This window comes from Pelobates fuscus, chromosome 8 (genome assembly GCF_036172605.1).
Source record: "Pelobates fuscus isolate aPelFus1 chromosome 8, aPelFus1.pri, whole genome shotgun sequence".
Taxonomy (NCBI): Eukaryota; Metazoa; Chordata; class Amphibia; order Anura; family Pelobatidae; genus Pelobates; species Pelobates fuscus.
In genome coordinates, this window is record NC_086324.1 from 4,710,230 (window position 1) to 4,782,318 (window position 72,089).

Sequence of the window (72,089 nt, forward strand, 5' to 3'; positions counted from 1 at the left end):
GCTACGTTTAGTTCTCTGACAGTAGGAGGGTCGGTATACAGTCCCATTGAATTGCTACGTTTAGTTCTCTGACAGTAGGAGGGTCGGTATACAGTCCCATTGAATTGCTACCTTTAGTTCTATGACAGTAGGAGGGTCGGTATACAGTCCCATTGAATTGCTACGTTTAGTTCGATGACAGTAAGAGGGTCGGTATACAGTCCCATTGAATTGCTATGTTTAGTTCTATGACAGTAAGAGGGTCGGAATACAGTCCCATTGAATTGCTACGTTTAGTTCTCTGACAGTAGGAGGGTCGGTATACAGTCCCATTGAATTGCTACGTTTAGTTCGATGACAGTAGGAGGGTCGGTATACAGTCCCATTGAATTGCTACGTTCAGTTCTATGACAGTAAGAGGGTCGGAATACAGTAAATTGATACCTTTAGTTCTATGACAGTAGGAGGGTCGGTATACAGTCCCATTGAATTGCTACGTTCAGTTCTATGACAGTAAGAGGGTCGGAATACAGTCCCATTGAATTGCTACGTTTAGTTCGATGACAGTAGGAGGGTCGGTATACAGTCCCATTGAATTGCTACGTTTAGTTCTATGACAGTAAGAGGGTCGGAATACAGTCCCATGGAATTGCTACGTTTAGTGCGATGACAGTAAGAGGGTCGGAATACAGTCCCATTGAATTGCTACGTTTAGTTCGATGACAGTAAGAGGGTCGGTATACAGTCCCATTGAATTGCTACGTTCAGTTCTATGACAGTAAGAGGGTCGGAATACAGTCCCATTGAATTGCTACGTTCAGTTCTATGACAGTAAGAGGGTCGGAATACAGTCCCATTGAATTGCTACGTTTAGTTCTATGACAGTAGGAGGGTCGGTATACAGTCCTATTGAATTGCTACGTTTAGTTCGATGACAGTAGGAGGGTCGGTATACAGTCCCATTGAATTGCTACATTCAGTTCGATGACAGTAAGAGGGTCGGAATACAGTAAATTGCTACCTTTAGTTCTATGACAGTAGGAGGGTCGGAATACAGTCCCATTGAATTGCTACATTCAGTTCGATGACAGTAGGAGAGTCGGAATACAGTCCCATTGAATTGCTACGTTTAGTTCTATGACAGTAGGAGGGTCGGAATACAGTCCCATTGAATTGCTACGTTTAGTTCGATGACCGTTGGTATCCCGCTCTAGAGCGCTCGCTCCCCTTACTGAGCACGGCACCATCAATTAGTACAGCATAAAGCACACATTGAACACAGGATATGTCATTATTTTTTATGATCTGAGAAAGTAAAGTGAAGAATAAAAAAATAAAATGTATAAAAGACACATAAAAAGCATTTATATATATATATATATTTTTCCTAGCGCCACGTCCGCCAACTCTACTATCTTTAAAACTAAGATGGTGGCTGCCGTCTGATCTCCCACATTCTCTGTATCTACCGTCTGATCAGTGAGCTTACTATGCCAAGATCACTGTTACAGAGCACCTGCTTTACCAAGACACCAGTTTTACATCATGAGTTCAGTTCCCCACATTGAATGCAGAATGTATCATGTGCGTATGCCAGCGTATAAAATACAACATTGATTAACCGTCTAAGCTCCTCACCAATAACTTGTGCGTATTCAGCATTGATTAACCCTCTAAGCTCCTCACCAATAACTTGTGCGTATTCAGCATTGATTAACTGTCTAAGCTCCTCACCAATAACTTTTGCGTATTCAGCATTGATTAACCCTCTAAGCTCCTCACCAATAACTTTTGCGTATTCAGCATTGATTAACCGTCTAAGCTCCTCACCAATAACTTTTGCGTATTCAGCATTGATTAACCGTCTAAGCTCCTCACCAATAACTTTTGCGTATTCAGCATTGATCAACCCTCTAAGCTCCTCACCAATAACTTGTGTGGATTCAGCATTGATTAACCCTCTAAGCTCCTCACCAATAACTTGTGCGTATTCAGCATTGATTAACCGTCTAAGCTCCTCACCAATAACTTTTGCGTATTCAGCATTGATCAACCCTCTAAGCTCCTCACCAATAACTTGTGCGTATTCAGCATTGATTAACCCTCTAAGCTCCTCACCAATAACTTGTGTGGATTCAGCATTGATTAACCCTCTAAGCTCCTCACCAATAACTTGTGTGGATTCAGCATTGATTAACCCTCTAAGCTCCTCACCAATAACTTGTGCGTATTCAGCATTGATTAACCCTCCAAGCTCATCACTAATAACGCGTATTCAGCATTGTCCATATAATATTAATTATCGTGAAGGGGGAGCTCAGCGACCGCTTCGCAGAGCTATTTAAATACTTCCCTGAATGGCAATATGGTTATATCCTAAACCAAACGCTAAAATCTACGGCTGTTCTCGAAACCGAAAGCTGGCAAATCTAGAATTAAATCATATTAAAATGTGTGTTGAAGAGAGAGCGCCATGGCTGAAGTCACCCAGAATCCTTAGCGCTAGTAATGTTCTGGATGATTCTGTAGGCAGGAGATGAATGCCTGGATTGGAGAGCGCTCATAACAAATCTTATAGACGGCCACAAAGAGGGGAAACCTGTAAAGCAGAAAAACCTTATTAGATTTACACAGGGTTTTTTTTTTTTTTATATTATTTCTTATTTAACTTTAATCATACTAAATGTTCTGAATGGAAAAAACATCCAATTTGACCATTTTAAATTTATTTTGAAAACAATTGTTGTACACACTCAGCTAAATTGCCCACGACGTGCAAATTCAAGATGGGGGCTATTGGTGTCTGATGGAGAAGAAAAATGGATTAAACATTTAAGAATTTGGTTATTTATCAATAGCTTCATGTTCCTTGTAGCAAAGCACTACAGCTTAAAGCGGCACGGTCATGCCAAACTTACCTTTCTTTAATCGATTCCTCTTCCCGTCTGCTCTAGTTTTCTTTAAAACATAAGACAAAGTAGGGACTATTTGTTTTATGGAGGTTTCCTATGAGTGATCTTGCGATTCTTCCTGTCAGGATTTCTGAACGTCCTGTCACTTAGGCAGAACGCCGGCGAAACAACCAAATTTCGTCCTAACAGAATGAGAACAGTTTCTTCATGTTAGGACGCAATTTGGGACTTTGTTCGGATCGGAATTTCATTCGAATGAATGAAACTCCGATCCTATATGTGCTGTGGCTGCATCTTGCAGGTGCTTAGTAGATAGCTCCCTAATACCGTGGTAATTAAGGAGTTATCTACCAAAAGGCCAGTGGCGGGTGGGGGCCCTAAATGAAAATGGGGGGGGGCGCTATTGTCCTCCCACCCCTGCCCACCCATGAGTGGTGGGTGGGGGCCCTAAATAAAAATTGCGTGGGGACTTATTGTCCCCCCCCCCAGCCGACACGCATGAGCGGTGGGTGGGGGCCCTAAATGAAAATGTTAACCCTCCTCCAAGGTGACTAGGAGTCCCCAAGCCCCTTACCATTTGATGTCTTCTTTTTTCTGAAATCTTTTTTCAGGCCCCCAAAAGGCCAAATAAAAGTCCATCATATCCGTTGTACATTAAAAATAAAATAAAAAAACAGAGCGCAAAAAAATAAAACCCAGACGCTAAAAAATAATCCATCTTCACCAATGGAGGGCACGGCGCAGACTGAGGGGACTCCTAGTCACCTGGGGAGGGTGGGGGGTAAAAATTTCATTTAGGGCCCCCACCCACTGCTCATGGGTGGGGGCAGGAGGGCAATAGGAGTCGTCCCCCTCCCCCATATTTTTATTTAGGGCCCCCGTATAGTTTAATAGCCCCCACTCGCACAGCATGGTTTTGTTTTTTTTTGTTTTTGTTTTTTATAACAGTGAGCTGCCAGTACTGACATGCCCCTACTCATAGCGTGTAGGAGCAGAATTTACTAATACTAAGTAATCGGGGGGGGCGCCTGAGTTTTGTCCTGCCTAGGGCAGCACAAAACCAGGATACACCACTGCCACTATAGGCACCCAGACCACTTCAGCTCAATGAAGTGGTCTGTGTGCCAGGTCCCCCTAGTTTTAACCCTGCAGCTGTAAACATAGCAGTTTCAGAGAAACTGCTATGTTTACATATGGGTTAATGCAGCCTCTAGTGGCTGTCTCACTGACAGCCGCTAGCTGCGCCTCCGCGATTCTCACTGTGAAAATCACAGTGAGAAGACACTGACGTCCATAGGAAATCATTGAAAAATGCTTTCCTATGGACTGATTGAGCCAACGTCGGAAGAGAGAGGAGAGTCCCCAGTGCCGGGCTCCCTGCGCTGGAAAAAAGTAAGTGATTAACCCTTTCCTCCCCCTTCGGCCATGAGGGTAGGGGGGGACATAAAGACCCTATAGTGCCAGGAAAATGTTTGTTTTCCTGGCACTATAGTGGTCCTTTAATGATTAACTCCACCTCCATCTAATTCCCACGTATCCCGCTCACCGCCATCTAGTTCCCACATATCCCGCTCACCGCCATCTAATTCCCGCCTATCCCGCTCACTGACATCTAATTCCCGCATATCCCGCTCACTGACCTCTAATTCCCGCATATCCCGCTCACTGACCTCTAATTCCCGCATATCCCGCTTACCGCCATCTAATTCCCGCGTATCCCGCTCACTGACATCTAATTCCCGCATATCCCGCTCACTGACCTCTAATTCCCGCATATCCCGCTCACCGCTATCTAATTCCCACGTATCCCGCTCACTGACATCTAATTCCCGCATATCCCGCTCACCGCTATCTAATTCCCGCGTATCCCGCTCACTGACATCTAATTCCCGCATATCCCGCTCACCGCTATCTAATTCCCGCGTATCCCACTCACCGCTATCTAATTCCCGCGTATCCCGCTCACTGACATCTAATTCACGCGTATCCCGCTCACTGACCTCTAATTCCCGCATATCCCGCTCACTGACCTTTAATTCCCGCGTATCCGCATCACCGCTATCTAATTCCCGCGTATCCCGCTCACTGACCTCTAATTCCCGCATATCCCGCTCACTGACATCTAATTCCCGTGTATCTCGCTCACCGCTATCTAATTCCCGCGTATCCCGCTCACTGACATCTAATTCACGCGTATCCCGCTCACTGACCTCTAATTCCCGCATATCCCGCTCACTGACCTCTAATTCCCGCGTATCCGCATCACCGCTATCTAATTCCCGCGTATCCCGCTCACTGACATTTAATTCCCGCGTATCCCGCTCACTGACCTCTAATTCCCGCATATCCCGCTCACTGACATCTAATTCCCGCGTATCCCGCTCACTGACCTCTAATTCCCGCATATCCCGCTCACCGCTATCTAATTCCCGCGTATCCTGCTCACTGACATCTAATTCCCGCGTATCCTGCTCACTGACATCTAATTCCCGCGTATCCCGCTCACTGACATCTAATTCCCGCGTATCCCGCTCACTGACATCTAATTCACACGTATCCCAAGTATTCAGGCTGTATCGCAGCAGATTACCTGCATGGCTGGTAGGGTTTTACATACAGAGGTAATAAGGGGTTATACAATGTGGTTTTAAGCTGTGCCATAAGGGGATACATTAACTGCCGCAGGTGTACATGCCACGCAAGCTGTCACTGAATGCTTTATCGTACTTGTCAACCAGATCCTTCTGTTTCAGGATTTTGTAAACCTCGGCCGACGCCTGGGGGCCCTGCAACTTCTGCCCATTCAGCATCTCCTTCTCCAGCTCTTCTATAGACTGAAAATATTGAGGGGAGCATTAGTTATTATTAATATTACTTTCATGTACATAGCGCCAACATATTCCACAGCGCTTCACATTTATAAAATGGTGACATTTGATTACAACTAATTCACAGACAGAATATAACAGACACGAGGTGGAGAAGGAACTGCTCTAACAAGGTTCCAGTCTATGAGGAAGGGGTAAAGACACACAAGAGAGATAATAGCATGTCAGAGTGGGGAGGGATTGATGGATAAGATGCCTGTATTGAAATAAGCGTTAAACATGATGTATGGGAGACCCGAACAGGTAAAGAGAGTAAGCCGGGCTATGGAGGCGAGAGAACTGAAGAGGCAGTGAAATGGGAGAAACGTCACCCAGGAAGATAAGACCGGGAAGAGTCTGATGGCGCGGGGTAGTGAATACTAAAGGAAAAATCCTGCAGATGAGAGTTGATAATGTGACAACGGGCAGATATCAGGAAAAGGTTATTTGCAGAGTGAAGGGAATGAAAAGGAGTGTATTGGTTGAGTAAAGAGGAAATGTAGAGACAAGTAGAGTTGGTGAGGGCTTTGAATGGGATCCTGTAATGATTGGTAAAGGGGTGAGGTGTAGGAGTAGTGGTCAGTCAGGAAGATAAGCCCTGGAGAAAGGGGATGACATAACGACGTAGCACGTGAATATCAGGAGGTGGAGTGGGGTAGAACATGAGAGAGGAGAATAGAAACGCTGGCTGTTATAGGAAAGCAAAACCGCAGTGAATTTTGCCCCGTTTTTCCAGCTGAGAGGAACGGAGAGAGAACTGGAAAGAGACAGAGGAAAGGCTAAGCCCCGAACGCAGTGCCTGATAACATCAGACAAATAAAACCACCAGGTACACAAAACAAGAGGCAGGACCTAAACTGCCATAAAGCAGGCTGTGACGGACCGCCTGGCACCCCGACTAGGTGCCTCCGGCAATCGCTGCTTCCTAGTAATCCTTGAGTTCCATAAGCACTGCATCGAACACCATAACCACCGCAAAACGCCACAGCTTGGTTGGGGTCTCGCTGTCCTCCACCCTGGACCCAAGACCAAGATCCAGCTTCCAGTGGGTAGGCCTCTCCTAGTCCAGAGAGCAAAGCAGGCTGCTCTTACAGGAGCAATCGTTGTACGCCAAGGGAGTATAGTGATTATAGCAATCCCCAGAGTGAATATAGCTAATGGCAGCCATAAATGGCCTTATATGCAGGTCCCCATGCAAGAGGAACTCCACCCTGCACCTGAGAGTAGACTACAGCAGAAACACACACACGATTACATTGGCTCTCAGGACCAGGACACTCCAATACAAAATAGGCCAATCCCTCCCCTGTGCCTGAGAGATAATTGAGTCAGGAAATGTATTAAACTCAATTATCTCCAGGCATGGTAAACATACATTTTTACAAAACCCCCAAAATACTTTCAAACACACACAATCCCCACAAACGTTACTGTGGCGAAACCGACCTTGCCACTGAGCATTGGAGAAGACTGATTGCCAGCCTCCTGCCCTGCGACTATGGCCTGGGGGTGTATGGCCCTTTAAGAACCATCTGGGGACATATTGTGACTTTTGGGAACAATGCCCCTTTAAGACTATGTCCCCAGACCTTTAAAATACTTATACATGGCTTTTTCCCTTGTGGTTCGGTAATAGGAGCTTACCGAGCCATCCACTGTACAGGCGGACCGCCCAGAAGTGGAAGTGTGCAGGCAATTTACCTCCCAGGCTGGGAGCCTGCTGTAGGTAAATTGTCAACCGCTGGGGGCCGCCGTTCGCGCAAACCAACACGTGGCGGCGGCCATCTTTTTTCATTCAAATGCGGTCAGATGTGTGGAGCCAAATTCATGGAAATGAAAATCGGCTACACAGTGCCACGACCACCGCTGACCCTTACCTTCTCCTACACTGAATTTTCAGCCACAGACACTAAGTCCCTGTAACGGATCGACGGGCACCCCGACTGAGTACCTCCGTTGAAGGATGCTCCTAGCGCTTCCTGAGGACTCCAAGCACTGCAGCAGACACCACAACCACCGAACCGCAGAAGCATACGAATGCTCTCAAGCATATGAATGCTGTAAACAGCTGAACAGGAAAAGCATACAATCAGCTTACACTCCTGGCAATCAGCATACAATCCAATTTCCCCAATAACGAGACGACACTTCGTTTTGAGGTCAAGCAGAACTGACAGTACTGGCACATACAGCCTCTTTTATTCACAATACACAAACATAGTACTGCCCACAGGGTTTTGAAATACAACCAATCAATCCGTACAATACACACAGACATTCCCACACAAAATCCTCCCCTCTGCCTGTGATATGATTACTGAACACAATGGGTAATATAATTATCACAGGCAGAGAAATACAGTTTTTACAAAATATTAATAACTTCCAAAATATACATGCCATTCACATAAAACATACATTTTCAGAATAAGCATGCTTGAAATATACACATACTCAAAAATCAGGGTAATCGGTTCAGGGGTTAAAAAGTTAAGGGAAAGTCCTATTTGACCAAATGAAGCATGGCTTTTCTGCCCAAAACCAGTTCCACATAGTCTTCTATCCTGGAGATAATTGGGAAGTAATCCAATTATCTCCAAGGACAGAGGCAAAACTCCAATAGCCACATGGTAGCAAAATACAATAAAATACATAAAAATATATAACTGTGCAGCTATTGCATAAAACAGGTACATTCCCCCAGATAGCTTAGATCTGAGCGCACATTATGACTGAATGGCGCTCAGATTACATACATACAGTTCAATTGCCATGGAGCCAAAGTCTTTCACATAGTCTTTCGTTATACTAATGGGCTCCGTGGCATAGCTATCTGGGGTAACACTGCTCACATAGGGAAAGTACAGAATGACCCGGCTTTTGGGTCTTTGCAGGGGAAAATCAAGCATTTTAACATGGGGCCATAGTCACACGGCAGAAGGCTGGCAATCAGTCTTCTGCAATGCCCAGTAGCGAGGCTGGTTCCGCCACAGGAGTCTACGGTGGTTATGGTGTCGGCTGGAGTGCTTGGAGCCCTCAGGAAGCGCTAGGAGCATCCTTCAATGGAGGTACCCAGTCGGGGTGCCAGGTGATCCGTTACAGTTACATGCCCTGATAGCCCCGATCTGGGTGACCAACATATCCAAAAATCACCCAGATCGGTTCAGGGATTCAGGAATTTCCTGAAAGTCCTAATTTGACCGACCGCACGCATGGTCCCATGCCTAAAACAGTTCCAGAGATCTAGTTCGATAGTTTAAAAACCGAACAAACTACCGAACCTAGTCAATGTTCTCACCCTGGAGCTTGTTCACCTTGTTCGTGGGAACGTTTCCACCGAACAGTGCCCTTCTGAGTTGTGTCCAACCAAACGCAGGTGATCCTGGAAGTCCAGCGATGTTTGGGAGTTTCAGTATCTGAAAACAGTTCCATGAACTCAACGACCAAACACCGCTGTCTGCATTCGTGGGAACAAGATGGCCGCCACCTCGTGGTCGTTCATGCGAACAGCGGCCACCCAGATGAACACTTAGAACACTGCGGTGGAAAGGGTTACAAACTGTCAATTAAGCTTAACAAGCTCCCGGGTGGTCTATGGTTTGTGCAGCTGTTTGGGAACCGAACCATATAATCCCAATTGCATGAACAGAGCCTTTTTAAAGTATTTTTAGTCAGGTCTATTGCAGAGGGCCATAGTCCTGAGGCAGGAGGCTGGCAAGCAGGCCCCTCCAAGAACCCGTGAAGAGGTTCAGTTCATCACACAGGCATAAAAGAAGAAAAAATAAGGAAGAAAAAGGAGAGAAATATTTTAACTTGGAAAATAAACAGCAGAGAAATCCAGCAAACAAATCTTTGGCTAACTCTCACCAACAGAGGAAACTATAGTATAAAGCCAAGTACTTCTGTTATACTCTGTCTTATTCTTTTTGCCTAATTTTGCGTAATATGATACATTCTGATAAATTACTAATACATGTAAAAAGTTAACTGAGACATTGATTGAACTATCTATCTTGATAAGCTGAACAGAAGAACACAATATAAATATCATTAACCAATTACTAAAAGTCTCTTTCCTTATTGCCAATATTCAATTACCATAATTAACATAAAACTAATTATGGCTACAAAAAATGGAAATAAACAATAAAAAAAAAGGTGGTCGTTTTTTTTTTCACTCCAAATCAAAATAAAAATGTTGAAAAGAAAGATTTCCATAGAGACTCCAGCATTAGTCACTGGGAGCAATCAGACCCCAGCACAAAACATACCGAATGTTACTCAAGACGTTATTCAAGAGGACCTACAAGCACAAATCCAAACAATCTCTGATAAAATAGTGGAAGAGAGAATTACAAAAATTGACCCCCAATAAAAATCGACAAACTGGAGAGAAACCTGGCAAACATGGACGACAGGCCGAGAAGACAAACTTTAAGATTCTGGGGTATTCCCACGATAAACTACCGGAATTTCTATTACATTTGTTTAAATCAAAGGAATAAATAATCCCAGAAATTGAATACATCGTGGAAATATGACAAGGTGAGGGGGAACATAAGATGTAATTATAAGAATTGTAACACGTTGCACTATCACTTTATTATAAAGACACAAAGAGAAAAGGAGGAAGGGAGAGTAAAATGCAAGAATAAAATAATATGTTAAATTAATAAGGGGAGGCGGAGCCTGACCTCGGAGCTGCACAGACGTGCATGCCGCGAGCTCCTGCCGAGCGGGCGGAATTCGAGGCGAAATCAACGGCTACTGAACCCACAGCACAACCAGGGTGCTCTACCCACACTGAGGGAGCACCGCTGAACAAAATGATGCCTCACAGATGCCCGTCGGAACCGGGTAGCCGGCACGCCGTGTGCGGCCTAATGGCGATGGAGCTGGGGGGAGGCGGCCGCTCTCCCCAGGGCCAGACCCAACAATCGATGCTGATGTCTCCTATCCTCCCCCCCCCCTGGACCGTTGGGGGTTATCCCGGTCCGCACTGGAAGCCCAGCTCCCACCGGACCGCCACCGCATACCATGCATAGCGGACACATGGCAGAGCCCAGACCACACAAGATGGCGGAGGCCCCTATACAGACATCTCAAAACCCCAGCCAAACGCATGAGACAAACCTCGACTACTTTGACTCCAGGCTGGAGGCAATCTTCCAAGCCTTCTGGGACAAGCTGCAGGCAAGTACCACAATCACAGGAGGTATGAAGAGAGGCCCACTGGGGATGGCGACACAATATGCCATCCACCGTACCCCCAGGCAGGGAACTCACCCGCCGCATAGACCGCAAAAGCAGAAGATTCCTCGCCGCAAGCGGCGCCAAACACCTAGGAGACCCGGTCACACCACCTCTAGAAAGGATCCTGTCATAAGCCCTCAAGTCTGCAATTTCATCAGGTGGGCCCAAAACAAGGCCTGGGGCTGGAAAGCGACCATACCAGGCCCCTGCCCAGCAATTCCTCAGGACTACACTCACTACTTGTTTCCAAGTCTTGGCGTGGGCTGAGCGAGAGCTACTGGGACTAGGACTGACAACATGTTGCCTGCCATGGAGACACCCTATCGACAAGATCCTGACTTAATATTGAGACTCTCGTTCCCCATCCTCGGGCATAAGCTGAAGCAGGCTCACTACCTACGGCAGTGTCACCCTCATGGGACTAAACACGAACAGCAGCTGTTAATGAGGGGACCTCTATACCTAACCCATACATATCAGCCTACTCGTACCTCCTATATGCATGCACACTGCGGCTGTTTGATCTTTATGTTTTTATCGTTTTGTATTTTCTATGCTTTCTAGGTGCATCACATATTCTAATGCTGTATAGATACAAAGCCAGTGGTCTTTACCTTCACAAAATTTATTAATGTCTAGAAAAAAACTTTAAATAACTATCCAAGGCTCAGGGTTTAGACATATATGCAATCTTGAGTAGATCTCTACATAATTCCATGCCCATCTCTATATATGCTTAGAACGTAAGCAGCTCATTAGTGTGAAGGATTTCATGCAAACACCATAACCGAGCTGAACGTTACTATGTACCGTACCTTAAAAGCGCCACTCTTGATCTCTTGACAAACGTGTGCAGTTAGGCTGATATGCCTACTATGTAAATCTTAGCTAGTTAGGCAAAGCCTAATCGTTTTTAATCACCACTATGCACGTTGGAAGCATGGTCTGATCCTTGCTTTAAGCTAGTCGACCCCATCGTGACCAACACAATAGACATGCAACGCTAACCTGTACTTAATATGTTTATAAACTCAAAAATGTTTCTCTTGTTTTACCTAAAAAATGTGCTGTTTATCTCTGCCATGACCAAGTATGCCGTTGAAATGCCTGAAACCGCTGTTGTGGCGCTACAGGCTGCTCTATTATGTTTTCCAATGCACAAGAAAAATAAAGAATAAAAAAAAATAAAAAAAATGAATAAGGGGAGAAAGTGATTTAATCTATGTAAGCACTATCATATTGATCATAAGAAAGCAAACAGGATATAGTTGGTTTTTTTGTTTGTTTAGTTCTTTCTCTCACATATATATATATATATACACACCGGTTGTGTTAAAGTTAAAAAAAAACAAGAGGGAGCAACGGTCACACAGAAAGATAAATGTTTAGACTGAATTCCCTTATTCCTCTCTCCATCTCTCACGGCTTCTCTCTTTTTACAAATACTCTATAAAACATTAAATGCTTTCCCCTAGAATCATAATCCTAATTCAATATGCAAATGTTATTGTAATTCTAATCGAACTGTATTTTATATTAATTGCAATGGAAATGTTATCGAATCCTTTTATTTAGCAGTGATAACTCTCTTGTGGTTCATTCCACCCACTGTATGTCTTGGATACAAGGCATAGAGATCCTTTGACTTCTAAAGAGGGTTTATATTCCTGACGCACTGGTATATTATGGATCATAGACAATATGATCCACTGACTGGTTTTATTTTATTTTGGTACAAGATTGATATCATTTATTTTCTTTTTACTAGTTTTCTTCTCTTGTTGTTATTGTGTATCAGAGGAGATATTTGGGGAGAGTGGGCAGGCTGGAAGAAGCCTTTGGGTTGTTAAATGGTCAAATTGAGCTCAGTAAATGCGCAAGGTCTAAATTCAAACCAAAAAAGATCCCAAGTTTATAATTTCCTATTAAAAGAACACGTAGATATCGGCTTAATACAGGAGACAGATTGGAAAAAGATATTAAAACAAATTGGGGAGGCAAAAAATTCCCTCTGATACTACCCGCCTCTTATGAAAATAAAAAACAAAGAGGAGTAGCAATTATATTTGCTAATACAATACAATATGAACCAATTTATCAAGATCTTGACCCAATGGGCCGATATATGATTATCATCTGTAAATAAATAACAAAACATATACTTTGCTCAATATATATCTACCCAACGTCTCTCCTGTAAGCTTTTAAAAAGCTATTTTAAAAGGTATTTTAATTATCGCTGGGGACTTCAACTATGTATTAGACACCAACATAGACAAGAAATTATTAAATAACTGTAAAATAAATAAAAATTTAGTCAAACATTCGAAAGAGCTAACAAGATGTCTTAAAAGAACACTATAGGGTCAGGAACACAAGCATGTATTCTTACCACTATAGTGTTAAACCCACCATCTAGCCTCCCTTCCTCCCTAAATATAGTAAAATTTTACTTGTATTCAAGTCTGCAGCTGCAGGCTCTGCCCTTGTCTGCCTCTGGCCTGCCTGCTTACTGCTGACATTCTCAGAAGTGGAGGTCTGAGCCAATCACAATGCTTCCACATAGGATTGGCTGAGTGTCTAGGAGGCAGATCGGGGCAGAGCCCAACACAAGTCAAACACAGCCCTGGCCAATCAGCATTTCCTCAGAGATACATCGAACCAATGCATCTCTATGAGGAAAGTTCAGTGTCTGCATGCAGAGGGTGGAGACACTGAATGTCAGTCACACTGTGCAGAACTGCCCCAGGAAGCACCTCTAGTAGCCATCTGTGGAGTGGTCAGTGAAGTTATCACTAGGCTGTAATGAAAACACTGCATTTTCTCTAAAAATAACTGTGTTTACTGCAAAAAGCCTGAAGGGAATGATTCTACTCACCCGAACAAATTCAATAAGCTGTATGCCGTACATTAAGCTGTATAGTATACCATACAATAAGCTGTACACTGCACAATAGGCAGTATGCCATACATTAAGCTGTATAAAATACAATACGCTATAGTTGTCCTTGTGACTATAGTGTCCCTTTAATAATTATGACCGATATGATAGCTGGAGAACACTATATCCATCGGAGAAAGATTTCACCTATTTTCAAGAGTTAATTTGTCATACTCTAGAATAGACATGATTTGGGGGAACCTCTCTCTGAGGCAAGGAGTCCAAAACTGTGAATAAAAGAAAATATATGGTCTGACCACAGCATTGTTCATATAAAATTTAAAAAAAAAACTAATATTTCTATAAAGAAAGCCCTCCATGGAGAATTAACGATTGGCTTTTAAATAAAACTGAAAACTTAGAAAGTATCAAAAAAGTAATAACTAACTTTCTACACGAAAATAACACAGCAGACACATCACTAATGAATACTTGGTGCACTTCTAAAGCAGTGGTAAGGGGACATCTAATTAAATTTAACGCAATATTCAAAACAAATTAAAAAAAAAACAGCCAACGACTTAACCTCTCCAACGGTCCAACTGTCCAATCTCTCTCAAAAAAAGAATTACATCCTTCGTATGAAACTTTTTCACAAATATTAAAAATTCAAGGAGAAATCAAAGAAATTAAATTTAAAAAGACTATAAAAACTTGGAGAGACTCAAAATGTAATATTATGCAAAAGGAAATAGCGCAGACAAGATTCTTTCAAATAAATTAAATAAAAAAAGAGCTAATAACAGAGTTTCAAAATGAATTCATAATAAAACCCTCCTAGCTCAAGACAAGATCAGACAAGCCTGTAATACATTCTATACTCCATTATAGAATATTCCAAATAACAGTTCCCGTGAAGAAATATCAAATGATCAAAAAACAATAAATTTACCAAGGATCTCAGATACCCAGCAACAAAATGAAGCAAATATTATCCTAATATTAAATGCCCTACTAAACTGGAAAATTACAGACACTTTATTGCTATTAAATATAGATGTTAAATTATTTTCCTCAGTTCTTGCCAAAAGATTGAAATAAATAGTAGAAACTACTGTCCATCCTGATCAGATAGGATTTGTTCAAAAAAAATCTTCATGTTTTAATAGCAGAAGAGAAACAGACATATTGGATTCAGTTAATGAAACAGGTCTACCCTTCCTGACTCTGACTATAATGCAGAAAAGGCGTTTGACAGAGTCAGTTGGGAGTTCATGAGCCAATCCTTAAAAAATGTTGGAATAAATGGCTAAGATAGTGGAACCCAATATTCGCTCTGATTGATTCTCCCTGGGAAATGGAACAAGACAAGGATGCCCATTATCAATCCCTGTCTTGTTGCATTTCCTAGAGAAAACACAATTTCCACACTTAAGAAATGTCCTAAGAAAAGATATTAAACAAATAATGAATTTCATCATAGAAAATGTAATTAAGCAAAATCAACAACTTTTCAAAGAATGGAGAAATATAGAAATCTCATGTAATTAGATCTTATAGTATTCCCAAATGGTCTTTTTTGTTTTGTATAGTTCCTATGCATATCTCAGAAACTTAGCTTAACAGACATCAAGGCTATCTACAGAGCCAATGTAATAGCTTATATAGATATATAGACTCCAAGCGGATTTGAATGCAATTCAAAACTGGTACGATATAGAAAGTTCAAATCTAAACAGAAAAACAAAAGATGTATTCTATGTGGCATGGAACCCTAAAGAAAATTACCGTAAACAGAATCTCATTAAAAAAATATAAACAAAACTTTAAATCAAACTTTGAATTTCTGGCACAAAACAAAAAATAATCTTATTCTCTCTTTTTTGCCTCAATTTTTTTTAGAATATGCTATAAAAGATCTAAATTTAATAGTTGGAAAACCTGTGGTATTACCAATATCAATCAGATATAAAAAAAAGAAAAATAAAAGAATTAAAGTTTTTCATATTACGGCAGCTGAGGCATTCAATTTCCTAAGAGTAAAATCCTTTCTGGATAAATATTTGATAACAGAAAATGGAAAATTAAATATAAAACGTGAAGACCTTTTCCACATGAAAAACAAAACAAAATAAAACTGGTTACAAGAACAACGGCTTGAGGTCCAATCCAGAAATTGTCCACATTCCTGCTTTAATAGCACGGGAGAAAGATTGAAGAGAGGATTGGTGTTTGGCGATACCGGACACACATTCTGGAATAGTAGTCAATAGATGGTACTGGGTAAGCTATCCAATATAAACTCACCTCTATGTTGGAGATGTTGCAGAGAAAAAGAAAACGACCTACATAAGTGGTGGACTTGTAATAAATTATTCGATGGGCTAGACACTGTACTAAAAATCCAACTGAATAGATATCCACATGTAGCCCTGCTATATATAGGCTGGCCAATTCTAGATTTACCAGAAAGGTATTTAACAATACAAGGTTTCACTGCTGCAAAAATTGTCATTGTTCAGAACTGTAAATCTCAAACAATCCCCCGATTGGAAGAATCTACTCAACTAAACACATTTCCAATTAAAAATGGAAAGAGCCATCTGTGGGATATACTCCGGTTTAACAAAAACATATAGACTATGGGACAATTGGTTACTCAAACTGCCATTCGGTTAAAGGGACTCTATAGTCACCATATAAAAGCAAGAAAGACAGGTCCCCCAGCCTTCCTTCTTGCTTTTATATGAACTTTCATTAATTAAAAAAAAAAAATCGGTGTTTTTATATTAAAAACTTACCTCCGTTCCAGCGCCGAGCTCCCCGCTAGGCCGCGCCCCCTTTTTCGTCAAAATGACGAAATCGCGGGGCCCAATGGGACGGCTTCGCGCTGGACCAATCGCGTTCTTCATAGAGCGGCATTGAATGCCGCCCTATGAAGAACCTGAGCGCTTTACCGCGCATGTGCGCGGAATGCGCGTTCGCGAGCTGAGCTGTCTGACTGACAGCTCAGCTCGCTTTCTAAAATTATCAATAAGGGGGGGGACCTACTGTCCCCCCCCGGCCCCCACCCCTGAGCGGCGGGTGGGGGCCCTAAAATTATCAATAAGGGGGGGGACCTACTGTCCCCCCCCGGCCCCCACCCCTGAGCGGCGGGTGGGGGCCCTAAAATTATCAATGGGGGGGGGACCTACTGTCCCCCCCCGGCCCCCACCCCTGTGCGGCGGGTGGGGGCCCTAAAATGATCAATGAGGGGGGGGACCTACTGCCCCCCCCGGCCCCCACCCCTGAGCGGCGGGTGGGGGCCCTAAAATTATCAAAAAGGGGGGGGACCTACTGTCCCCCCCCGGCCCCCACCCCTGTGCGGCGGGTGGGGGCCCTAAAATTATCAATGAGGGGGGGGACCTACTGTCCCCCCCCCGGCCCCCACCCCTGAGCGGCGGGTGGGGGCCCTAAAATTATCAATGAGGGGGGGGACCTACTGTCCCCCCCCCGGCCCCCACCCCTGAGCGGCGGGTGGCGGCCCTACAATTATCAATAAGGGGGGGACCTACTGTCCCCCCCGGCCCCCACCCCTGTGCGGCGGGTGGGGGCCCTAAAATTATCAATGAGGGGGGGGACCTACTGTCCCCCCCCCGGCCCCCACCCCTGAGCGGCGGGTGGGGGCCCTACAATTATCAATAAGGGGGGGACGTACTGTCCCCCCCCGGCCCCCACCCCTGTGCGGCGGGTGGGGGCACTAAAATTATCAATAAGGGGGGGACCTACTGTCCCCCCCCGGCCCCCACCCCTGTGCGGCGGGTGGGGGCCCTAAAATTATCAATAAGGGGGGGACCTATTGTCCCCCCCCGGCCCCCACCCCTGAGCGGTGGGTGGGGGCCCTAAAATGATCAATAAGGGGGGGACCTACTGTCCCCCCCGGCCCCCACCCCTGAGCGGTGGGTGGGGGCCCTAAATACAAAGGGGGGGGGGACCCTAGTTAACCCTCCCCCCCCCCCCCCCCCCCAAAAAAAAATATCTCCCTACCTACCCCCCTCACCCTAAAAATAATGAGGGGGGACCATTAACTAAAAACCTGTAAAAAAGAAAAAATGAGATAAAATCAACTTACCATTCGATGTTTTCTTTCTTCTAAAATCTTCTTTCTTCAGCCCCAAAAAAGGCCAAATAAAAATCCATAATAACCGACGCAATTAAAAAAAAAAAAAAAAAACCGAGCGCAAAAAAAAATAATCCATCTTCACCCATGGAGGGCTCCGCGCAGACTGAGCTCCGCAGGGTGGGGAAGGCTTATAAAGCCTTGCCCCGCCCTGCAATTAGGCTAAGAACACTCTGATTGGTGGGTTTGAGCCAATCAGAGTGCTCTTTGTCATTTTACAAGCGTGGGAAAGTTTTTTGGAATTTTCCCACGCTTGTAAAATGACACAGAGCACTGTGATTGGATGGATTTCAAGCCATCCAATCACAGTGCTCTGTGTCATTTTACAAGCGTGGGAAAGTTCTTTGGAATTTTCCCACGCTTGTAAAATGACACAGAGCACTGTGATTGGATGGATTTCAAGCCATCCAATCACAGTGCTCTTTGTCATTTTACAAGCGTGGGAAAGTTCTTTGGAATTTCCCCACGCTTGTAAAATGACACAGAGCACTGTGATTGGATGGGTTTCAAGCCATCCAATCACAGTGCTCTGTGTCATTTTACAAGCGTGGGAAAATTCCAAAGAACTTTCCCACGCTTGTAAAATGACACAGAGCACTGTGATTGGATGGCTTGAAATCCATCCAATCACAGTGCTCTGTGTCATTTTACAAGCGTGGGAAAATTCCAAAGAACTTTCCCACGCTTGTAAAATGACAAAGAGCACTCTGATTGGTTTAAACCCACCAATCAGAGTGTTCTTAGCCTAATTGCAGGGCGGGGCAAGGCTTTATAAGCCTTGCCCACCCTGCGGAGCTCAGTCTGCGCGGAGCCCTCCATGGGTGAAGATGGATTATTTTTTTTGCGCTCGGTTTTTTTTTTTTTTTTTTTTTAATTGCGTCGGTTATTATGGATTTTTATTTGGCCTTTTTTGGGCTGAAGAAAGAAGATTTTAGAAGAAAGAAAACATCGAATGGTAAGTTTTTTTTTATCTCTTTTTATTTTTTTACAGGTTTTTAGTTAATGTTCCCCCCCTCATTATTTTTAGGGTGAGGGGGGTAGGTAGGGAGATAATTTTTTTTTGGGGGGGGGGGGGGGAGGGTTAACTAGGGCCCCCCCCCCCTTTGTATTTAGGGCCCCCACCCACCGCTCAGGGGTGGGGGCCGGGGGGGACAGTAGGTCCCCCCCTTATTGATAATTTTAGGGCCCCCACCCGCCGCACAGGGGTGGGGGCCGGGGGGGGACAGTAGGTCCCCCCCTTATTGATAATTTTAGGGCCCCCACCCGCCGCACAGGGGTGGGGGCCGGGGGGGGACAGTAGGTCCCCCCCTTATTGATAATTTTAGGGCCCCCACCCGCCGCACAGGGGTGGGGGCCGGGGGGGACAGTAGGCCCCCCCCCTTATCGATAATTTTAGGGCCCCCACCCACCGCTCAGGGGTGGGGGCCGGGGGGGGACAATAGGTCCCCCCCTTATTGATAATTTTAATTTTAGGGCCCCCACCCGCCGCACAGGGGTGGGGGCCGGGGGGGGGGGGGGACAGTAGGTCCCCCTTATTGATAATTTTAGGGCCCCCACCCGCCGCACAGGGGTGGGGGCCGGGGGGGGACAGTAGGTCCCCCCCTTATTGGACCTACTGTCCGGGGGGGGACAGTAGGTCCCCCCCTTATTGATAATTTTAGGGCCCCCACCCGCCGCACAGGGGTGGGGGCCGGGGGGGGGACAGTAGGTCCCCCCCCTTATTGATAATTTTAGGGCCCCCACCCGCCGCACAGCGGTGGGGGCCGGGGGGGGGGGGAAGGAGAGTAGGTCTCCCCCCCCCCCCCCCCCCCCCTCCCCTTCAACCACTATTGTGGACAGTCAGCTCCCTGTGGGTTCGGGCTTCAGCTGTCAGCTGAAGCTGAAGCTGTCAGCTGAAGCCACGCCCGCAGCAGTGCTGACAGGCTATCAGCACACAAAGCGCGTTCACAGTGCTTTGTGTGCTGATAGCCCGTCTGATGCATTCACCCAGAATGCATCGGACGAGAGGCCTTTTTAGGGCCTCTGAACTCGGAAGTCCCTCTGGTGGCCGTCTGATTGACTGCAACAAGAGGTGTTCCAAGCTTCCAATGTAAACACTGCATTTTCTCAGAAAATACAGTGCTTACAAGAAAAAGGCTCCGGGTAGCTGTAGCACTCACCTGAACAACCTCATTAAGCTGAAGTTGTTCAGGTGACTATAGTGTCCCTTTAAACCGAACTGCACATTTAATATAATAAGAAATAGAGAAAACATTGAAAATACTATCCCAAACACATTTAAAAAATTTACGCTTTCTTTTTTTTTTGCTCAACATAACCATTGTGCATTCACTGTTTTATAACCATATATAATAATTTATTAGTACTGTTTAATTGTGAAATAATAATCGTTAGTCCTAAAATCTGTCATAAAATTGTAAACTATAAAACTGTATTGACATACTTCCAACGGTTAATCCAATAGTAAGAATTCTTATTTTTTACTTCTAAAAATGTATGTATTATAATTGTCAAAATAAACGAATAAAATCGAACAAAAAAAAAGGAAGAAAGAAAGGAAGATGAGCCCGGAGGCAGCATTCGTTACTAACTGAAGAGGAACAATGCTGGTATTTGGAAGGCAGATGAGCAGTGAGTTGCAATAGTCAATTTGGGAAATGATGAGTGCATGAGCAAGTGCCTTAGTTGTTATCGTGAGTTAGAAAAGGGTGGTAGTTACAGGATTTGGAGACAGACAGGATGTGAGGAGAAAAGGTAAGACTTGAGTATATAGTAACACCAAGGCAGTGAGCTTGTGGGTTTAGGGTAATAGATGTCTCACTGACTTGCAGGGAGATTGATGGAGGAGGATTATTTGAGAGGGAATGATGAGGAATTTAGTCTTTGAAAGATTCCATTTTAGAAAACGGGAAGACATCCAGTTAGAGATAGAAGATAGGCAGTTTGTGACACACTCCAAAAGAGCAGTTAGTACTGAAATCCAAAAATCCAAGTTAGTAAGGATTACCGAGGGTTACTGAGAGAGGCGGGGTAGATAAAGAATCAAAGAGGACCAAGAACAGAGCCTTGGGGAACACCAACTGAGACAGGGGAGGAGGTGACACTAGAGAACACAAAATGAGGGTTAAGGGAGATAGAATGAATGAAACCTAGGAAAGCACATTGTCATGGAGACTAAGGTTGTTGCAGACGAAGAGAGTGGTCGACAGGATCAAAGGCAGCAGAGAAGTGGAGGAGCATTAGGAGAGAGTAATCCCCTTCAGATTTAGCAGAGATGAAGTCACTTTGGTAAGGACAGTTTCAGTAGAATGGACAGAGTTAGTATGAGAAGGTAAGTTGACAGCTAATAAAGGAAGCATGTGATATCCTCAGTGATTTGTACTTTAACAAGAAATTGTGTCAAACATTTAAAGAAAAGTTGTGTGTTTTTTAATTGGATAATTAGATTTCTTTGTCTTGGTTGTACATGTTAAAGGTTATCTGGAAGAATACAATAAATCCAGTTACTGGCATCACTCACTTTCCCAGTCTTGGCAAATGCTTCTGCCACTTTCCGGTTGCGCCCTCCGTAGCAGGTGGTGATGAGGTCAGCTACACCACAGCTCTCCAGGAAAGTGTTGGTTGAAACAGATCCCTTGCAAAAGAGCTTTGCAAAAGCCACCATTTCCATGAGCCCGAGTCGAATCACCGCAGCCTTGGTGTTATCTCCAAAATCCAGACCATCGCAGAAACCAGCCCCTACGGCAACGATATTCTGATGGTTTGGGAATATGAAAAGAATGTGACCCTTTACCAGAATGCTTACATAAAAATAAAAGATATTTCATCACAGTATAGAAAACTTATAGTAAAAAAACATAAGACTACAGAAGAATGTAATACAATTAGTTATCTACAGCACAATTTACTAGCGGTAAAGCTTTGCCAGAATAGCGATTTACTAATTGAGGTCATTTTGTTGCATCACCAATAAGTAAAAGTTTCTGCTGGAGCATGAACACCCCTTATAGGAACCACAGAGACGGCAATGTTCTAAACTCACTTTACCAGCTGAATTCAGCATCAGCCACCTAGAAAACTGGGGGTCTAGAATCGGTTTAATGAAAGCAGCCATTACAGACATTACCTTCAGAGCCCCACAGATTTCCACTGTATCGCAGTCATCCACCACCGTGACCCGGAAATTAGGCGTTTGGAATATTTCTTTGAAAATTTGCCCGTGACGTGGGTTTTTACATCCTGCGGAGAGATTAGACGAAGTGAGACCCTCTTATAGATTGCACTGGAAATATATCTGAAGACCGTCTCCACCTGCTGTAATGAACAGGAGAGCTATGTGTGCAAAATGTCACAATGCCTGGTGTGGAAGGATGGGCACATGGCACTAGTAGATGTCATATTTATAATATTCTGTTCTATAATAACTAATAACTAATTTTAACTATTTTGGTGCTGGGAAGGAGAAGGGAGTCTGTGTGTGTGTGTGTGTGTGTGTATGTACGGGAGTGTACAGCTGTGTCTCTAGGGGTATCTGCAGCTCTATAGTGAGAAGATGAAATGGCCCATGGCGCAAAGATCAGTAGACTTTCAGATCCCTAATGCAGAACAAGTGACTAGATAAGGGGAAATAACAATAACATTTAGGGACTTATTTACTAAACACTAAATACAGCAAACTGGAAATCAAATTGCTACATTAGCGCAAACCTGCGGCTCTGGAAAAATATTCCCAATCTAAAGTCACAACTTGACTATTTCAGCTTGAATTGCACAATGCGGTTCCAGCTCACTCCAATTTGCTGTTTAGTAAATAACTTCCAGTGCGTTGTTGACTGAGACAGGAGTTTTATCTGAACGCTGGATGTGACCAGCTTGTCTGTGTGTTACCAATTGTTGTCTCGCAGAACTTCTCGTCCGCCACTTCACTAGCAATGTTCGCGCCCATCAGGACGCTGATCTCGATTCCGAGCTTCTCTCGGATTATGTCTGAGATCAACTTCAAACCATCAGGCCCCTCATCTACACCCTGCAAACGAAAAGATAGTTTGACAGTTACTTGTCACACGAACAGCAACTGTCTGCCTCCTATCATCACAACAGTTTTCAGTCTACATACATGTAAACCTGTTCCTTTCCAATTTGTACAGGAACATTTTATTTGGAACTGTATCCAATGCCTTTAAAAATTCACGGACACAATGCAACACCCTGATCTATGCTCTTAAAGACTTCTTCACAGAATGACAATGTAAACTCCAAACGATTACTACTTATGACAGTCTTCCTCACAATGGACTCCTAAATGTCATTCCTTCATAATTCTTCACATAGTTTCACAGATGAAAAGGTCACAGGTCTGTCATTTACGGGACTGTGACTTCATCTTTGAAAATGTGGAGATAAAATCTGCTTTAAGACACTTCAGTGGCACCCTGCTTTAAATTAATCTGTCAATATTAAAAATAATTTTTTGTCTATTCCTAAATTAAACTCACGATTACAATAGCATATGTCGTGCCTCCTCAATAAACCAGGAAACATTTCGAATTTCAATGAACTGAGATTTATCTGTTTAAATTACTTTAAGACAAGCCCCGTGCTGGCCTCTCCACCCTCACCTTGATCAGAGAAATCCCATAAACTCCTGACTTGAGGTGTCCGGCCAGCTGATCACAGATTCTGTGAATGAATTGATGGGGAATAACAAACACCAGAATATCTGCTCCTTCTGTGGCTTTAACCAAATCTGGAATGGCAACCTGATACAACAAGGAGAGTAAATGAGGTTATATACAGGCAGCATGCTATATCAATCCTTTATAAGTATAGCAATACATATTGTGAGGATATTTATGGGGTAATAAATATTAAAAATAATGTTTTATAAAAAATTATCTAAACTAATGGATAATTTTTATTAATATCAAAAATTAATATTTTGCCACTGTTTCCCTTGATTGATTTAAGTTACCCACTATTATAACGCTTATAGACTCTGGAATACGTTTATTAGAGCATTTGTATTTCACACATTAATCACAACTAGTGATGTCCCGAACAGTTCGCCAGGAACCGTTCGCCGGCGAACATAGCATGTTCGCGGTCGCGAACATAGCGTGTTCGCGGTCGCGAACATAGCGTGTTCGCGGTCGTGAACATAGCGTGTTCGCGGTCGCGAACACGCGCGATGTTTGGTCCGCCCCCTATTCGTCATCATTGAGTAAACTTTGACCCTGTACCTCACAGTCAGCAGACACATTCCAGCCAATCAGCAGCAGACCCTCCCACTTCCATGACGAATAGGGGGCGGACCGAACACGCTATGTTCGCCGGCGAACGGTTCCCGCGCGAACTGTTCGGGACATCACTAATCACAACCGATTATAAAAATATAATTTATTGTGACAAATAATTATTATTAATAATAATAATATGTAATATGTGCGACAATATAAGTGAATATTTGGTATAACAATAGGTATAAAATATGTCAAAAATAATGGCAACAATGACCACAACAAAGATCATTTCTGGATCACTTGTCTTAAGGTGATGGAAGTGTTAGTCCACCCAGAAATTATCCATCAGTAGGGGTCAATATACTTAGCAAGTATTAGTACAGATTTTTAAGACACATAAATAATCAAATAGGCTGACAGCTATTTAGGATCAGTACACAGAGAATTAACTCGCTCACTGCTGGCTACATTTCTCCCAAAGTAAACACTTAAGCATTGCAAACAAAATATACTATGTTTCATCTCACAAATAGTCAACTTAACTCAAAATCTGCTTTAAATTCACTTCAATGGCGCCCTGCTTTAAATTAATCTGTCAATATTAAAAATAACGCTTTGTCTATTCCTAAACTACACTCCCCAATTAAACCATCCAAAAACCATAAGAAAATTCTAAACCTTAAAATTGCTTCAGTGCAGTTAGTTGTAATGTTTCCTTGAAATATCAATGATACATCAATATCTCTGGATAATAGCTTGATATGCTAAACTTGGAAAATTACCAGCAGATCTTTATTTTTAATAATCTCAGTTGCAGTATGAAATTGTGATATATATACACACACACACATATATATATATATATATATACACACACACACACATATATATATATACACACACACACATATACACACACACACACACATATATATACACACACACACACACATATATATACACACACACACACACATATACACATACACACACACATATACACATATACACATATATATATATATATATATATATATATATATATACAAATGGAAAGAGTGCACTCGAAAGGTCTTCGTAAAAATATAAACAATTTATTGTGCCAAACTTCAAAGACATACAAGTCGACGTTTCAGTCCTCGTAGGACTTTTTTCAAGACAATGAAAGGCGGGAAAAGAAGTGATTTAAATATACCATACATGTGATTTGATTGGAGAGTAGGTTATATGAAAGAGAGGCTGTGCAAACGTGAAAGCAATTGCCTAAATATGAGATAGAAGTTAACCCCTTGAGTGCCTATTGGAAAGGCCAGTAAGTGAGTGTGGTTACGGCCAAGTGTTTAATAATCTGCTCTCGCAAACATATTAAAATACAAGGATAGGAGATATCAAAGCCACCATAGCATATCAAAATATATTAAGTTTCTACTTGGGTATTTAGGCTAATTTGTTAATCAAAATTTAGACAAAATGATATAAACAATAACATAAGATGGCTACATTTCTGAATTGGAGTTCCAAGTGCCAAATGGTTGCAGATCTAACTATAGATACATTGCAGAAAAGGCTTCAGAGTATATATTTAGATAACCATAGGAATACATTATATATACTTAGCTACATTACAAATTAACGACTATTCGGTCTATGAAGTATAACAGGAGTATCCCTTAACCAATGTACCTAGCTAAATTAATATAAATATATGCATGGTCTAACAGAAGACTCATGAACTAATCACAGATAATGGTTTCTCTGTGACATTTCATACAGATATATACTAATTACTGCTATATACGTAAAATATGTGGCATCTTTATCTTTTCGGAATAAAGCAGTTGAGTGGGTTGATCTCATTGAGTCCTCCCGGGGATAAAGTCCCTAATGTGAAGATCCAAAAGGCTTCTCTTTGAAGAAGTAGAACGTCTCTGTCACCCCCCCTGTTCGGGGCCGGAACATGTTCAATGCCCATAAATTTCAATGTGGGCAGTGTATGCCCTGTTTCCAGGAAATGTTTGGCTATGGGAGTGGTTGCTATGCCGCTGGATAACGCTGTCCTGATGGTAGATCTGTGTCCCCTCATGCGCTCCCTGAGGTCATTGGACGTTTTGCCGATATACATGAGTCCAGACCGAATAGTTGTTAATTTGTAATGTAGCTAAGTATATATAATGTATTCCTATGGTTATCTAAATATATACTCTGAAGCCTTTTCTGCAATGTATCTATAGTTAGATCTGCAACCATTTGGCACTTGGAACTCCAATTCAGAAATGTAGCCATCTTATGTTATTGTTTATATCATTTTGTCTAAATTTTGATTAACAAATTAGCCTAAATACCCAAGTAGAAACTTAATATATTTTGATATGCTATGGTGGCTTTGATATCTCCTATCCTTGTATTTTAATATGTTTGCGAGAGCAGATTATTAAACACTTGGCCGTAACCACACTCACTTACTGGCCTTTCCAATAGGCACTCAAGGGGTTAACTTCTATCTCATATTTAGGCAATTGCTTTCACGTTTGCACAGCCTCTCTTTCATATAACCTACTCTCCAATCAAATCACATGTATGGTATATTTAAATCACTTCTTTTCCCGCCTTTCATTGTCTTGAAAAAAGTCCTACGAGGACTGAAACGTCGACTTGTATGTCTTTGAAGTTTGGCACAATAAATTGTTTATATTTTTACGAAGACCTTTCGAGTGCACTCTTTCCATTTGTATATATTGAAGGCTGAGGCAGCACCGAGGCAAGTACAAGACCGGTACATTGAGTGCGGGATATTTGCAGTTTATATATATATATATACACACACACACACACACACACACACACACATATATATATATATATATATATATATATATATACACACACACACACACATTATATAATTGCCTCATCTTAATATGGTATATTTCTGCTTTTAGTAAAATGTAATGAAATTAAATTAAACCAGCATATTTACCAATTTTCCTAGTAGAATATTGTCTTGGTATTTCTGGAGATGTAATCCAATGGATGGTGAATGCAAGTAAGAGTGTTTAAAGATAGAGACATTTTGTAGGAGAATAAGAAAAGCAGTGCTGTAAAAAGTCCAGAGTTGACCTGGCTAACAAAGAAATTCAAAGTCCCACAATTCAGATGGGAACAGGAGAATGTTAGAGTAAGTATTCCCAGGAGTGTGGATCCAGGAGAATGTTAGAGTAAGTATTCCCAAGAGTGTGGATCCAGGAGAATGTTAGAGTAAGTATTCCCAAGAGTGTGGATCCAGGAGAATGTTAGAGTAAGTATTCCCAGGAGTGTGGATCCAGGAGAATGTTAGAGTAAGTATTCCCAGGAGTGTGGATCCAGGAGAATGTTAGAGTAAGTATTCCCAAGAGTGTGGATCCAGGAGAATGTTAGAGTAAGTATTCCCAAGAGTGTGGATCCAGGAGAATGTTAGAGTAAGTATTCCCAGGAGTGTGGATCCAGGAGAATGTTAGAGTAAGTATTCCCAAGAGTGTGGATCCAGGAGAATGTTAGAGTAAGTATTCCCAGGAGTGTGGATCCAGGAGAATGTTAGAGTAAGTATTCCCAGGAGTGTGGATCCAGGAGAATGTTAGAGTAGTATTCCCAAGAGTGTGGATCCAGGAGAATGTTAGAGTAAGTATTCCCAAGAGTGTGGATCCAGGAGTGTGGATCCAGGAGAATGTTAGAGTAAGTATTCCCAAGAGTGTGGATCCAGGAGAATGTTAGAGTAAGTATTCCCAAGAGTGTGGATCCAGGAGAATGTTAGAGTAAGTATTCCCAGGAGTGTGGATCCAGGAGAATGTTAGAGTAAGTATTCCCAGGAGTGTGGATCCAGGAGAATGTTAGAGTAGTATTCCCAAGAGTGTGGATCCAGGAGAATGTTAGAGTAAGTATTCCCAAGAGTGTGGATCCAGGAGTGTGGATCCAGGAGAATGTTAGAGTAAGTATTCCCAAGAGTGTGGATCCAGGAGAATGTTAGAGTAAGTATTCCCAGGAGTGTGGATCCAGGAGAATGTTAGAGTAAGTATTCCCAGGAGTGTGGATCCAGGAGAATGTTAGAGTAAGTATTCCCAAGAGTGTGGATCCAGGAGAATGTTAGAGTAAGTATTCCCAGGAGTGTGGATCCAGGAGAATGTTAGAGGAAGTATTCCCAAGAGTGTGGATCCAGGAGAATGTTAGAGTAAGTATTCCCAGGAGTGTGGATCCAGGAGAATGTTAGAGTAAGTATTCCCAGGAGTGTGGATCCAGGAGAATGTTAGAGTAGTATTGCCAAGAGTGTGGATCCAGGAGAATGTTAGAGTAAGTATTCCCAAGAGTGTGGATCCAGTAGAATGTTAGAGTAAGTATTCCCAAGAGTGTGGATCCAGGAGTGTGGATCCAGGAGAATGTTAGAGTAAGTATTCCCAAGAGTGTGGATCTAGGAGAATGTTAGAGTAAGTATTCCCAGGAGTGTGGATCCAGGAGAATGTTAGAGTAAGTATTCCCAGGAGTGTGGATCCAGGAGAATGTTAGAGTAAGTATTCCCAGGAGTGTGGATCCAGGAGAATGTTAGAGTAAGTATTCCCAGGAGTGTGGATCCAGGAGAATGTTAGAGTAAGTATTCCCAGGAGTGTGGATCCAGGAGTGTGGATCCAGGAGAATGTTAGAGTAAGTATTCCCAGGAGTGTGGATCCAGGAGAATGTTAGAGGAAGTATTCCCAAGAGTGTGGATCCAGGAGAATGTTAGAGTAAGTATTCCCAAGAGTGTGGATCCAGGAGAATGTTAGAGTAAGTATTCCCAAGAGTGTGGATCCAGGAGTGTGGATCCAGGAGAATGTTAGAGTAAGTATTCCCAAGAGTGTGGATCCAGGAGAATGTTAGAGTAAGTATTCCCAAGAGTGTGGATCCAGGAGAATGTTAGAGTAAGTATTCCCAAGAGTGTGGATCCAGGAGAATTTTAGAGTAAGTATTCCCAAGAGTGTGGATCCAGGAGAATGTTAGAGTAAGTATTCCCAAGAGTGTGGATCCAGGAGAATGTTAGAGTAAGTATTCCCAAGAGTGTGGATCCAGGAGTGTGGATCCAGGAGAATGTTAGAGTAAGTATTCCCAGGAGTGTGGATCCAGGAGAATGTTAGAGTAAGTATTCCCAGGAGTGTGGATCCAGGAGAATGTTAGAGTAAGTATTCCCAGGAGTGTGGATCCAGGAGTGTGGATCCAGGAGAATGTTAGAGTAAGTATTCCCAGGAGTGTGGATCCAGGAGAATGTTAGAGGAAGTATTCCCAAGAGTGTGGATCCAGGAGAATGTTAGAGTAAGTATTCCCAAGAGTGTGGATCCAGGAGAATGTTAGAGTAAGTATTCCCAAGAGTGTGGATCCAGGAGTGTGGATCCAGGAGAATGTTAGAGTAAGTATTCCCAAGAGTGTGGATCCAGGAGAATGTTAGAGTAAGTATTCCCAAGAGTGTGGATCCAGGAGAATGTTAGAGTAAGTATTCCCAAGAGTGTGGATCCAGGAGAATGTTAGAGTAAGTATTCCCAAGAGTGTGGATCCAGGAGAATTTTAGAGTAAGTATTCCCAGGAGTGTGGATCCAGGAGAATGTTAGAGTAGTATTGCCAAGAGTGTGGATCCAGGAGAATGTTAGAGTAAGTATTCCCAAGAGTGTGGATCCAGGAGTGTGGATCCAGGAGAATGTTCTGTAAGTATTCCCAAGAGTGTGGATCTAGGAGAATGTTAGAGTAAGTATTCCCAGGAGTGTGGATCCAGGAGAATGTTAGAGTAAGTATTCCCAGGAGTGTGGATCCAGGAGAATGTTAGAGTAAGTATTCCCAGGAGTGTGGATCCAGGAGAATGTTAGAGTAAGTATTCCCAGGAGTGTGGATCCAGGAGAATGTTAGAGTAAGTATTCCCAGGAGTGTGGATCCAGGAGAATGTTAGAGGAAGTATTCCCAAGAGTGTGGATCCAGGAGAATGTTAGAGTAAGTATTCCCAAGAGTGTGGATCCAGGAGAATGTTAGAGTAAGTATTCCCAAGAGTGTGGATCCAGGAGTGTGGATCCAGGAGAATGTTAGAGTAAGTATTCCCAAGAGTGTGGATCCAGGAGAATGTTAGAGTAAGTATTCCCAAGAGTGTGGATCCAGGAGAATGTTAGAGTAAGTATTCCCAAGAGTGTGGATCCAGGAGAATTTTAGAGTAAGTATTCCCAAGAGTGTGGATCCAGGAGAATGTTAGAGTAAGTATTCCCAAGAGTGTGGATCCAGGAGAATGTTAGAGTAAGTATTCCCAAGAGTGTGGATCCAGGAGTGTGGATCCAGGAGAATGTTAGAGTAAGTATTCCCAAGAGTGTGGATCCAGGAGAATGTTAGAGTAAGTATTCCCAAGAGTGTGGATCCAGGAGTGTGGATCCAGGAGAATGTTAGAGTAAGTATTCCCAGGAGTGTGGATCCAGGAGAATGTTAGAGTAAGTATTCCCAGGAGTGTGGATCCAGGAGAATGTTAGAGTAAGTATTCCCAGGAGTGTGGATCCAGGAGTGTGGATCCAGGAGAATGTTAGAGTAAGTATTCCCAGGAGTGTGGATCCAGGAGAATGTTAGAGGAAGTATTCCCAAGAGTGTGGATCCAGGAGAATGTTAGAGTAAGTATTCCCAAGAGTGTGGATCCAGGAGAATGTTAGAGTAAGTATTCCCAAGAGTGTGGATCCAGGAGTGTGGATCCAGGAGAATGTTAGAGTAAGTATTCCCAAGAGTGTGGATCCAGGAGAATGTTAGAGTAAGTATTCCCAAGAGTGTGGATCCAGGAGAATGTTAGAGTAAGTATTCCCAAGAGTGTGGATCCAGGAGAATGTTAGAGTAAGTATTCCCAAGAGTGTGGATCCAGGAGAATTTTAGAGTAAGTATTCCCAAGAGTGTGGATCCAGGAGAATGTTAGAGTAAGTATTCCCAGGAGTGTGGATCCAGTAGAATGTTAGAGTAAGTATTCCCAAGAGTGTGGATCCAGGAGTGTGGATCCAGGAGAATGTTAGAGTAAGTATTCCCAAGAGTGTGGATCCAGGAGAATGTTAGAGTAAGTATTCCCAAGAGTGTGGATCCAGGAGAATGTTATTAGAGTAAGTATTCCCAAGAGTGTGGATCCAGGAGAATGTTAGAGTAAGTATTCCCAAGAGTGTGGATCCAGGAGAATTTTAGAGTAAGTATTCCCAAGAGTGTGGATCCAGGAGAATGTTAGAGTAAGTATTCCCAAGAGTGTGGATCCAGGAGAATGTTAGAGTAAGTATTCCCAAGAGTGTGGATCCAGTAGAATGTTAGAGTAAGTATTCCCAAGAGTGTGGATCCAGGAGTGTGGATCCAGGAGAATGTTAGAGTAAGTATTCCCAAGAGTGTGGATCCAGGAGAATGTTAGAGTAAGTATTCCCAAGAGTGTGGATCCAGGAGAATGTTATTAGAGTAAGTATTCCCAAGAGTGTGGATCCAGGAGAATGTTAGAGTAAGTATTCCCAAGAGTGTGGATCCAGGAGAATTTTAGAGTAAGTATTCCCAAGAGTGTGGATCCAGGAGAATGTTAGAGTAAGTATTCCCAAGAGTGTGGATCCAGGAGAATGTTAGAGTAAGTATTCCCAAGAGTGTGGATCCAGTAGAATGTTAGAGTAAGTATTCCCAAGAGTGTGGATCCAGTAGAATGTTAGAGTAAGTATTCCCAAGAGTGTGGATCCAGGAGAATGTTAGAGTAAGTATTCCCAAGAGTGTGGATCCAGGAGAATGTTATTAGAGTAAGTATTCCCAAGAGTGTGGATCCAGGAGAATGTTAGAGTAAGTATTCCCAAGAGTGTGGATCCAGGAGAATGTTAGAGTAAGTATTCCCAAGAGTGTGGATCCAGGAGAATGTTATTAGAGTAAGTATTCCCAAGAGTGTGGATCCAGGAGAATGTTAGAGTAAGTATTCCCAAGAGTGTGGATCCAGGAGAATTTTAGAGTAAGTATTCCCAAGAGTGTGGATCCAGGAGAATGTTAGAGTAAGTATTCCCAAGAGTGTGGATCCAGGAGAATGTTAGAGTAAGTATTCCCAAGAGTGTGGATCCAGGAGAATGTTAGAGTAAGTATTCCCAAGAGTGTGGATCCAGTAGAATGTTAGAGTAAGTATTCCCAAGAGTGTGGATCCAGGAGAATGTTAGAGTAAGTATTCCCAAGAGTGTGGATCCAGGAGAATGTTATTAGAGTAAGTATTCCCAAGAGTGTGGATCCAGGAGAATGTTAGAGTAAGTATTCCCAAGAGTGTGGATCCAGGAGAATGTTAGAGTAAGTATTCCCAAGAGTGTGGATCCAGGAGAATGTTAGAGTAAGTATTCCCAAGAGTGTGGATCCAGTAGAATGTTAGAGTAAGTATTCCCAAGAGTGTGGATCCAGGAGTGTGGATCCAGGAGAATGTTAGAGTAAGTATTCCCAGGAGTGTGGATCCAGGAGTGTGGATCCAGGAGAATGTTAGAGTAAGTATTCCCAGGAGTGTGGATCCAGGAGAATGTTAGAGTAAGTATTACCAAGAGTGTGGATCCAGGAGAATGTTAGAGCAAGTATTCCCAAGAGTGTGGATCCAGGAGTATGGATCCAGGAGAATGTTAGAGTAAGTATTCCCAAGATTGTGGATCCAGGAGAATGTTAGAGTAAGTATTCCCAAGAGTGTGGATCCAGGAGTGTGGATCCAGGAGTGTGGATCCAGGAGTGTGGATCCAGGAGAATGTTAGAGTAGTATTCCCAAGAGTGTGGATCCAGGAGAATGTTAGAGTAAGTATTCCCAAGAGTGTGGATCCAGGAGAATGTTAGAGTAAGTATTCCCAAGAGTGTGGATCCAGGAGAATGTTAGAGTAAGTATTCCCAAGAGTGTGGATCCAGGAGAATTTTAGAGTAAGTATTCCCAAGAGTGTGGATCCAGGAGAATGTTAGAGTAAGTATTCCCAAGAGTGTGGATCCAGGAGAATGTTAGAGTAAGTATTCCCAAGAGTGTGGATCCAGGAGAATGTTATTAGAGTAAGTATTCCCAAGAGTGTGGATCCAGGAGAATGTTAGAGTAAGTATTCCCAAGAGTGTGGATCCAGGAGAATTTTAGAGTAAGTATTCCCAAGAGTGTGGATCCAGGAGAATGTTAGAGTAAGTATTCCCAAGAGTGTGGATCCAGGAGAATGTTAGAGTAAGTATTCCCAAGAGTGTGGATCCAGTAGAATGTTAGAGTAAGTATTCCCAAGAGTGTGGATCCAGGAGAATGTTAGAGTAAGTATTCCCAAGAGTGTGGATCCAGGAGAATGTTAGAGTAAGTATTCCCAAGAGTGTGGATCCAGGAGTGTGGATCCAGGAGAATGTTAGAGTAAGTATTCCCAGGAGTGTGGATCCAGGAGAATGTTAGAGTAAGTATTACCAAGAGTGTGGATCCAGGAGTGTGTTCCTTTAAGAGTGTCTTCAAGAAAGTTTTAGGAGACCTCACCAAAAGTGCTGTTTTCTCACTTTTAAGGAATTCTTTATCTTTACTTCTTTGTGCCAGCTTTTTAAAGTGACCAATGGCATTAGATGGGTGTACCTTATTCTAATTATCGATTATATAGACATTAGTAATAAAGTATTCATGGATAACTGGCACCCCCTGCTATATAAAAAATACCCCTTTCTGTCTCATAAGAGATATCTTTGCCAGAAGCTTAATGAAGCCAGGTGAATGGTTAGAGTTAGGACCCACCTAAGAGGTCTGCCTTGACGTGGCAGGTGGGCTTACCCTCTCATGGCCATTGGAGGTAACTAAAAACCTCAATTTGTTTAAAAATACATAGGGATGTGGAAAGAGCGCGGGTAACTTTTTTTTCTTTAATATAGCAACATATACACAGGACAATCTGGGGTATTATAGCAATATATACAGGAAACAAATGGATAATATAGCAATATATACACAGGACAAACCAGGATAATATAGCAATATATACACAGGGCAAACCAGGATAATATAGCAATATATACACAGGGCAAACCAGGATAATATAGCAATATATACAGGCCCATACACACAGGACTTCCAACATTTCGTGACTGCACCATCCCTATAAAGGGTTAAATGTGACAGGTTTTATAAAATACCCCTTCCTGTCTTATTGGAGATTCTTGATATCAGCAAATCTAATGGCTAGTGTAGGACTCACCTTTTGGGGCTTGCCTTGACGTGGCCATTGGAATAAAACTAAAGAGCCCCCATTTTGTTTAAATGTACATAAGGACATAGGCCAGAGTGCAGGTAACATTCGCTTTGTTTTTACTATGCATTTTGAGCTGTTGGATACTAAGCTACTGCTGCTGTAAGTGCGGTGCTTTATCTTTGTGTTTGTTCGTGACTGCACCATGCCCAGACACACAGGACTTCCCTCATTCAGTGGCTGCACCATGCCCAAATAAATAGGACTTCCCACATTCCGTGACTGCACCATGCCCAGACACACAGGACTTCCCACATTCCGTGGCTGCACCATGCCCAGACACACAGGACTTCCCTCATTCCGTGGCTGCACCATGCCCAGACACACAGGACTTCCCACATTCCGTGGCTGCACCAAGCCCAGACACACAGGACTTCCCTCATTCAGTGGCTGCACCATGCCCAGACACACAGGACTTCCCACATTCCGTGGCTGCACCATGCCCAGACACAGGACTTCCCTCATTCCGTGGCTGGCCATGCCTCTCACATAGGACTTCCCACATTCCGTGGCTGGCCATGCCTCTCACACAGGACCTCCCACATTCCGTGGCTGGCCATGCCTCTCACACAGGACTTCCCACAATCCGTGGCTGCACCATGCCCACCCACATTGGATGTACCACATTCCGTGGCTGGCCATGCCTCTCACACAGGACTTCCCACAATCCGTGGCTGCACCATGCCCACCCACATAGGACTTACCACATTCCGTGGCTGCACCATGCCTCTCACACAGGACTTCCCACAATCCGTGGCTGCACCATGCCCACCCACATAGGACTTACCACATTCCGTGGCTGCACCATGCCTCTCACACAGGACTTCCCATATTCCGTGGCTGGCCATGCCCACCCACATAGGACTTACCACATTCCGTGGCAGCTTGTGGCCAGGAAGATACTTGACATTCTCGTGGTCCTGGTTGATTATCTCTGTTAGTTTCCGGCCTTCGATTACCTCCTCAAATACCCACATATTAACCACCGGCTGGAATCGGTTTGATCCCTGAACATTGCAGCCAATGATTTTTGCAATAGCAGAACCCCTGAAAGAAGACAAAAAATTCAGCAAATAAAATAATCTATAATAGACTAGTTTTGTCTTGTTCATATAATCATTCTCTATTAATTTATAGCTTTAAGGGATGCATCAGAATGAAGTTGTTTTGGTGCGAGGAGATCCTGGACACTGGCAAAAAAGAAGGAAAATAAAAAAACATGCTGGTGGGGGGACGCGATAACCTGATATACGCACACATATGTCGCTGTGGGGGGAGTGGGTGATTGGTGGTGTAGGACGTGGTCAGAGAGCGCTGTGTGAGAGGTGTCGTCTTCCCAATACGGTCCGGGCTAGATCTAGCCCCAACTTGAACTGCCGCGTTATAGCATCTGGCTCGGTGTGACTGCACACGCTGGGTGAGGTGTTAGTTAACACGCGGAGATCTTTTATTGCACAGTATACATGAGGTCACTAGCTATTTTAAGCCATTTTAAGCTATTTTGCACAAAATGATTCTCTGCTTTGCCCTCATTACACTTTAAAAAAGCAAGTAACCCTTTCAGAAGAAGTGGCCATTGGCGGCCCAGTGAGAACAATGGTAGTCACTGGACTCCTACATATCTCTAACCCAATACATGACTGGTATAATTAATAGTTTGATATTGACGGATCCCAGAGTCGGTTTCATTCTACCAGTATTTCTTTTCAAATATTTTTTATTGACATTAAAAAAATTTTTTATTTTTTTTATAGATTTGACAATATATTCAATATAATAACATGAAATTGAAAAATGTAAAAAAGTAAAATACATGTCTGTTTACATAAACGAACATATGAACTATGCAATAATAATAACAATACAATTACATCATTGCATCATCTTATTTGTATAAACTGTTATGGACAAAATATTAGAATTAGTAAAATGTCTATTTCCACTGTGTATCTGTGCTCATTATTCACTGTGTTAACCTGGCTGCTAGAGTAACTGCTTCCCCTCCTACCCCTCCCTTCCTTTATTCAGTAACTGCTCCATCGCCCACTACCACGTGTAACAAGAGGTGTAACAAGATGGTGCTGGAATGTGTAGGAGAGCTCCATGTTAGTAATGGCATCACGCCCGGTAGGATGGAATTAGATTGTAGATGTATTTTCTCTGTTATCTATAATTGTGCATGTGACGTATTTCTGTCTTCATAAGGGGCTCCCTGCCCCCCCGATTAAACATTCCTGAGTTTTTCATCAATAATTTGGAACAGGAGCAGATAGTCAAATAATCAAACACTTGCTTTGATCCATAACATCAACAATATATTTAACAATTTATAATGAATTCAAAAAAACACCGTTAAATATATATCTGTCTACATACTTCATTATACTATTATCTTATACATTTATAATGATTTACTATAATGTTTTTTTGGGGGGGAGGAGTTTTGAATCAATCAATAATAAAGAAAGAATTGGGTAGGAGAAGGGAGGAAGGCTGGGGAGGGGAATTGTACTAAAACCTTTATAGTTACGTAATGATGTGCAAATATTTATTATAGCGTGTATGAGGAAATAAATTCCAATTCTTATTTTACCAATATTAACAGCATGTTGTGTAACGTCCCCAAAGTATGTTGAATATATTTACACTTTATCTCAGACAATAATAGAATAGGAAGAAAAACCAAAATATAATCATATTACTTCTAAGCTAATACCTTGGCTGTATGTTTCCTTTGGTCCCAGAGAGTTTTCACTTGTTGTCTTATAGCTCGTATTTTATATTCTCACAAGTAAATGCAATAATGTCAGTCTTCGATGGTATGTTTGTGGTTTTCCAATAGCGAGGTAATAATGTAGCTGAAATTATTATGTGTGAAATTATCATGTGTTTTGCTTTGTTTAAAAAACTGGGAAGGAATTTAAAACAAGCCAATTTTAGGTGAAAAAGTGTTTGAATAGTGGTGGTAATAAATTTGGATTAGGGACAAATTGAAGTCCCAGAAGGGTCTTAAATTATCACATTGACACACAGCTCCCCTGTCTAAACACACTGCATCCACTACATGTGGCATGTATATTTTGTGCATTTACCTTTAGAAATAGTTGTATTGTTTCAAAATGGTAAATGTACAGAATATCGGCAAGTTATCGGCTATCGGCCTCAAAGTTCACAGATTATCGGTATCGGCTCTAAAAAAAAAAAAAAATCGGTCGATCCCTACTAAAAATCTGCCTTGACATTACGGCATATATGGTGAGGCTGCTAAAAAGATCCTGCAAACGTAGGCTTATTAGCCCAAGGACTGTTAGCGGCTCCATCTGTGCTCGGGAGCCGCTGGGCGTGAAGACAGATCCTGTATATGGTAATAGGAGGCTCTCCTTTTAAGTTACATATCAATTTTTTACCACTGTACATTATAATACACTACCTGGCCAAAAAAAAAGGTCACACACTCTAATATTTAGTTGGACCGCCTTTAGCTTTGATTACGGCACACATTCGCTGTGTCACTGTTTCGATAAGCTTCTGCAATGTCACAAGATTTATTTCCATCCAGTGTTGCATTCATTTTTCACCAAGATCTTGTATTGATGATGGAAGAGTCGGACCACTGCTCAAAGCCTTCTCCAGCACATCCCAAAGATTCTCAATGGGGTTAAGGTCTGGACTCTGTAGTGGCCAATCCATGAAAATTATGTCTCATGCTCTCTGAACCAATCTTTCACAATTTGAGTCTGATGAATCCTGGCAATGTCATCTTGGAATATGCCCGTGTCATCAGGGAAGAAAAAATCCATTGATGGAATAACCTGGTCATTCAGTATATTCAGGTAGTCAGCTGACCTCATTCTTTGGGCACATAATGTTGCTGAAGCTAGACCTGACCAACTGCAGCAACCCCAGATCATAGCACTGCTCCCATAGGCTTGTACAGCAGGCACTAGGCAGTATGGGAGCATCACTCCATCTGCCTCTCTTCTTCCTCGAAGACGATGGTTTCCCACTATCCTTTTAGTTTTTAAAAATGCGTTGGAAAGTTCTTAACCCAATTTTAGTCATTTCTGCAATCTCCTTAGAGGTTTTCTCTGCTTGATGCATGCCAATGATTTGATCCTTCTCAAACAGACTAACATCTTTTCCACGACCACGGGATGTGTCTTTTGACATGGTTGTTTAAGAAATGAGAAGCTACTCATTGCATCAGTTGGGGTTAAATAACTTGTTGCCAGCTGAAATCCCCCAATCCCCACTTATAGGATACGTGAGGAGATGTTGATAGACAGGTGTTTCGTCAGTATGAATACCATAAGAAGTATAAAAGAGACAACAATAGTGCTCACAGTATAAAATGTACCAGGAGTATAAAATAATGAATGGTTACTCAAATGTAATGGAGCAGGCAGACTGCTCAATGTGTAGGGGTAAGTGGTATGACCCCCACCTAGGATTCTATAGGAGTGGTGAAGCCATTGGGGACTAGGTTTGCCCCTAGTTATGCAAACCTCTTTATGGCCAATTAGGAGTGGATATTTTATATCAATAAAATGTATTTTGGCTACTTATTGCGAGTGTGCCATTTAACTTTTTTATTCGTTATTATTTCTTGTATTTTTACCTGGCATCAGATTTTACAGTTGCAGTGAGGACTACTCCTAAAGAATCCTAAGTGGGGATTGATATAAAATAAACAATATAAAATATCGACTTTAACCCCTTAAGGACCAAACTTCTGGAATAAAAGGGAATCATGACATGTCACACGTCATGTGTCCTTAAGGGGTTAAACAGGGAGAGCCACTGGCATAGTTGGCTTTACATCGTTATTTTATTCCAAACTGAAGCATTGATCTCACCACTCCTTCTGAGAGTTCTTTAAGATGCCACTAAGAAAAAAAGTGATCCTGCAAGAGATGTTAAGGGCCCTCGATCTTTTCCATTTTTAAACCGGATAAAAGGACCCAAGTAGTATATGTAATTATAGACCTATATCTCTTAAATCGTGATCTAAACATTTTTTCAAAAATACTTGCAATAAGACTTAAATTCATTCTTCCAGGAATTATTCATCAAGATCAGTTGGAGTTCGTTCAAGGCTGAAGTGCTGGCAATAATGTAAGTTTATGTGATCTCATAAACAATATTAATGTCCACAGTGTTAATGGCCATAGATCACACACAAAAAAAAAAAAAGCTTTCAGCCGAGTCAGTTGGAGATTTTTAGAAGCGGTTATGGAATCATTTGGTCTGTTTAAAGATACTTGTGGCGAAACCGACCTCGCCACGTGTCCTTGGAGGGGGCTGCTTGCCCGCATCTTGCCTTTAGACTATGGCCCCTGTTCTTTTTCCCTGCAGAAAGGCTGGTTTGTGCCTTTCTGCGGACTGTTAAAGCCATGCTACCCCAGATAGCTATGCCATGGAGCCCAGCCGTATACTGAAAGACTGTATGAAAGACTTTGGCTCCATGGCGATTGATGTGTGTGATCTGAGCGCCATCCGGTAATAATGTGCGCTCAGATCTAAGCTATCTGGGGATAGGTAGAATGTCTGTATTTTATGTAATAAATGTAACCTTGTGTATTTTATTGTATTTTTATGTATTTTATTGTCCTTTGTCTGCCATGTGGCTAATGGTGTTTTGCCTCTGTCCTTGGAGATAATTGGATTACTTCTCAATTATCTCCAGGATAGAAGACTCTGTGGAACTGGTTTTGGGCAGAAAAGCCATGCTTCATTTGGTCACAAAGGACTTCGATCTATCTTTTGAACCAATGGACCAATTTGGATGATTTTGACATGTTTGTATTTGGAGTGTGCTGCTTACGGAAATATATGTTTTATGTTTGTGACATGTATATTTTAGAAGTTAGTGCTACTTAGTATTTTATTATCTTTTTATTTTCAATAAAAGTATTTTACTTAAATTTTATCTGGTTACCTGGTTCCTGATTTACTCTACAGAGGACTGCAAACACCTCCTGAGGGGACCAAGTACAGATACCTGCACATCTGATTGATATATCCTGCCTTCATAGTTTAGGGCAAACTCAGAAATGCTCTAAAGATTGTGAGTTTTTCTAAGTCTCTCACTTACATTACTTCGTGTTAAAACGTATTACCCTATGTTGGTTTTCTGTATTCACAGAGCCTAGAGATTATCTAGAAAATCTGAGCAAAATTGCGCAATCACCTTTCCTTCTATTTTAATGTATGTTTTATGTTTGTGACATGTATATTTTAGAAGTTATAAATATTGTGTAAAAACTGTATTCCTCTGCCTGTGATAATGAGATTACCCATTGTGTTCAGTAATCATATCACAGGCAGAGGGGAGGATTTTGTGTGGGAGTGTCTGTGTGTATTGTATGGATTGATTGGTTGTTCTGTAATACCCTGTGGGCTGTACTGTGGTTGTGGATTGGAAATAAAAGATACTGTATGTGCCAGGACAGTCAGATTCTGCTTAACCCTCAAAACGAAGTGTGGTCTCGTTATTGGGGGAATTGGATTGTATGCCGACTGCCAGGAGTGTAACCCTTTCGTATGGTTTTCCTGTTCAGATATTTCCAGGGTTCATGTGTTTTCAGGTCGCGAGATTTGTGCTTACAGTAGCTGTCGGTGTATCTGGAAAGGGGAATATCGCCTAAACGGTTTTTAACCTCTGGTGAGCAAAACGGTCCGTTACAATACTACTATGGACTTTTACTCTAACCCACAAGCAAAAATATCTGGGCATATGGTGGGATCTGAGTGGATTCAAGAATGGTACCAGTCACGGGTGACCCCTAGCTCCTTTGTTGTACATTCTGCCAATTAAACCATTGGCTGTTTCAGTCAGACTATCTGCTGACGTATCACAGTAAATTCTCAGTCTGATCCAATAATTTGGTATGCAGACGATCTTATCCTGATCTTAACGTATCCAGTACATTCAATACTTACAGTTATTGGTTTAATGAAAGATTATAGTAAATGTTTTTTTTTTTTTTAATTCTTTATTTTTGTTAGTGCATAAGAATGTGAATTTGCACTGCCACAATAGCTGGTGCACTCAATTTTGCAAACACGCTTAGATACATGGCATTAATAACATTGCACTTTTAGTAGGTATATAAAACAGGATAATTTCTCACGCTTATAAAGATAAGTTAAAGTAGTAGTTTGGTTCACAGATATGTGTCGCTTTATAGTCACGTTAAGACTAGCGGTTAAGCTGAGACATTGCAGTACAGAGCATAGGTTTATACTGTTAGCTTTGCGGTGGATTATACCGTGTTACACCCCGCTATACAGAAAAAGTTTTAAACACAAAGAGCTGACTCATACGGTCAGTAGCACTAGGTTGAGTAATGCCTATTGAGGGATCAAGGGCTTAGAGTCAACCAGTGGAACTGACTGGGCGATTGACAGCTGGAGGCAGGCCTGCTAGATGGTCTGAGGGCACACCCGAGGGCTATGTTAGCCGTGTAATTTGAGTGTCGTACTATACTTGACAGTGGGCCAGCTGGGGTAGGCTACATTCAGCCTGACCGGCGCAAGCATAAATCCTCCCTGCATCTATGGTAGGGACACCTAAGGTCCTGATGAATATTTGATTGGGGGTTAATAGCCTGCCTGGCTTAAGTTGGTAGAGTAAAAGTTGTAATTACACCACATATGGGACACAGTATAGAATCAAATTTTAAAGAAGCAAGGGCTGCATAATATGTAACATTGCTTTCCTGCTAAATAAGATGAATATGTTAGACGAAACAGTGAACCATTAGTATGGTGCCCTGTATGGTCTGAGTCAAGATGCTATCTCAAGCTATGCTGGTCACACATAAAATAAAAGCAAAGGCAAAGCTCTGTACGAAATAATAACAGGTTAAAGTCCAATACTGTGCTCAGTCCTAGCCTGTAAAATGCAGGTCTCATGACATGAGGTATGGTGAGGGAGTCCACTTATAGCGAGGTGTGCGCCTGGCAGGCTCCGGTCGTGTGCAGCTGCTCAGCCGATCCCCTCCGAGTGCCTAGTACAGTCCCAGAAGAGATTGGTAAGAGGGGCCCAATGCAGGGGTCACAGTTCAGCCTGGTCTCGAGTGTTGCAGCGTGGCGATGGCAGTGGGCTCAGGTATCCCGGGAGCTTGCTGCAGGTGTCCTCTGCTAGTTAGCTGTGGCATGGAGAGTTCTTGGGTACTGTTGCCTCTCGTGCTAGGGGTGATTATTTCTGATGACTTAAAGGTAGGCAGACAATGTAATAGAGCAGCAGGAAATGCTAGCAGAATGCTTGGTTGTATAGGGAGAGGTATTAGCAGTAGAAAGAGGGAAGTGCTCATGCCATTGTACAGAACACTGGTGAGACCTCACTTGGAGTACTGTACACAGTACTGGAGACCCTATCTTCAGAAGGATATTGATACCTTAGAGAGAGTTCAAAGAAGGGCTACTAAACTGGTTCATGGATTGCAGGATAAAACTTACCAGGAAAGGTTAAAGGATCTTAACATGTATAGCATGGAGGAAAGACGAGACAGGGGGGATATGATAGAAACATTTAAATACATAAAGGGAATCAACACAGTAAAGGAGGAGACTATATTTAAAAGAAGAAAAACTACCACAACAAGAGGACATAGTCTTAAATTAGAGGGACAAAGGTTTAAAAATAATATCAGGAAGTATTACTTTACTGAGAGGGTAGTGGATGCATGGAATAGCCTTCCAGCTGAAGTGGTAGAGGTTAACACAGTAAAGGAGTTTAAGCATGCGTGGGATAGGCATAAGGCTATCCTAACTATAAGATAAGGCCAGGGACTAATGAAAGTATTTAGAAAATTGGGCAGACTAGATGGGCCGAATGGTTCTTATCTGCCGTCACATTCTATGTTTCTATGTTTCTATGTTTCTATGAAATACCTTATTAGAGTGTCGCCTCTTGCCGGGTCGACCCGCAGGTAGGTTCTTGCGAGGGGGAGCTGTGTGGGATACTGCTGCGCCACTTTCACTGTTGTGATGAATGGCCTGTGGCGGATCTGCTTTTGGCGCCATCACGTTTGGCCTCCGCCATCTTGGCTGCTGTATCTGGGTGTCGGAGCTGGTCGGCCCTGTTGCTGCGCCCTGGATGATCGGGGGCGTGCGGGGGTGTGGACCGGGATCACCCCCCCGGTCCAGAGGGGGGGGAACGGGGCCATTCCCGACGGGTCTGGCCTTGGTTAAGCACCGATGGGCAGGATAGTGAGGCAGCGGCCGTCTGCCCCACTCACCGCCGGAGTAGGCCTCGTTTGCGCCAGTGAGGATTCTTCCTCCAGGGGACTGAAACCAGTCAGGCCAGCCTCACCCTTGGTCTGGTGCTCTCCACCCGATGGGGTCCACCTCAGCTGGTCGTTTTTTCCTGCTTAAAGTCCGGTTTCCAGGCTTATTTCTTTCAAGGTTTCAGGAGCTGGTCATACATGCGACCATCTTGCTTGGCAGCCTGGCCCCGCCCCCATTATAGTAAATGTTAACATTATAAGACTAATGTAAATAGTGATTAGAGCCTATATAGTTCCAAAATGGTTATACTTACTGAGAATAATACTGTTGAAATCACCTTCATGCTGGATTAAAAATTCCAAGTAAATGTGTACCAAAACCAGAGGGATATCCTGGAAGTGGGGATTGTATACCACTGCATGCTGTTTTACCTAGAGCTGGTTATAGCTCTACCATATGTGAGTCGGCATCTTATCGAAGTGTCGTTTGTCCTACCACGTACTACCATATTGCACTATTGGTTGGCCTGTTTTTGCTTCCTTTTCATATTCTGCTGTTGAGCGAAGCTACCAAGAAAGTCCCATTCCAGGACTAGAAGATCTATTGCCACCTTTGAGACTGTGCCGTACCATTTGGTATTTTTTATTCTTTTAAGTTTTATTGTGGACTCTTTTTATATCCTGTGGGTTTTTATTGCTCTTATTCTTCTTATTATTCCAAGTAAATGTTAATAGATTTGTATGGGAAAATAAGAAGCCCAGAGTATCAAAAAACATTTTCTGCCTAATCTAGAATGTTATGCAGAGGCGAGCATGTTGAACCATATATCTGAGCTTCAATGTAAACAAAGTAAATAGAATGATTGGTATTACATAGAACAGGAACTAGTGGGGATGGCCAATATGGAGTGCCTATCATGGCTTCATTATGAAAAATCCAAAACATTATACAAAGACCATATGCCAACGATTACGAGGAATTGTGTTGAATTCTGGACAATATATTTAAAAATCGCATAGGTATGAAAGATAAAGTATTGCCTTCTGCCACCCTGGAAATTCTAAAGAATAATATTCCTGCCTAAGCCCTACAGTAAGGAAACAGCTAATGCCGGTCATTGATTATGAGGATGTAGTGTATGCACCTGCACCACAAACCCACCTTAATGAACTTAATACGTTATATAATTTGTTCTGTCGCTTTGTACTAGAATGTCATTACTTTACCCACCACTGTGACATGTTAAAAGAGCTAAACTGGCTGTCGCTGGACTCCCAACGCACTCTTAAAAAAAATAAAGTGACTCGATCCTCCTTTTCCTACAGGGCATCACAATTATGGAATAACCTCAGGGACACAGTCGGATCTTCATTCTAAAATCTTTTAAGAGATCTATGGCAATATACCTCCGCACAGAATGCACCTGTCATGGTTGGATATATTAATCACCTGTTGTGTATTAAATTTATATATGTGTGTATGTATATAGTATTTTTTTGTAATATTGTCCCCTATGGAAACAAAATTTAAAGCTTAATAACTTGGTGAGCTTTAAACGCTATAAAATAAGAAATTTCATGACTGAGGAGGGATTTAAAACTCCAACACAGCTTCTCAATGAATACGCATTTAAAGATTCTAAATGTTTTAACTCACTCAGAATGTGGCATCATCTAAAATTGTATATATAATAAAATAATAATAATAATAATAGGCATAAAAAGGCCTATAATATCTCAAGTATTCTGAATAAGGATGTTGTGAAAATAGAGCGGTCTAGATGGTAATGTAAAACCTTTTGAGACTTGGCAGAGGGAATTGGCCTCCCTATTAAATATAAAAGATTGGATAAGTAGTTTAAATGGAATTAATGAGATCACTCACTGCTTAAACATGATTGAATTACATTATAAAACTACGATGCAATGGTACTTGGTCCCAGTGAGAATAGCAAAATACATTGAATAGAAATAAAGCATTGAAAGTCATGTTTCAGTGTTTGCAGATGACACAAAACTCTGTAAAAAAAATACAATGTGAGCAAGATAATACTTTGCTGCAGAGGGATTTAGATAGACTGGAGGACTGGGCACTCAAATGGCAGATGAAATTTAATGTTGAAAAATGCAAAGTTATGCACTTCGGTGTAAAGAATACACAAGCAACGAATACCCTTAATGGAAGCGAATTAGGGATAACAACACACGAAAAGGACTTGGGAATGGTTATAGACAGCAAACTATGCAACAATGTGCAATGTCAATCAGCAGTGGCCAAGGCCAGTAAGGTATTGTCATGCATGAAAAAGGGCATTCATTCTCGGGACGAGAATATCATTTTGCCTCTCTATAAATCACTGGTAAGACCACATATTGAATATGCTGTGCAATGTTGTGCACCTGTTCTAAAGAAGTATATTATGGCACTAGAAAAAGTGCAGAGGCGGGCTACAAAATTAATAAAAGGAATGGAATATATCAGCTATGAAGAAAGGTTAACAAAATGAAACCTCTTTAGTTTAGAAAAACGTCGCCTGAGAGGGGATATGATAACATTATACAAATATATTCGGGGCCAATACAAACCATTGTGTGGAAATCTATTCACAAATCGGACTTTACATAGGACACGAGGTCATGCGTTTAGACTGGAAGAAAGAAGATTTAATCTAAGGCAAAGGAAAAGTGTTTTTTTTAATGTAAGAACAATAAGAATATGGAATTATCTGCCTGAAGAAGTGGTTTTATCAGAGTCCATACAGATGTTCAAACAGCTACTAGATGCATACTTGCAAAAACAGAATATTCAAGGATATAATTTTTCAATGTAGGGTAATAACTGCTTGATCCAAGGATAAATCTGACTGCCATTCTGGGGTCAAGAAGGAATTTTTTTCCTAGTTTGTTGCAAAATTGGAAGTGCTTCAAACTGGGTTTTTTTTTGCCTTCTTTTGGATCAACAGCAAAATACAAATGTGAGGAAGGCTGAACTTGATGGACGCAAGTCTCTTTTCAGCTATGTAACACAAAAATGAACTCAAGCTGTTGGAGGTGCACTGAAGCAGAGGGGACACATATGGTGGAGCTGTAACAAAATTAAACAGGCATGGACCGATGTCTTTGGTACTCTCTCCAGTGTAACTAATACTATTGTCCCATCAACGGTTCAAAGGGCCTTTTTTTATATGGATTTAGATATGTTATCAAAAAATGACAAGGCTTTTGTGACAAACTCCCCTTTCCAAGTGTGTTTGCCATGAGTTCCTTGAGAAACCTGCTTGCCAGCCTCCTGCCCACAGACTATGGACCTTATAAAATGTGTAATGTGTAAAATAGTCTCCGTTCGTGTATTTGGACTATATGGTTCGGAAACCGAACAGCCGCACGAACCGGAGACCACCCTGGAGCTTGTTAAGCCTAATTGCTACTTTGTAACAATTTCCACCTCAGTGTTCTAAGTGTTCATCTGGGTGGCCGCAACTCCTATGGATGGGCCATCTTGTTCGCATGAACGCAAGCAGCAGTGTTTGGTCGTCGAGTCCATGGAACTATTTTCAGATACTGAAACTCCCGAACACCGCTGGACTTCCATGATCGCCTGCATTCGGTTCAACACGTTCCCACGAACAAGGGGAACAAGCTGCGGGGTAAAACTATTGACTATGTTCGGTAGTTTGTTCATTTTTAAACTACCGAAATGGACAGACTGCAAGCCCTGATTCTCTGGAACTGTTTTCGACTTCCAGGAAATTCCTGAACCCCTGAACTGATCTGGGTGATTTTTGGATATGTTGGTCATCCAGATCAGGGCTATCAGAGGATGTGGGGGGTGTCACGAACGCACCCTACTCCAAGAGTGTGCGTGACGTAGTTGTGGTGGTGAAAAGGTTAAAGTACACTATTTGTCTTCACTAGACCGGAAATAATGACAAAATCGCCCTTTTTAACACCACCCACACAAACATAATAATAGAACTATTACTATCCCACCAAATATTATACAATATTTAAGGAATTACAAAAGTACTAACTAATCTCTTCAGGTAACGTGATTCTTAACCAGACAAAGGCAGAACTTAATAAATGAATGTTTATTATGATTAAAGAATAGTCACAGTGCATATAACAATATATGACAAACAAGTTATTTACACCAACAACAGATAAAAACAAAAAGGATAAAATACAGAAGTCCTAATTACTCACTGTAGCGGAGTAGCAGTATAATCACGGTATATCCGCTGTTAGTCAGGATAAAGCAGGTAAAACACAGGCAGCGTAATAATAATCCCTCTTCCCCAAGGACTAGACGACACACAGTCTGGGAGCCAACTGTCAACTGACCCCTGTAACCTGTGCCATTTACTACACAAATTACATTAAAGGATAATATTCCAAGGGTGCAACAATAAATTATACACCCTTGCCGTGACAGGGGGTTTATGTATTTTAGGGTACTTTTGGGGTATTTGGAAAAAGTATGTTTTTTTTCTGTGCTTGGAGATAATTGGATTAGAATAGTACAGTTCTTGATCCAATTATTTCCCAATCACAGAGGAGGGATTATCTGAATATGTATGGGAGTGTCCTGGATCTGAGAGCCCATGTAATTGTGTATTTGTTCCTACTGTGGTTTACTCTCAGGTCCAGGGGGGAGTATCCCTTGCAGAGGGACCTGCATATAAGGCCAGTTGTGGCTTCCATTAAAGGATTCTAGCTTGTACTCTGTCAGGGTATTTATATCGGCAGACATTTTGTGCTATGATAGAAATACAAAGTGTATATTCTGAAGTCAATCTAAATAGACCAGACTCCATTTTGTATCTTCAAGTTAACAAAGAGACACAGAATTTCTATCCTCTCTCTAAAACTGACCGCTTTGCCCGAGCTGAATGGAATGTGTAACATAAGCAAACCAAGTGATAACAGACCGTCTAGGTACTAATGGAATATAATAAATTCTAAAAACTCAGACCTGGGTGACAGAGGATTAAATAATTACATTTTACTTTCGATATTGTACAACGTCCCATTATAGTTTAAGGTGAAACTTAGTTCACAAACTATCAATTTTAGGAATTATAGCAGAATTTGGAGACGCATAGTCTGGATAAGTCTGAGGAAGACCCTGTGATCTGACAAGTGAATATAAAATTATGGTTACATAAAGATAACGTAAATGACGTCAAAAATAGCCACCAGGAAAAGTTAACTCTTTCCTGGATAGGTATGTGTATTGGGACAAGGCTGCCCTCTTGAGTTCGAACATTAAAATGGTTACCTAGAAGGGAACCACACCCCACATTTGTGATTGGCTATCACTTAGAGGAATTTCCCCTTTAAAAAGTTAAGACAAAGGGAGAGAGAGGAGAGAGTGGGAGATTCAAAGATTGAAGAGAGACACATTACGACACTCTGGAGATTCAGAGAGATCCAGGCAGAATCGGGCGATCAGAGTAACCAAGAAACTCTTACACTCCATGCAGAGCAAGAGATCCATGACACTTAGCTACCTGAGGATATCTGATGAGAAAATATCTACTTAACTGGTAAATATACAGGCATTTAATTAATTAATTTAAATTAATTAAAATTAATAGCATGATATATGACTGGATAAATCATGATTAGATTTCATATTTAGAAATCTTAATTATTAAAGAATATATATGGTTATAGCATCCCATCTGCAGCTGGGATTAATATAGCCATTAATGTATTTGTGTGATTAATATCACGTTAGCATATCATGACCATTTATCCAGCTGTATTGATTGGCTCTAATATAAGATAAAATATCTGTTAGACAAATTTTGCTTATATACATGTAGACATCTCATTGGATCAAGGAAGTGGTTGATGACTGGTTAAATGTTATTTTAATTAAAATTACACAAAGTAGATCTTAAATCCCTAGAAGAGGTCTAGCCAGCATTGAAAGGGTTACTTCTGCCAGAAAGTTTTTACTGCAGCTCTAAGGAATGCTCTGTCTCCATAAAACTTTGTTTCCTTCTCTGTAAAGAAAGTCGTAAATTGTCTTGACAGCTTGTAGATTCAATGCTGTGTTAACCAGGAAACGTATTGCTACTTTGTATTGCATATTGTTTTTATACTGCATATTAATTATTATTGCCATATTGTATTACATATTCATGTTATACTGAAATTTCATTGATTATTGTCACGCATGTTATTCATCATTATTAATTTAAATTGTTAAAAATAAAATTATATTTTTATAACAATTTGTGAATTAATTATATGGTTTACATTTTCACTTATAACGATTAGGGATCTGAGAATTGAAAATCGTGGGCAATTCTCATCTGTTTACTATTATTATCCCATAAATATCCCCACAACTCCCAGAACTATGTGTCGTCTGGTTACTGAGAGGGGAAAGGGCTAATCACTGTTCCAGCATGGAGGATTCAGTGGAGAAAGTCCTTGTAAGGACTAGAGCTCCCAGGACTGAGTGTCGTCCAGTGCCTGGGGGGTGTCTAGAATGAATTCCTCGGTCGGCTCCAGGAGAGAGCGGTTCCAGGACCCCAATCAAGCCACGGCGACTGTGGGCAGAAGTGCTGCTGTTTGTCCCCTGTTCCAGCTAGGAAGCAGTCCTTGGCGGAGGTACCCAGCCAGGGGTACAGGGAGCTCCGTCACAGCTTTATTTAAACAAGGCCTGCTGGTCGTAAAGATCGTTATAGGTAGGAAGTGGCGTCAAAATGAGATAATAAAAACAGAGAATATAATCAATTGAGACAACAGGCCCAGATGGCACGGGGTTACTATTCCGCACAGCTTCGCCATGAAAATATCATCAAATGTGGAATAGTTGGCTACAAAAATATCCGCATTGAAGGCCCATCCACCTACTCTTAGTAAGAACATTATAATATTCTAGGTAAGCCCGCTCACCACAACGCGCACAATATCATTTTTTTAATTCTGTATATTCACCATTGTTGTTATTTTATTGTATGGTGGTTTCTGCATTGGTAGAATTTTCTATACAATCAAATATTATTTAGATATGCAAAAACTATTTAAAGGGGATATTCTGCTATCTACCCTTATACTCCATTGCATTGTTTGTATGTTACATGTTATATACAAAAACCAATAAAACATTTAGAAATTCAAAAAAAGATTAATGTAAATAAAACACAAAGTTTCTCTGCATTTATGAGAAAAACTCGGGGGTGTGTATCTCTTTAAGTGGAGTGATAATCCAATAGAATATTTGGGAATAAAATCCAATGATGAAATGATTCAGGAAATTGATTTACCTTTATTTACAGGTTTTAAGAAACAGCTAACAATCTGGAAAGGGGTTGAATTATCCTGGCTTGGATTTAATAAGGAATATGGATATAAGGAATCCCACCATTAAAGATTCCTAAAACAAAACGTTATATAAAAAGATACCACTTTACAGTTTCCCCTTTTCGAGGATTTACAAAAATGTCAGACATTACAGCAATAGTAATTCTACCTTTCTAATCGAATGGTAAAAATATTTTAATTGAGGTTATAATCTTTCTGAATGTAAAATTCTTGGAAGATTTTTTGATAAAAGTTCTAGAAACACGATCATTTCCGGATCACTTAAACTTCTACACTCCGTGATTTAAAGGGACACTATAGTCACCAGAACAACTACAGCTTATTGAATTTGTTCTGGTGAGTAGAATCATTACCGTCAGGCATTTTCATGTAAACACTGCCTTTTCAGAGAAAGGCAGTGTTTACATTGCCCCTAGGGACACCTCCAAGTGGCCATTCCTTAGATAGCCACTGGAGGTGCTTCCTGGGTCAGTGCTGCACAGTAGGCAGCCCTGCCGTTCAGCGCTGCATTCTCCTCATAGAGATGCAATGACTCAATGCATCTCTATGAGGAGATGCTGATTGAAGAAAACAGTGTTTGGCTCCGCCCCCTTGCCGATTTTAGACATTCCAATGCTTTCCCCATGGGAAAGCATTGGATTGGCTAAAAACTGGCAATTCTGATTGTGGCGAAACCAGCTTCGCCACTGTGAACTGGAGAGGCCTGGTTGCTAGCCTCCTGCCCGCTGACTATGGCCCCTGGACATGTTGCACTTTAAAAACTATATTTGGGCATGTAATAATTTATATTGCTGCTACTGGCCCTTTAAAATCAGCGATGGACATTTTGGGACTACTGTCCCTTTAAGACTGTGAAGCATGTTCTATTGTACTGCCTGTATATTGTATATGTATTCATGTGTTAAGTTTAACCTGCAGCATTCACCTGATTGTTCGGTAGAATCACTCCATTCATTATATTGAGTGAAACTACCGAACAACCAGACCACCCAGGAATAAGTGTGCCTCCAATTACAGTTTGCAACAATGTTGCAAACGGGTAATTGGCAATCCATGTAATGTATTCTTTGTCCTCTGGGTGGCCGCCATTCGGGAAACAAACACGTGGCGGCGGCCATCTTAAACTACCGAACAGCGGTGTTTTGCCGTCGAGTGTCTGGAACTAAAATCGGACACTTGACTAGGCAAACACCGCTGAGACCTCCATACTTCCAGAAATTCGTATGGAAACTACCGAATGACCCGCCGTTCGGTAGAAAGAACCCCACAAACAAGGGAATTCATTCAAACCCTCTCCAGGCTCTATAACACAGGCAATTCGTCTGTTTTCATTCCCTTGTTTGTGACCGACCGCAGGGCCAAAATGCATGGAACTGTTTTCGGATACTTTACCCATGCGGTCGGTCAAATCTTTAAAGTTCCATAACTCCTGAACCATTTATCCGAATGGGCTGATTCTTGCATATGTTGTCCCCCTGAATAAGGGCTATCAGGGGATACCTGTTTTGGAGGTGTAGCATATGTATTTGGGGTACATCCAGGAATTGGGGAAAAAGGTGTACAGTATAATTGTGTTAAGTGTTAATCTAAGGGGAGGAAATGTGTGGGAGGTACATCCATGTGATTGGTTAATTTCATCCTCCCCCTGGGAGTGTCCTGTATGTACTTGTTGGTAATAAAAGCCAGACTGGGTGTCCCAGTCTTGAGTTCCTGCTTAACCCTCAAAATGAAGTGTCGTCTCGTTCTTGGGGGGGATTGGATTGTAAGCTGACTGCCAAGAGTGTAAGCCGATTGTATGCTTTTCTTGTTCAGCTGTTCCAGTTCGGAGTGTTATTTCGTATCCAGATCGGGAGTGTGGTGTTCTGCAGTAGCTGTGCCTGTCTCCAGAAAAGGGGATTATCGCCTAAACTGGGTTTTATCCTCGTGTGTGTGAAACGGTCCGTTACAATTGGTGGCAAGCGGCGGGATCGTTCCTACAACCAGAGGGACAGCTACAGACAACACCATTTCTGGATTACAAATTGAGGGCAACGCTAGTATCCGTACAGCGACCCTATCTACAAAGGAAATCAGGAAAATGGAAGGAGACAGAGTCGCAGCTGCTGCAGCACCTCCGAGGGAGAAGGAGGAATCCGAGTTTGCCAGGGAATATAGGAGCAGGATGGCTCTATTCTCACCAGCCCGAGCGGAGCGGATGGCAGACCGGGTCTACAACGATGTACAGGCGTACCTCATGCTGCGAACGACGCAGAGGAACCAACAAGCTGCGGGATTGTTCCCACAGCCAGAAGGACAGCTACAGAACACCAATTCCTTGGAGTTACAAATTGAGGGCAACGTTAGCATTCGTGCAGCGCCCCTGGCAGCAGAGGTATCCAGCGACTTGGAGCAGACAAGTATGGAAGGCTCTGACGCTGAAGATGATTTTATGGCCAAGGTGAGGCAGCAAGTGGCCCAGTATGGGGGTTATATATCCATGGACACATTCCAGGGGATCTGGAACCAGGTCATGGCTGAGCAAAACTCAAAGATGGACGAAGAGTATGATGAGCAGGAAGAGTGGTACAGCAGCAGAGTAGAGGCTGCATCCGAGGAGGTTAGCCGCCCCCCCCCGAGGCGGCAGGAAGAACCCGAAGTAGGGGTCCTCATAGATTGGTCCTGTGAGGAACCACAACAGGCAGGTGGAGATGGGACCGAGGTCTCTCTACCGGCCCTACAGGGATGCTGGGCAGTCGGCCCAGATCCCCAGCGGCAGTGTGTAACCCAGGGAGCTGATGGTGTCGTCCATCCTCCCCAGCGGCAGAGTAAGTCCCAGGGAGATGAAGGTGTCGTCCTCCCTCCCCAGCGGCAGTGTGTGTCTCCGGGAGCTGATGGTGTCGTCCATCCTCCCCAGCGGCAGTGTGTACCCCAGGGAGATGAAGGTGTCGTCCTTCCTCCCCAGCGGCAGGCTGAGTTACAGGGGGCAGAGGTTGTTGTTCCTGCCCCCCAGCAGCAAAGTGATATGCCCGGAAGGCAGTGTGAAGTGAAGGGAGAGGAGAGCAGTGTCCTCCCTCCCCAGCGGCAGTGTGTGTCTCAGGGAGCAGAAGGTGCAGTCCTTCCTCCCCAGCGGCAGTGTGTACCCCAGGGAGCAGAAGGTGCCATGCTTTCTCCACAGCGGCAGTTTGCCATCCAGCGAGAGGAGCTTGTTACACCCTCTCTCCCATGGCAACCTAACCCACCAAGGGGAGATGTTAAGCCCCACAACTGTGCAGATGGGACCGTAGTCTCTGCACTTACAGCACAAGGGATAGGGACGGTCGGTCCTGTTCCCCAGCCTCAGTGTGATGGATCCAAAGGGGAGACAGTCGGTCTCCCCCTCCGGCAGTCGAGCTGTGCACCTAAAGGGGAGACAGCCAGTCTCCAGCAACCAGGCGCCCACCAGACTACTCCCGTGGTAGTGCTGGCAACAGGACAGAGTACCGCTGGTCTCTGCCCCCTCAGCAACCCACCAAGACAGCCTACTCGTCTCCCACCCAGCAGTGGTGAGACACCAGAAATTGGACAGAATTCTTCCTCACCCAGATGTAGTAACCGGTTAGGGGGGGTGGGCTGCTCTGTTATTTCTGTTTCGTGGGTGGGTTGCTGGACTAACCAGGGCACTGACCGGCAGAAAGTCAGGTACCCTGTTAGTCTAATTGGCAAAGGGGAGAAATGTGGCGAAACCAGCTTCGCCACTGTGAACTGGAGAGGCCTGGTTGCTAGCCTCCTGCCCGCTGACTATGGCCCCTGGACATGTTGCACTTTAAAAACTATATTTGGGCATGTAATAATTTATATTGCTGCTACTGGCCCTTTAAAATCAGCGATGGACATTTTGGGACTACTGTCCCTTTAAGACTGTGAAGCATGTTCTATTGTACTGCCTGTATATTGTATATGTATTCATGTGTTAAGTTTAACCTGCAGCATTCACCTGATTGTTCGGTAGAATCACTCCATTCATTATATTGAGTGAAACTACCGAACAACCAGACCACCCAGGAATAAGTGTGCCTCCAATTACAGTTTGCAACAATGTTGCAAACGGGTAATTGGCAATCCATGTAATGTATTCTTTGTCCTCTGGGTGGCCGCCATTCGGGAAACAAACACGTGGCGGCGGCCATCTTAAACTACTGAACAGCGGTGTTTTGCCGTCGAGTGTCTGGAACTAAAATCGGACACTTGACTAGGCAAACACCGCTGAGACCTCCATACTTCCAGAAATTCGTATGGAAACTACCGAATGACCCGCCGTTCGGTAGAAAGAACCCCACAAACAAGGGAATTCATTCAAACCCTCTCCAGGCTCTATAACACAGGCAATTCGTCTGTTTTCATTCCCTTGTTTGTGACCGACCGCAGGGCCAAAATGCATGGAACTGTTTTCGGATACTTTACCCATGCGGTCGGTCAAATCTTTAAAGTTCCATAACTCCTGAACCATTTATCCGAATGGGCTGATTCTTGCATATGTTGTCCCCCTGAATAAGGGCTATCAGGGGATACCTGTTTTGGAGGTGTAGCATATGTATTTGGGGTACATCCAGGAATTGGGGAAAAAGGTGTACAGTATAATTGTGTTAAGTGTTAATCTAAGGGGAGGAAATGTGTGGGAGGTACATCCATGTGATTGGTTAATTTCATCCTCCCCCTGGGAGTGTCCTGTATGTACTTGTTGGTAATAAAAGCCAGACTGGGTGTCCCAGTCTTGAGTTCCTGCTTAACCCTCAAAATGAAGTGTCGTCTCGTTCTTGGGGGGGATTGGATTGTAAGCTGACTGCCAAGAGTGTAAGCCGATTGTATGCTTTTCTTGTTCAGCTGTTCCAGTTCGGAGTGTTATTTCGTATCCAGATCGGGAGTGTGGTGTTCTGCAGTAGCCGTGCCTGTCTCCAGAAAAGGGGATTATCGCCTAAACTGGGTTTTATCCTCGTGTGTGTGAAACGGTCCGTTACACTGATGTCACCAAGGGGGCGGGGCCGGCAGACCTGCACAGTAATGGAAATAAGGTGAGTTTTAATTGCTTTTAAGGAGACTAAGGGGGGGCAGCCACCGAAATGGTGGGTTTCGCACTATAGGGTCAGCAATACATGTTTGTGTTCCCTATAGTGTTCCTTTAACAAGAGAAGGATCCTCCAATTTTACAATGAGAGACTGATCTTAATAAATCCTTGGTTACAGAGTGCAGCCATCAAACAAGTAGGCAAACTAGGCATTCGCCTAGGAAGCCTGCCTGCAGGGGGCGCCCTCTTGAGCCGATCCTCAAGGCGCCCGAAGGTGAGGGTGCAGAGAGAAACCCTGTCACAGAGAGCCAAGGAGGTAGCCATCTGGCCACCTCAGGGCACCTCCAAAGCTGTATTAGATAAGGCAGAGCAGGCACCTGCTTACCTTGATGGCAGGTGCCAGCTCTGCCAAAAAAAGCCAGGACGGAGCAGGCAGGCGGCGAGGTAGGCTGTTCTTGCAACCTCTAACTCCTCACTCGTGTGCCCGCTGGAGTAGGACGTCATTGCGGCCCCAGCATACTAAACAGCGGGCGGGAGGAGTGAGGACTGAATCCCGGGAAGGTGAGTGTTTGACTGTCAGTGTGTGTGTGTGTCAGTGAGTGTCTATGTGTGTGTCGGTCTGTCAGTGAGTGAATGTCTGTCAGTAAGTATGTGTGTGTGTGTCAGTGAGTGTCTGTGTGTGTGTCGGTCTGTCAGTAAGTATGTGTGTGTGTGTCAGTGAGTGACTGTATGTCTATCAGAAAGTGGCTGTGTGTGTGTGTGTGTGTCTGTCTGGATGGATGGATGTCCAACAGAAGGACCTTCAAATCATGCATAGTAGCTGGGGCTAAGCGTTGGGGGTCTCAGGAGGTTGCAGTTGCCCAGGACCTGTTACCCCAGAGACAGTGGAGTATCACGCGGGTCCCCTGCGGTGGTAGGCCTGGGTGGAGAGGGCTTTACAGCATGGCCCCAATATCCCTTTCTGCAGCCTTGCTGTTCGCCTATTGTGAGCGGCGTCCCATGGCTGGCATACAGATCTCCGGATCAGGTAATGTGGGATTAGTCGCTCCACTCGCCTCCTCCGCACCTGTTTTGCCAAAAAGTGTCACCAGGCCCAGGAGTTCGGGGAGCGGTAGGCCATGTTTTTACGCTTGTGTTGTCTCAGGCTATGAAAGAAAGACATCTAGCGATCAGCTCGACTGCTGGAAAGTGGCTGGCAGGTTGTTAAAGCTGGACTGGCTCGGTAAACAAAAGTTTAGTTGGAGAGATTGAATGTATGTTAGCGCAGCAATCAGAAATGGCGTCTAATCACGAAGGCTAGCAGGCTCCGCCCAGTTTAAAACATTTATGCAAATTTTCCACGTATGATAATGTTACTTGAATTGTACATTGTATGTGCTGAAAAATGAATAAAGGATCTAAATATGATTTTTTAAAAAGCAAAAACCAGTCCAATTGTAAAATAGTCCCTAATACGCCAAGCAAAGAGGGAGAGAAACACAGGACAATCTCATCCATACTGACAGATGCTGTAACGCATTATACCGCAGTGACGAGGAATGTGCGCTGTGACTGACACAGACAGACAATCTGATCCATACTGACAGATGCTGTAACGCATTATACCGCAGTGACGAGGAATGTGCGCTGTGACTGACACAGACAGACAATCTGATCCATACTGACAGATGCTGTAACGCATTATACCGAAGTGACGAGGAATGTGCGCTGTGACTGACACAGACAGACAATCTGATCCATACTGACAGATGCTGTAACGAATTATACCGAAGTGACGAGGAATGTGCGCTGTGACTGACACAGACAGACAATCTGATCCATACTGACAGATGCTGTAACGCATTATACCGCAGTGACGAGGAATGTGCGCTGTGACTGACACAGACAGACAATCTGATCCATACTGACAGATGCTGTAACGCATTATACCGCAGTGACGAGGAATGTGCGCTGTGACTGACACAGACAGACAATCTGATCCATACTGACAGATGCTGTAACGAATTATACCGAAGTGACGAGGAATGTGCGCTGTGACTGACACAGACAGACCATTGGTTAAATGACAGCTTTTATTGAGTATATGTTATAAATAATTTGCAATTATCTTTGTAAACGGATTCTATAGTTTACTGAGGAGGAATTTTCACATATTACAGATTCTGCTGGAGCCAAACCTTTTTGAATTCTGCACCAATTTATAGATATGAATTCAGGGGTTTTTGTGCCGTTTGTTCTTTACAACAAAACATTTTAATTCAACAAATAATCTCCAGGTCGTTTTATAGAATCCATTTCAACAACTCACTGAGTGCCGGCTGTCGGTCTGAGTGTCCCCTCACAGAGTGCCGGCTGTCGGTCTGAGTGTCCCCTCACAGAGTGCCGGCTGTCGGTCTGAGTGTCCCCTCACAGAGTGCCGGCTGTCGGTCTGAGTGTCCCCTCACAGAGTGCCGGCTGTCGGTCTGAGTGTCCCCTCACAGAGTGCCGGCTGTCGGTCTGAGTGTCCCCTCACAGAGTGCCGGCTGTCGGTCTGAGTGTCCCCTCACAGAGTGCCGGCTGTCGGTCTGAGTGTCCCCTCACAGAGTGCCGGCTGTCGGTCTGAGTGTCCCCTCACAGAGTGCCGGCTGTCGGTCTGAGTGTCCCCTCACAGAGTGCCGGCTGTCGGTCTGAGTGTCCCCTCACAGAGTGCCGGCTGTCGGTCTGAGTGTCCCCTCACAGAGTGCCGGCTGTCGGTCTGAGTGTCCCCTCACAGAGTGCCGGCTGTCGGTCTGAGTGTCCCCTCACAGAGTGCCGGCTGTCGGTCTGAGTGTCCCCTCACAGAGTGCCGGCTGTCGGTCTGAGTGTCCCCTCACAGAGTGCCGGCTGTCGGTCTGAGTGTCCCCTCACAGAGCGCCGGCTGTCGGTCTGAGTGTCCCCTCACAGAGCGCCGGCTGTCGGTCTGAGTGTCCCCTCACTGAGCGCCGGCTGTCGGTCTGAGTGTCCCCTCACTGAGCGCCGGCTGTCGGTCTGAGTGTCCCCTCACTGAGCGCCGGCTGTCGGTCTGAGTGTCCCCTCACTGAGCGCCGGCTGTCGGTCTGAGTGTCCCCTCACAGAGCGCCGGCTGTCGGTCTGAGTGTCCCCTCACAGAGCGCCGGCTGTCGGTCTGAGTGTCCCCTCACAGAGCGCCGGCTGTCGGTCTGAGTGTCCCCTCACTGAGCGCCGGCTGTCGGTCTGAGTGTCCCCTCACTGAGCGCCGGCTGTCGGTCTGAGTGTCCCCTCACTGAGCGCCGGCTGTCGGTCTGAGTGTCCCCTCACTGAGCGCCGGCTGTCGGTCTGAGTGTCCCCTCACTGAGCGCCGGCTGTCGGTCTGAGTGTCCCCTCACTGAGCGCCGGCTGTCGGTCTGAGTGTCCCCTCACTGAGCGCCGGCTGTCGGTCTGAGTGTCCCCTCACTGAGCGCCGGCTGTCGGTCTGAGTGTCCCCTCACTGAGTGCCGGCTGTCGGTCTGAGTGTCCCCTCACAGAGTGCCGGCTGTCGGTCTGAGTGTCCCCTCACAGAGTGCCGGCTGTCGGTCTGAGTGTCCCCTCACTGAGTGCCGGCTGTCAGTCTGAGTGTCCCCTCACTGAGTGCCGGCTGTCGGTCTGAGTGTCCCCTCACTGAGTGCCGGCTGTCGGTCTGAGTGTCCCCTCACTGAGTGCCGGCTGTCGGTCTGAGTGTCCCCTCACTGAGTGCCGGCTGTCGGTCTGAGTGTCCCCTCACTGAGCGCCGGCTGTCGGTCTGAGTGTCCCCTCACTGAGCGCCGGCTGTCGGTCTGAGTGTCCCCTCACTGAGTGCCGGCTGTCGGTCTGAGTGTCCCCTCACAGAGCGCCGGCTGTCGGTCTGAGTGTCCCCTCACTGAGCGCCGGCTGTCGGTCTGAGTGTCCCCTCACTGAGCGCCGGCTGTCGGTCTGAGTGTCCCCTCACTGAGTGCCGGCTGTCGGTCTGAGTGTCCCCTCACAGAGTGCCGGCTGTCGGTCTGAGTGTCCCCTCACTGAGTGCCGGCTGTCAGTCTGAGTGTCCCCTCACTGAGTGCCGGCTGTCAGTCTGAGTGTCCCCTCACTGAGTGCCGGCTGTCAGTCTGAGTGTCCCCTCACTGAGTGCCGGCTGTCAGTCTGAGTGTCCCCTCACTGAGTGCCGGCTGTCAGTCTGAGTGTCCCCTCACTGAGTGCCGGCTGTCAGTCTGAGTGTCCCCTCACTGAGTGCCGGCTGTCAGTCTGAGTGTCCCCTCACTGAGTGTCACTCACCAGTTCCCGGATCCGATGATGCTCACTCTCAGGGCCGGCATGGTGACAGACGGAGCGCGCTATACTGAGACACGGAGCGCGCTATACTGAGGTTATCCGAGGACCCTGCAGTCGGGTCATGTGACTAGTGACAGTGAGCGCGAGTCAGCCAATCAGAGGCCATGGGGCGTGTCCTACCGCTAACATTCCTGACTGAAGGTGTGACAGGGTGCGGCTCTGCTCTATGGAGGGGGAGGAGCTATGATCCATCCAATCAGATCCCTCCCTGTATAAATAGTGTAATAATCCCACATAGTGCTGCCCTATGGAGGGGGAGGAGCTATGATCTATCCATCCAATCAGATCCCTCCCTGTATAAATAGTGTAATAATCCCACATAGTGCTGCCCTATGGAGGGGGAGGAGCTATGATCCATCCAATCAGATCCCTCTCTGTATAAATAGTGTAATAATCCCACATAGTGCTGCTCTATGGAGGGGGAGGAGCTATGATCCATCCAATCAGATCCCTCCCTGTATTGTGGTGGAATCTCGGTAAAAATAAATTTAGTAGGCCGAGATTACCACGTGGCATGTGTACGTGCATATGCTGACGTATCGATCAGTTGGTTGCACGTGGCAAGATAGGATCAGTAGTGTACGGAGCATGTGCAAGAATACAGGATATAGTATTCCCCTCATCCATTGTGCTGGACAAGCCATGCGGTCAAACAGGAAGTTAATTCTTATTTGTATTGATTGGTCAAGAGAATGTGCGGGTGGAGCTTAATATGGGAGGAGTTATGTGCCTATATAAGGAGCCTGCACTATTGTCCGGGGCTCAGAACTTGCTGTATTTTGGTGACGCTAGTCCCTCTGAGTCCCGATCGGTGATCCAATAAAGAATCTCTTCCTTCCTGAAGAAACCTGTGTCCATCTCTCTGTGCTCGGCTTCCGTCAGTTTCTCCGGTATCATTTGGTGCATTGGCCGGGAAACTCATCGTTCAACGGTAGCTGAGAGGCAGAGGCGTGAGACGGTCTATCTTTGCCCACGTTCTCTACGGCTGCACCCCTGAACTTCTGCGTGGACCTCCCTTCGTCTCGGCGCCACTGGGCCGTTGTCCAGGAGATCATCGGCCTCTACGTGAGAAGTGCTGGGGTGTCCCCGTCGATGAGTGTGAACTCAGGTTCAGGAACGAGGAGGTAAGACAACTGCTGTTTTAGACGGCAGGACCCACTAGGGGTATACCGATTGTGCGGTAGGCCCAAAGGGGTTTTGAATCTGTGTATCTGCCCCCTCTGTCGGAGGGAAGGAGCGAAGGCGCACCGCTCGATCGAACGCTCTTTAGTCAGACCGTTTGATTTGGTTAGTCAGGCGGGGTTCTGGTGTAAATAGCCCTAGCCGGACACCGGTGTCTTGTCTAGACTAGCGTTCTAGGGTGTATATTACGTTCGCTAGGTCGGAGGGACCGGGAGACTAAGCGGCGCCTGTGTAAATTCGGTTCGCTAGTTCTCATCCTATCTGGGCTAAGTGGGAAGGCGTGTAAATTTGGAACCCACTAGACTTTTGATAGTGCGACTAAGAGGCGCCTGTGTAAATTCGGTTCTCTAGCTCGCTATATATGTGGTGATTGGGCAGTGTGGCTAACCAAAACGGGTGTAGATAGTTTTAGGTAGTCCATTCAAGGTACTGGCCAATAGTTTAGTTGGGAATTGTAAATGTGTTAACGATTGTTTTAGTAAAGTGTATATCTTGTTAGATAGCGCGAGCTCAGCCGTCTAGCGAGAGTGTTAATAGTGTGTTGCTGTATTATAGTGCACGGTACCATAACCCTGTATATTTACTGACATTGTATATAAGTACTAATCATTGTCGTCTAATGCATGTTTAACACCATAACCACTAATAATTGTATTGTGACCTTAACTTGTGCTTTGACCTATGCTAACCGTACTGTAACCGCTATTTGTAAAAGACGATGTTACTGGGGTGTGTTATAGACGGGTAATTCGTATATAGAGAATTATAGCGTGGGTGACTGTATAGTTACGCCAAAGGGCATAATATTGATTATATAGTGACTGGTGTAACAGCTGTGTGTGTACGGGAATTCCCTGAGTGTTTATTGTTATTGTGTACGTTTCACTTGGTAACCGTACCACGTGGTGCTGTTGCCAGAGGAAACGGGTGTGACTGTTGAATAGTACGCGTGTATAGTATTCGTTGTCGACGACGTTCCATTGTTAAGTATGGGTGCGTCGCAGTCAACGATTCCGGATCCCTTAGGTTGTATGGTGAAGAATTTTAAAAAGGGATTCAAAACTTGTGATTTTGGGGTTAAGATGTCTCCTGTGCGTTTAGTTACTTTGTGCACTAGGGAGTGGCCTACTTTGGTTGCGGCATGGCCGCCACGTGGCAGTTTGGATCTAACTCTGGTACAGCGCTTACACGTGGCTGTATCAGGTAGGCCTGAACTTTACGGCCAGTTTCCTTATATTGACTGTTGGAGACAGGCCGTAAATGACTCGCCAAAATGGCTCCAGACATGCCACGAGGAGCAGTGTCGCCTCATGGTAGCTAGGACTTGTTCGTCCACTAGGACTGGTGTTAGGCCCATTTTGGACACGCCCCCTGAGTCCGAGATCCCTTTGCCGCCCCCTTACTTTCCGTTAAGAGGAAGTGACGCAAACGCAGGAAGTCCTGCACCCCTCCCCTCATTACCCTCATCCACTTCCGCTTCCTCCTCCAGTACAGGATCCACCCCCCCTCGTACTAAATCTCCCCTTCCGGAACCAGAACCCACCCCCATTAGAAACGAATATCCTGATTTGGCGCCACTTCAGACTTCCGGTCAAGCTTCATCTAGCTCGGCTCGAAGTGTTTTATTTACGACCTTTTCCCAAAACCAACCTCCCACATCCCCATACCCTATCTCTCCCCGACCGGAACCCATGACTGACGCCTCTCTACGTAGCCCCATCCAAACCCGACAGTTGACTGGTGCCCAATAATTAAAGCACTATCAGATGCCTCTTCGTCTGAATCCCGGGTCAGCTTATATCGATGCCGCAGGTCAAATGGCACACGCTGACCCAGTCTTCGTATATGTCCCATTTACCACAACCGATCTTTTAAACTGGAAGACCCATAATTCCTCGTATACTGAGAAACCACAAGCTATGACTGATCTGTTCACCTCAATAGTACAGACGCATAATCCGACATGGGCTGATTGCCAGCAGTTACTAATGACTTTATTTAACAATGAGGAAAGGACAAGAATAAATCAAGCAGCCATAAAAGCATTAGAGGATAGAGCCCGTGTTTTGAACCAAGCTAATCCAGCAGCATGGGCCGCAACACATTATCCCAACACTGATCCCGATTGGAACGTAAATGGTGCTGATATGGTTCAACTCAGAGCCTATAGAGACGCTATAATTGCTGGCATGAAAGCAGGAGGAAAGAAAGCCATTAACATGTCGAAGACAGTTGAGGTGATTCAGAAAAGTGATGAAGCGCCCAGTGTCTTTTATGACCGATTATTGGAGGCATACCGCTTGTATACCCCCTTTAATCCGGAAGACGCAGACAATTCCCGAATGGTTAACTCCGCCTTTGTCAGCCAAGCATACGGAGATATTAAGCGCAAGCTACAAAAGTTAGAAGGGTTTGCAGGTATGTCCATCACCCAACTAATGGAGGTAGCAAATAAGGTCTATATGAACAGGGATACAGAAAGTAAGAAAGAGGAAGAGCGCAAGATGCGTAAAAAGGCTGATATGCTAGCGGTAGCGATCGCAGGCGTAGATAAACGGGGCCCAGATAGAGGCAATAATAGATGGAGTAGGGAGCCTTTGAGTAGGGATCAATGCGCGTATTGCAAGGAAGAAGGGCATTGGAGGAACGAATGTCCGCAAAGAGAGCAGTACGAGAGAGATCAACCCAGGGCAGGCTACGGAAACTTTAGAGGCAGAGCGAGAGGTAGAGGAGGCCCCGGAGGGAGTAATGGTTATAGAGGGAGTAATGGGAACAGAGGAAGTGTTAGGGAAGACAGGTATATTCCAGCAGCGCAAAGGTCCCGCGATAGAGAAGGTAGGGACTTCGTAGGATTGGCTGACACGGTCATGGAGGACTATTGATACCGACCGGGCTCCATCCCCCTTGGTCGAGCGGAGCCTATGGTCGATGTATCAATAGGGGGAAAAAGGAGTGCGTTCATGATCGACACTGGTGCTGAACATTCAGTGGTGACTAATCTAGTTGCTCCTCCATCTGGAAGGACTATTACTGTGATAGGAGCAACTGGAAGAAGTGCTGAAAGACCGGTTCTTAAAAGTCGACTCTGGGGGCGGAGCTTAACCGCCGACTGGAACGGTCGCACATCCTGAGTGCTCTGCGCAAATGGGCTCTAAATCGACTACAAATCGATTTTAAAACATGAGATTTGGGCAAATACCCTATAGCAGACAAACCCTGAATGCCACAGGACCCGCTAGCACCAAACCACCAGCAGCACCGGACCGAAATTGGCGGTTACAGCCGGGGCAGACTTACGACCCACACAAGACTCACTTACAGCGCGGAAGGGGGACGCGGCCGATCCTCCATCCCGTAGCTGACTACAAAGCCTGAAGTCTCCCCACAACTCTCTCCCCCCCCCCTGCCGGCGAGGGATATCCCGGCACCTGCTAAACTCGAAACAGCGGTGAACCCGGGAGGAGAAGGGGAGCCCGGGGTCCCACGTGGCCTGCCCAAGATGGCCGCCGCACAGACATGTCGGTTAACCCGCACGAACGAAGCGGCCCAGACCTGGGGAGAGGCCTTCGAGGCTCGTTTTGAGGCAGTATGCCAGGCCTTCTGGGACCGCCTGGCTGAACGACAGAAGCCGGGTACCCCACCTGGGCCGCAGATGTCAGGTGGAGAGAAGCCTGTTACCTGCCGCCCTTCTGGACTGGGAGCTCAACAAGAGTTGCCCCTAAAGCACAGCCCAGTCACACACAGGGCGGACCGCAGACCTGCAAACCCCGGGGCCCATGATCCTGCAACCGACAACTGCAAGATCAGCAGACCAAGAATAAGCAGAGGTCACAGAACACGCCGTGCAAAGATATCAGCCCGATATGGCCCACAGGCACCCCGCGGCTACGACACAAAGCCGAGACCCACGATGCAATCACCTACGGGCAAGCCCGCCACACGGTTCCGAACCCGCATGACATCACGGAGAACCCCAGAGAAGCTGAAAGAGACCCCACTATCTTGCAACACACAAGCAGACCGACATGGAGACAGACGGACAGGCCAGCCACCGGAACCAGCAGTACTGCCCTTACCTGTGCCCCGGCAGGACTGCCAGGTACCCCGATCATCTATCCCAGCACGGGGCATAGGCTGACGGCGGGCACAAAGGCCGGGACTCTCAGAGGCTCATACCCAAAACCTCTACCACATCGGTCGCTGTGTTTGCCATTCTGCAGCCTCCTAAGCAGAGACCCATCAATCCGTAGATCTTAACACAATAAGCCTATAATTATTATGTGCCAATAAGCAATCTATGTTTAACCTTATCGCTAATGTTTGGCAATGTGATGTATCCGTAACAGAATAGCCCGTAGCGATAGTCTGCAAGCACTATAAGCCTGATTTAAATGTTATGCAAACTAGCATGCAATACTCTCTGCTTTCATAACAACCTGTCTTATGCGAATCCTGTTTCTTACTTTATTAATTATCAGTTTGGATGTAACTCTATGTCAAGCGTTAATAACCCAAAAATGTGCAAATGATGGCTTGGTCAATTCTGCCTACTAAACGTGTATCTAAGCTAACGCATATTACCTCTTTTGTTTCACATGCCTATCTAACCATGCAAATAGATAGCATGTCTAGCCTGCATATCATAAATCTTCTACTCTTGTTTTATGTACACTGTTATGCCTGCTATTACTTACAAAAAATTGTGCTGTATATTCAAATGCCATGTAACAGAAATGTCTTGTTTTATTAACATTTCTCACCAACGCTGTTGTGGCATTGGAGAAATCTATGTTAAACTCATGCACACAAAAATAAAGAATTTAAAAAAAAAAAAAGTCGACTCTGTACATTGGGAGGCCACGTAGTAAAACACCAATTCCTTTATATGCCTGAATGTCCAGTCCAATTGCTGGGACGTGATATGCTATCAAAATTACAAGCGCAGATTACGTTCCTACCAAATGGAACAACATCCTTAAAGTTTAATGGACCTTCAGGTATTATGACTTTATCCGTACCAAAGGAAGAAGAGTGGCGACTTTATACAGTGTTGACTAGCCAAAACCCTAGGAGTGATGAGACATTATTTAACATTCCAGGAGTTTGGGCAGAGAACAACCCACCAGGACTGGCCCGCAATATTCCACCTATAAAAATTGAACTGAAACTTGGGGTTTATCCAGTGAGCCTAAGACAATACCACATCCCACAGAAGGCTAAGAAGAACATCCAATCCTATCTGGATAAGTTCATACGGTATGGTATCCTAAAATTCTGTACTTCGGGGGCGGGGCCGGACCGCCTGGCTGAACGGTCGCAGGCAAGAGAAGCTCCTGCTACATGACTCAAAAAACACTAAAAACCTAAATTTCTCGCCAGAAAAACTGACCGACAGCAACACTGACCAAAGCAAAAGGCCGGCTGATACCAGGGAGAGGCTGGCTTACCAAGCTGCAGTCCCCTGGAGGAGAATACTCCGTGGTCCCATCTGGGGCCTTCTCCGGCGGTGAGTGGGGCGGACGGCCGCCGCCCCACTATCCTGCCATACAGCGCCTAGCCTGGGGCCTGAACCTGGGCAGACCCGGCCCTGTTTCCCCCCCCCCCATGGACCGGGGGGGTGATCCCGGTCCCCACCCGGAGATCTGACCACCGGAGCTCAAAGGTACCGCAACCACACTCGAGGGCCCGACTGCATCACCTAAGATGGCGGCTGCCGCGTGCGCCGGAGTCCTCAGAGGGGCCTACCTTACAGCGGAGCCCGAAACACTCAGCGTGACCGACAAGCACGGGCTCATGGGACCAGAGGAACTGGTGGCTCTGCCTCATCGCTGCCCAACAGGCAACCTCAAACCTGCACACGCCACGAGACAGGCGAGCAGCAGCGGAGGCCTAAACGGAAGCCTGCCTCAAGTTACACACACCGCCCGACCCACAGCTACCAACAACCCTACGACAGCCAGGAAAGATGGCGGAGAATCGAACTGCCCGTTTACCGGCACAGAATGGCGAAACTACAAATGCAGCCGAAACAAAGAGCAGGAGAGCAGCCATACCCCGGATAAAAGACCCACCTCAACGACTCCCATCATGCCCAGAGATCTACCGCACCGAACCCCCACCGCAAGACTCTGACAACTGGCCACAGTGAGACCTGCTGGCGACAAGCACTTGGTGATCTTAGGACTCTGGGCACAACGCTAAGCCCGCTAATAGGCGCACATAATCTGCAGCCGGTGGACTCCCTCTGGGTGGTAATACCCTCATTTATCCTGTAACTAAATTCGCCTGCAAGGCTAAGTCCCAATACATATATGTGTACAGTCTGTTTTTAGCTAGTCTAAGTTTAATTTCGTCACTATCTAGAGTCGGAATTGTATGTGTATGACTACTGGATCAAGCTGACTACAACTGTGCATATTGCATATTGTAACTAACAAGCGTCTAGTTTACTTGAAAATAGCACATATACGCAATCTTGAGAACTTCAGCCTACCACACATTTAAGCGTAACTAAATCTGACATACTCACTACTAGCCTAGCATGCTTAATGTAAAATGCTAAAGATACACACGCTGTTGTTTTCATGTCCTTTTTTAAAAGACAAAACAATTTGTGTTTAACCTAACGTGGGCAGCAACTGATAACTCTATTGCAAAACTATCTTCCTGTTTTTTCTCTTGATGCTAATAGAATCTCAATTTATACAATGCCTAACCAGCGTGATTTAAACGTGTTCATATGTATGTATAAAAAAAAAAAATAGTGCACCGTACTACTATACCCTAATGCTCTCTATGCTATGTGATCTTTGTTTTGAAATACGCATGTGGATTGCCTTTGGGGTACCATGTGCCTGTATGTTACCCTCATGTGCACTGCAAAAATAAAGAATTAAAAAAAAAAAAAAAAATTCTGTACTTCCCCCTGGAACACCCCATTGCTGCCTGTTCAAAAGCCCGGTACAGATGAGTATCGACCTGTGCAGGACTTGAGAGCAGTCAATGATGCGGTTGTTAGTATACATCCAGTTGTACCCAATCCATATAACCTGCTTGCTTTAATTCCGGGCGGGGCTACTTACTTCACAGTCTTAGATCTCAAAGATGCCTTCTTTTGCCTCCGAATTGCCGCAGAAAGTCAATGTATTTTCGCTTTCCAATGGGAGAACGCTGTAACGGGCTCAAAACGCCAGATGACTTGGACAAGACTGCCCCAAGGGTTTAAAAATTCACCTACCCTATTTGGTTCAGCTCTCAGTCAAGATCTACTGGATTTCGAGTCTATCCCAGGAGAATGTGTATTGTTACAATATGTAGATGACTTGTTGATAGCAGCAGTTACAAAAGAAAAATGTCAGCAAGCAACGCACGATCTACTACATATTCTCTGGAAGGCAGGATACAAGGTGTCCAGGAAGAAGGCTCAGTTGTGTTTGCCAACTGTCAAGTATCTGGGATTCCATATCTCTGAAGGTCAAAGGATTATGGGGCCAGAGAGAAAAGAAGCTGTCTGCCAAATACCAATACCCAAGAATAGAAGACAAGTGCGAGAATTCTTGGGGGCAGCAGGCTTCTGTAGGATATGGATTCCCAGCTATGCGATACTGGCAAAACCTCTGTACGCAGCTATCAAAGGTACAGAGCACGACCCCTTCTTATGGACCCAAGAACAGCAAACGGCATTTGAAGATGTGAAGAAGGCTTTGATGAGTGCCCCAGCATTAGGTCTACCTGATCACACACGACCATTCTACTTATATGTACACGAGCAAAGAAGAATGGCTGTGGGAGTATTGACACAGTACTTGGGATCATGGCAAAGACCTGTTGCCTACATGTCTAAGCAACTGGATGCAGTGGCCAGCGGACTTCCACCTTGTCTAAGAGCCGTAGCTGCAGCCGCCCTGCTAGTAGCTGAAGCCGATAAACTCACTCTGGGTCAAGAACTTTATGTACGAGTCCCACATGCAGTACAGACGTTGTTGGATTACAAAGGAAATCATTGGTTTAGTAACAGCCGTATGACCAAGTATCAAGCAATGTTGTGTGAAAACCCAAGAGTGCATTTAGAGACTGTAAACACCTTAAATCCAGCTACCCTTTTGCCACAACCTACTGAAAGTCAACATGATTGTTTGGAAGTAATGGATGAAGTATTTTCAAGTAGACCAGATCTTCGTGATTTTCCCATCCAGAACCCCGATGTTCAATATTATACCGACGGCAGTAGTTATGTGAAAGAAGGGATCCGCTATGCAGGATATGCAGTAACAACAATAGACAAGGTGATAGAAGCTCGGCCACTGGCGAAAGGAACATCAGCACAAAAGGCAGAATTAATAGCACTAACACGAGCGTTACAATTGGCTGAAGGTTTAAGAGTAAATATCTATACGGACTCTAAGTATGCGTTTTTAACCACTCATGCCCACGGAGCTTTGTATAAAGAAAGAGGACTACTGAATTCAGAAGGCAAAGAAATCAAGTACGCAGCTGAAATCCTACAACTATTGGAAGCAGTGTGGGAGCCGAAAGAAGTCGGTATCATACATTGTCGAGCGCATCTGAGAGGAGATGGTGATGTAACCAAGGGAAATCGGATGGCAGATAGTGCAGCTAAGCGTGCTGCTGAATCAGGAAGACAGGAGTATGTGGGGCATATAGCTGCTCTAATACCAACCCCACTGTCTCAATGGACTCCAGTTTATACAACTCAAGAAGAGGAGTGGTTAAAGACTGAACCGGGAAAGTATTTGGAGAACAAGTGGTATCAGCTAGAAGATGGAAGAATAGTCATACCAGCATCACTAGCAGTAGAAATTGTCCAAAATTATCACAACGGGACACATTCTGGGAGAGACAGTACTGAAGAATCTCTCAGGAAACATTTCTACATACCAAGATTGTCCAACTTGACTCAGGCCATTGTACGCAGATGTGTAACGTGTGCTAAGAATAATGCAAGACAAGGACCAGTAAAGCCACCAGGAGTCCAGTTTATGGGGGGACTCCCCATGTCCGATCTACAAATAGACTTTACAGTGATGCCTAAATCGGGTGGACATCGTTACCTGCTGGTAATTGTGTGCACCTATTCAGGCTGGGTAGAAGCATGTCCTACTCGTACAGAGAAAGCAGGAGAAGTTGTGAGATTCCTGCTACGAGAAATAATACCCCGATATGGACTACCCTGTTCTATAGGATCGGACAATGGTCCAGCTTTTGTTCACCAGTGCCTACAACAACTGACTCATATGCTTGGTATAAAGTGGAGGCTTCATACTGCATATAGACCCCAGAGTTCTGGTAAGGTAGAGAGAATGAATAGAACTATTAAGAACCAGTTGGCTAAAATGTGTCAGGAAACCCAACTTAAGTGGAACGTTCTCTTACCCATAGCTCTATTGCGAATCCGCAGTACCCCTACCAGAAGGATGGGCCTCTCTCCTTTTGAAATCATGTATGGGCGACCACCTCCCGTACTTGGTAACTTAAGGGGGGATTTGAGTCAGTTGGGAGAAGGAATTACCCGGCAGCAGGTTGTAGAGTTGGGTAAGACTATGGAGGAGGTACAGAAATGGGTACAAGATAGATTACCTGTGAATATTTATCCCCCTGTTCATAGTTATCATCCAGGAGACCAAGTGTGGATTAAAGAGTGGAATAATGTACCGTTAGGGCCCAAGTGGAGAGGTCCTTATGTTGTTCTTTTGTCTACCCCTACAGCGATAAAAGTAGCCGAAGTAACTCCGTGGATACATCACTCCAGGGTTAAACCAGCAGCAGTCGATTCTTGGCAAGTTACAGCAGATCCAGAGAATCCCTGCAAGATCCGGTTGAAACGCACTACTCAGTCGGAGTAACGAGGAATTATTGTGGATTACAAATTTTATTGTTACAGGTGTGAGTGAGAAGGCCATAATAAAGCCTGTCCGCTTACCAACACATAGTGTATAAGCCAGGAAAGTCTCGAAGGGACACCTGTGAAGACGAGCAGAACTCCATTCCCTGCAGCCCTCACATCCTGGAAGCTGAGGTTCCATCGCACGGACGAAGACTGAGGATGACGGCGAAAGATGTGCTTTTGATTGTGTTTATTTACATGTGTTTTTATATTCAGGAAGGTAGAGGTACCGACACTCCTAGCTGTGAGGTATGCATTAAGACTACGAGAACAGGTAACCATATTTCCCAAACCCTAATTTGGCATTCACAATACGAGTGTAAAGGAGATGTATCGAGATGTAGATACCTAAATATAGACTATAGTGTGTGCCATTTAGGAGTAGGAGAACCTAAGTGCTTCAGTCCAGAGTATCAACCTCGTACAATTTGGTTGACTCTCAGGAATGGAGATCCTCAGGGGACCCTAATTAACAAGACGGTGTTAGAATCTGTATATTCTTCGGGTGTTCTGCTATTTGATGCATGTAAGGCGATATCAAGTGGTAGAAAACCGTGGAATGTATGTGGGGATCT

General features: G+C 44.2%; 1 protein-coding gene across 1 annotated transcript; it reads right to left on the reverse strand.

Annotated features, from left to right (window-relative positions):
* Window positions 1-1,360: 1,360 nt before the first annotated feature.
* LOC134571102 (glycerol-3-phosphate dehydrogenase 1-like protein) lies at window positions 1,361-60,440 on the reverse strand. The gene is made up of 8 exons (XM_063429169.1): window positions 60,372-60,440; window positions 35,383-35,560; window positions 23,670-23,810; window positions 22,939-23,077; window positions 22,178-22,290; window positions 21,572-21,805; window positions 5,619-5,725; window positions 1,361-2,578 (listed from the first exon to the last, which is right to left on the reverse strand). Exons 1-8 carry the CDS (start codon window positions 60,410-60,412, stop codon window positions 2,482-2,484), a joined length of 1,050 nt encoding a protein of 349 aa, XP_063285239.1. The 5' UTR covers window positions 60,413-60,440; the 3' UTR covers window positions 1,361-2,481.
* Between the last annotated feature and the right edge of the window lie 11,649 nt (window positions 60,441-72,089).

Excerpts from the sequence above, each read along its gene's own strand:
- LOC134571102 (XM_063429169.1), bottom strand. The coding sequence starts at position 60,412 with ATGCCGGCCCTGAGAGTGAGCATCATCGGATCCGGGAACTG. Across the intron at positions 23,078-23,669 it reads ATGGGATTTCTCTGATCAAG|GGTGTAGATGAGGGGCCTGA; the intron begins GTGAGGGTGGAG and ends TTTCGTTTGCAG. Across the intron at positions 22,291-22,938 it reads GTTCTGCGAGACAACAATTG|GATGTAAAAACCCACGTCAC; the intron begins GTAACACACAGA and ends ATCTCTCCGCAG.